This window comes from Microcaecilia unicolor, chromosome 14 (genome assembly GCF_901765095.1).
Source record: "Microcaecilia unicolor chromosome 14, aMicUni1.1, whole genome shotgun sequence".
Lineage (NCBI taxonomy): Eukaryota > Metazoa > Chordata > Amphibia > Gymnophiona > Siphonopidae > Microcaecilia > Microcaecilia unicolor.
The window spans coordinates 8,111,656-8,183,744 of NC_044044.1; the positions used below are offsets into that span (position 1 = coordinate 8,111,656).

Below are 72,089 nucleotides of genomic sequence, written 5' to 3' on the forward strand. Positions count from 1 at the left end.
TCCAACAGCCTGATCATCCAGACTAAGTGTTGCAAAATCCTGAGGGGAAAAGGATATAATGGCTGGTATTGTGAAGAGTCTATGTGGGTGCGAAGTTTGCATTTTCTACAGGATTGGTCAGAATCGGAATATAAATCTTGAAGCTCCAATTCTGTATCACAAACTCCATATTCCACTACAATTAAGCTACCACCTTACAACCGACAACACAAAAAATATTATTATTATTATTATTTGTTACATTTGTATCCCACATTTTCCCACCTATTTGCAGGCTCAATGTAGCTTACATAGTACCGTAGAGAGATTTTCATACAATGCCTCCTTGGTATACAAACCTATCCCATACATCTTCATTGTAGGTATCCCAAAATCTCAACTGGCTGGGTGTGCCCTAAGGACTGGGTTGAGAAGCCCTGTGGTAGAATCACCTCACAAACAAAATCCCATACACTTTAAACAAAATGTCTGGCAGTGGAAGGAGAGTGTGCTTTTCCTCAGTTGATTATTCAAATTATGATACCAAGGAGGTATTGTATGAAAATCTCTCTCATGCATATTCATTGTGGATATCCCGAAAACCCAACTGGCTGGGTATGCCCAGCACTGCTCTACCAGAAGTGGAGATCCCACATTTTTATTTTTCAAACAGGCCAGACACTTTGAAAAATAACACAACACCCTGAAAAAAGCACTTATCTTTCATATTCAGCTTTCTTCAATTGTTTTATCTCCTTCTTGAATCTATCTAGCTTTCATTCTACTTTCCCTTCATGTGCAGTCTGACTCTTTTCTTCCTTTTCCTATATGTGCAGCCTGTCTCCTCTTTTCCCTATTTGTGCAGCCTGCCACCTCTCTTCCCTTCATGCACAGCATGTCTCTCCTCTTCTCTTCCCTTTATGTGAAGAATGCCTCCTCTCCCTTTTAAATGTAGCCTTTCATCCTCTCCCTTCTTTTTCCTTCCATTCCATCCATGTGCATTTCCTGCTCTCCCTGCCTTTCTATCCAAGTGAAGCTTTTCTCCCTCACCATTCCCTTTTGTTTATGTGCAGCATTTCCCTCTCTCCCTTCCTTTCCATTCATGTGCAGCATTTCTCCCTCTCCCTTCCCTGCCCCCTTTCCAAGTGCAACATTTCCCCTCCCTCCCCTTTCATCCATGTGCATTTCCCCCATCCCTTACATTCTATTCATGTGCATCCTTTCTCTCTCTCTCCTTTCTGTTCCATTCACGTGCATTTCCTCTCTCCCTGCCCTCCTATCCAAGTGCAGCCATTCCCCTATCCCCCTCCGCTTCCCTTCCATTCTATCCATGTGTATTTTTCCCTCCCCTTCATATGCAGTTTTCCCCTTATCCCTTCATTGCCCTCCTATCTAAGTGCAATTCCCCATCCCTTCCCTTCCATTTATATTCAGCCTTACCCTCTCTCCCTTCCCTACCCTCTTATCCAAGTGCAGCCTTTCCCCCTCTTCCTTCCCTGGCAACAGGAAGTTATGACAGAGGGAAGGACCCTGGGGCTGGCTAGAAAGCAATGCTGATGGCCTATCAAAGACACAAGTCTATACAGTACATGAAGGGGGGTCAGAGGGAAGGGAAAGGAAGATGCCAAACATTCAGAAGGGAATGGGGGAGGAGAGAGAGAGAGATAAAGAGGAAATGCAGAGTGGATCATCATCAGGATGGACAGGTACAAAATGAGCATGCAATGAGGTCGAATAAGGCAGCCAGCTGAGCAGTGGCTTTCACTGGGGAGGCAAAGAGTTTCAAAAGTTGAATTTTCTGCCACAGCATTAACAGATACACTCTAGAAGGCACAGAAGGAAAGGACCTAGTTCAGTATTAGAAAAAAATACAAATAAAAAGAGAGAAGCAAGCATTATTAACTAGTTTCCATAGTGTACAACCCTTTCTCCCATAGTTTTAAACTGAAACTTTCTCTAGAGGTAGAAATGTAATAGCCAAGAGTATTAAAAAGGATAGTATCAAGGCTCAAACTGTCCTAAAAAAAAAAAAAAGTTATTGTCTGTTCATTGCCTGCTGGAGAGGTAGCACTGCTACTGACTTAAATTAGATGTTAATCAAGGTATGAGGAAGTAGAATATTTGCAAAGGTTACTAAGGGTAATCTGATTACTGAGTAAGCTTCAAAGGGTTTGTTTGAAACAGTCTCCTTAGAATCCAAACTATATAGAGCGGAATGGTCCCACTTAACTTTCTTTCTGAGAAGTTCTGAGAGAAAAGGATATTTCTCTGGGTAAGTGACATTATTTTGCTCTGTGCTTGGTAAAGAATAGGTTTAAAAGAGGAATTGTAGGATATTGATAACCACTGATAAAATAACTTAAAAAAAAGAAGCAAACTTTATTAGCTAGTCTCCATATCCTTTTCCCCATAGTTTTAAAGCTTAGGGAGGTCTACAGGGACATTGTAGAAAAGTTCCATCTCTAGTCTGGCAGCCCCTGTGCTGCCTTGGAGAAGGGAGGTCTTCTAAAAGGAAAGCATCACCCTAGTGCAGCTGGAAGTAATACAGTAGCCAGGACCAGCCTACCAGGGGATGCAATATCCTTTCACACTGAGGATGTGTCTCCATGAGCTTCTGCCCAGGAGGGAAGGGTTAGGATGGCTGTTGTAGTTAGTGATTTGATTATTAGGCGTTTAGATAGCTGGGTGTCTGGTGGACACGAGGATCGCCTGGTCACTCCCCAGCCTGTTGTGCAGGTGGCGGACCTCATGCATCACCTAGATAGGATTTTAGAAAGTGCTGGGGAGGAGCCAGCTGTCTTCATACATGTGGGTACCAATGACATAGGAAAATGTGGGAGAAAGGCTCTGGAAGCCAAATTTAGGCTCTTAAGTAGAAAGCTCAAATTCAGAACCTCTAGGGTAGCATTTTCTGAGGGGTTCTATGTTCCATGTGCAGGGCCCAAGAGACAGGCAGAGCTCCGGAGTCTAAATGCGTGGATGAGGTGAAGTTTGCAGGGAGGAGGTTTTTAGATTTGTAAGGAACAGGGCAACATTCTGGGGAAAGGGGAGCCTATTCCAGAATGATTGGATCCACTTTAACCAGGGTGGGACCAGGCTGCTGGCATTGGTATTTAAAAAGGAGATAGAGCAGCTTTTCAACTAGAATCTGGGGGAAGGCCAATAGTCATTCAAAAGCACATGATTCAGAACAAGGTATCACCAAAACAGGGAAGATAGGGTATCCCGATAGAGAGGTTGCAATAGAGACCATAGTAGACCTGGTGTCTTTAAAGAAAAAGCAGACAAAAGATTGCAAATTAACACTGCCAACTGCTGAACAAGATGTAAATAGGAACAACAAACATAGTTTGAAATGTCTATATGCAAATGCCAGAAGCCTAAGAAATAAGATGGGAGAGTTAGAATGTATTGCAGTAAATAAAAATTAGATATAATAGGCATCTCTGAGACCTGATGGAAGGAGGATAATCAGTGAGACACTGTCATACCAGGGTAGAAATTATATCATAGTGATAGGATGGTTGAATTGGTGGAAGGGTAGCATTATATGTTAAGAAGGGACTTGAATCAAATAGTTTGAAAATTCTGCAGGAAACAACACACATCTTGGAATCCTTTGGATTTAAATTTGAGGTCTAAATGGGAAAAGGATAGTGATACGAGTGTACTACCGTCCACCTGGCCAGGATGAACAGATAGATGTAGAAATGTTATCGGAAATTAGTAACACAGTAGTAGCATAGTAAATGACGGCAGATAAAGACCTGAAGGGTCCATCCAGTCTGCCCAACAAGAAAAACTCATTTTAATTGGTATGTGATACATTATATGTATACCTGAGTTTGATTTGTCCCTGCCTTTCTCAGGGCACAGACTGTAAAAGTCTGCCCAGCACTGTTCTTGTACTAAACGTTCTGAAGCTAACGTCGAAGCCCCATAAAATTTACACTCCAGCCCATCCACATGTATTCAGCCACGATCAGGGTGCAGACTGTAGAAGTCCACCCATCATTGGTTTTACTCTTCAATTACCATCATCGCCACCCAATCTCTGCTAAGATTCTGTAGATCCATTCCTTCTAAACAGGATTCCTTTGTGTTTAATCCACGCATGTTTGAATTCCATTACCGTTTTCATCTCCACCACCTCCCACAGGAGGGCATTCTACGTATTTACCACCCTTCTCGTGAAAAAATACTTCCTGACATTATTCCTGAGTCTGCCCCCCTTCTACCTCAATTCATGTCCTCTAGATCTACCACCTTCCCATCTCCGGTAAAGGTTTGTTTGTGCATTAATACCTTTCAAATATTTGAATGTCTATATCATGTCACCCCTGTTTATCCTTTGCTCTAAGATATACATGTTCAGGTTGGAAGTCTCTCCTCGTATGGTTTGCAACTCAAATCCCATACCATTTTTGTAGCTTTTCTTTGCACCGCTTCCAGTCTTTTTACATCTTTAGCAAGATATGGCCTCCAAAACTGAACACAATACTCCAAGTGGGGCCTCACCAACGACTTGTAGAGGGGCATCACCCCCTTTCTTCTGCTGGTTATACCCTTCTCTATGCAGCCCAGCATCCTTCTGGCCATGGCCGTAGCTTTGTCACATTGTTTCTTCACCTTCAGATCCTCGGACACAAACACCCCAAGATCTCTCAACTGAGTCGAGCTTACTAATCTCTCCCCTCCTATTTGGTATCTCTCTTTTGAGTTTCTGTACCCCAAACGCATCACTCTGCACTTCTTGGCATTAAATGTTTTGCCAAATGTTCCCTTGGGAATGTAGTGGTAGGAATGATTTGAACTGAGCACATTTATTTCTCTATTAATATTATTTATATTGTTTTGATGTGGCTGTGAGTGTGAGTGATGATAAAAAGTACACTGAGGAATATTTGTAACAATTTTGAAATAGCTCAGTAGTGACATATTATTTTTCCTGATTTATTTTGTCATAAAATTTTAACTGCCAGGCGCTCGATCATTCTTCTAACTTTTGGAGATCCCTTCTCATCATTTCTAATCCTTCCAGGGTATCCACTCTATTGGCTATCTTCCTGTCATCCGCCAAAAGGTACACCTTTCCTTCCAACCCTTCAGCAATATCTCTCACAAATATATTAAACAGAATAGTCCCCTGAGGAAATCCACTGCTCACTTTCCTTTCCTTCGAGGGAATTCCATTTACCACCACCTTCTGCCACCTGTCGGTCAACCAGTTTCTTATCCAGTTCACCACTTTGGGTCCTAAGTTCAGCCCTTTCAGCTTATTCATGTGTCTTCTGTGGAGGACCGTATCAAAGGCTTTTCTGAAATCCAAGTAGATTACATCTAGCGCACATCCTTCATCCAGTTCTTTGGTCACCCAGTCAAAGAAGTGAATGAGATTCGTTTGGCAGAATTTTCCTTTGGTAAAGCCTTGTTGCCTCAGGTCCTGTAACCCGTCGGTTTCTAGAAAGTTAACTATCCTTTCTTTCAGCAGTAACTCCATTATTTTTCCCACCACCGACGTGAGACTTCCTGGACTGTAGTTTCCCACTTCTTCCCTGTCTCCACTTTTGTGAAGAGGGACCACATTGGCTCATCTCCAATCTTGCGGAACCTCTCCCATCTCTAAATATCTATTAAATAAATCTTTAAGAGATCTCGCCAGGACCTCACTGAGCTCCGTCAGCCTGGGATGTATCCCATCTGGCCCCATAGCTTTGTTCACCTTCAGATTCTCCAGCTGTTTATAAACTCTTTTTTCTGTAAACGGTGCAATATCCACTCCATTCCCAAATATTCTCTCAGCAGCCAACCACAGTCCTTCTCCAGGATTTTCCTCCGTGAATACCAAAGAGAAGTAATTGTTTAGCACATTTGCTTTATCCTCCTAACTCTCTATATAACCACTCATTATTTTTCAGTCTCGCAATTCCATTTCTATCTTTTCTCCTTTGTCCAACACATCTGAAAAAGGTCTTGTCACCTCTCTTTACATCTTTAGCCATTTTTTCTTATGCTCGCGCTTTTGCTAGCCATATTTCCCTCTTCACTTCTTTGAGTTTAATCTGATAATCTTTTCCATGATCCTCTTGTTGCGTTCTTTTGTATCTTTTGAAGGTTATCAATAGAAATCAAACAAAATAAAACATGGAAAAGAAAATAAGATGATACCTTTTTTATTGGACATAACTTAATACATTTCTTGATTAGCTTTCGAAGGTTGCCCTTCTTCGTCAGATTGGAAAAAGAAGAAGGGCAACCTTCGAAAGCTAATCAAGAAATGTATTAAGTTATGTCCAATAAAAAAGGTATCACCTTATTTTCTTTTCCATGTTTTATTTTGTTTGATTTCTATTGATAACCTTTAAGAGTGGACTAACACGGCTACCACACCTCTCTACTTAAGATGGAAGGTATCTCTTGAACAAAGCCTCTTTCACTCTTATTTTTTCAGCTACTTGTTTAGAGAACCATATAGATTCCCTGTTTCTCTTGGTTTTGTTTACTTTCCTCACGTAAAGATCAGTTGACATATTTATGGCAACCTTTAGCTTTGACCACTGATTTTCCACTTCTCCTACGCCTTCCCACACCAACAGCTTCTTCTTCAGGTATTCCCCCATTTTATCAAAATCAGTACATCTGAAATCCAGTACTTTGAATTTTGTGCGTCCATATTCCACCTTTGCTCTTATATCAAACCATATTGTGTGATGATCACTATTAGATAGGTGGGCACCCACCCAGGATATTGGAAACATTTCCTCCATTCATGAGCACTAGATCCAGCATCAACCCTTCCGTCATGAGTTCCGTCACCATTTGTCTGAGCAGGTACAGCTCCTGGCCATTTAAATGGCACTTAACTGACTATCCAGCAATATTCAGTGGGAGATAGCCAGTTATCTCCTGCTGAATATTGCTGGTTAACAGGAGCAAAGCAAACACTATGAGCCCTTTGCCCAGCCCTGCAAATACCTATATGACAAAATACATACATACACGGCACTATCCAATACTACCAACATGATTACATTATGCAAACTATGATATTTCATCCAAGTTATAGCTTGTTGCTTCATGAAGCTGCAATCTGCTTATGGACAGAAACTGCTAATAAGGTTCACAATGTTCCACGACAATCAGGTTGTTATCAGCATTGAGGTCATGGCTGGGACACCCAAGGACTCTTGGAGACACTGTGGCTGGCCAAACAGTACATTGTTTATGCAACCCTGGCTTTTAGTCAAGGTGCCCCTGAATGCAGTGCCAGTGAGACAACCACAATGCAGGTCGTTATCTGCCATCATTTACTGTGTTACTGTACTACTGTGTTACTGTGTTAATGAGACCGGCGGGATTCCAGGAAGATGAGGTGAGAGACCTCCTATGGAGACCAATGGGAGAACAGCAGCGAGATTACAGGGAGATGAGGTGACAGCTTTTTGAGGCAGGAGGGATTTGTGCAGTATGTTATAGAACTTCTGATATTCTGTAATAAAGTGTTCTTAACATGCATTAAGCATACATTAACACAGTTTCACAGCTAAATAGATAACCATATCTCATATTATTCATGGCTATCCTCTTATTATGGGGTGTCACAACAAAAGTGAACTCATCATATAAGGATCCTATTGCTTGGTTTCATAGGTTTGCATTTTCTAACTGAAACATAAATGAGTTTTCCTGGATTTTTGCGCTCTTGGGGGAGACGCTACAGAAGTTATGTATATATCAGCTTTAAGATCTAAAAGACAATTAACAAGATCTAAGTGTCTAGGGATAACATCCCAAAAGGACCTATCAATCTCTTTAAAAACTTGTAACTTACCTGTCAATTCATGCCAGAAATGCAGAAACCATTGGCCAGGAAGGTAAGTGATGGCAGCAGACCTTTCTTTACCATATTCTAATGGGTTTTTTTTAATGTTTATTTATTTCCATTTATGTAATGATTCTTGCCAGAGATCCCTGAAGCTATTTACCACTAAAATGCCACATACAATGCAGTACAATAAAATGTAAAAATAGAACTTCTATTCCATTACTTGACTTTGGGCTTATTATGGATTCTAACATATTTTAAAAGTCTGTTGTAACTCCAATTTTGCAACCAATAGTAGTAACTTCATCTACTCCATAATTTAATCTTAAATCCGAGTTGTTCTCTTCCTATGTTTAACTTTAAGTAGTGATATAAATTTTCCTTGGAATTGTGCCTTGTTTTCTCCCCTTCATTGTGGACTAGAGATTGGATAAGATAATATATTGCTTATTATTTTTTATGTAATATGAAGTTTCAATATTACCTATCTTTTCTGTATCAAGAATATTTTTGGAATTAATTTGTAAATTGTTAAAAATAAAATATAAAAAAAAGGGAAAGAAAAACATCCCCCAATTACAAACATTAACAAAAGCACAATTACCCACTTAAGCCAAACTCTTAATGTATTTTCTATTTATATACACAATCAATTTATTTAATAAAATAAAATGCAGCATGAATACATCACATTATAAAAAGACAGAGATATTTAGGATATTACCAAGTTGCAGACTCCCTTCCAGGTAGGCAAAGGCTGGGCACTGAACTGAATTTGAAGTTCTGCATTGGGTTCCACATTTTCCACCTACAGAAATTCAGTTTTATTTGGATTCAGTTTTGACATACACTCTTTACAACACTGAGTAATTTTCAGAAAACTGTGCCTGACCTCATCACACGCTTCAATATCTTCATTTACAGTAGCTTAATATCTCTAGTTTATTTTATTTAGGGTCCAATGTTCAAAAACATTTACCTACATAAGTACATAAGCATAAGTACATAAGCACCGCAACGCTGGGAAAAGACCAAAGGTCCATCAAGCCCAGCACTCTGTCTCCGACAGCGGCCAATCCAGGCCCCAAGAACCTGGCAAAACCCCCAAATTTAATAACGATCAATGGACTTTTCCTTCAGGAATCTGTCCAGACCCCCCTTAAACTCGGCAAGGCCAGCCGCCGTCACTACCTTCCCTGGCAATGAATTCCAGAGTCTAACTACGTGCTGAGTAAAGAGTGTAGCAAAAAGACTGAAATTCATATTATGGGGATCTCCTTGTAGTATTGGATTTTTATTTGTTCCATTTTTAAGTAGGCAGATGAGAGTTTCTAGCTTTGGCAAGGATATTTGATGTGTTCATGTGAGAAGATGCTAGAGGATGCTAATTTGGCATAATTTTAAATTTATTGTATCATAACAGCATAAGAATAGCCATACTGGGTCAGACCAATGGGCCATCTAGTCCAGTATTTATTTATTTTAGATCATTTATACCCCGCTTTTTGCCACGTAGCGCAGCCCCAGAGCGGCTTACAATGAACTAAAGAAAAGAATTACAATGACAGTTGAAGGCAGAAGGGAAGGGAATATAAATGCAAAAAGTTAAGCAAATGAGCAGCAGGAAGGGAAAAGAACACAAAAAGAAAGGAAAGGAAGGAAAAATAGGACAGAATCAGATCTTGACTCGCTGAGTCAAAGAAGATCAGATCTTGCGGGGGCCAAACGATGAAGATTGTCCTGTCATGGCTAGGAACCGTTCTCTGGACGAAGCAGTGAAGGCGGTAGGAAGGAGCTCATCAGCTGTTAGTCCGTTGTAGAGGAGGCGGTGGTGGACGAAGGACGAAATGAAGAGGGCTCAACCAATTCGGGACACCAGTCACCAGAGGCGATCGAAAGCCAGGCGGCCCCCTTCAGCTGGGCGTCGTCAGTACCAGAAGGCAATGCCGATAGACGGCGGTTGGGCTGCAGGAACGTGGATGAGATGCAGGGCAGACCAGGCCAGTCAGTGGCTCTGGGATCACTCAGTATCCTGTTCCCAACAGTGGCCAATCCAGGAAAGCAGCACCTGTTCCCTGGAAAAGTGACACTGAGAGAAATATCTAGTAGCACGATCCAGATAGAACCCCCCTATATATCTTTCCAGATTGCCTTGGCTCTATCTGGATAGAGCTAGGGTGGACTAAGGAACAGAGACTCAAGTTATACAGACAGTGTGATTTTTAGCTCCGGTACTCGGATAACCTAAAACAGCAAAAAGACTGTCCTAAGTGTATCCAGATAAGCTATCTAGAGACTGCCTGAATATTGTGACTACCAGGATAATGACAGACTCGTTACATTATCCAAATATTAAGCAGCAGCCAGTATCTAGGCCCAGCCTCTGAATGTTCACATTTTGTTTTTGCCTGTGGCAGATAGCATTACTCTATATACTTTAGAGAGAAATTACCTAAACATTGTCACTGAACCATTGGTAATGGGAATCTCACATCTTTTAGAATCTTACACAGTGGTTCAATGAATATGTTGAAAAGAAATGGGAACAGAACTGACCCATGAGGCATTCTGTAGAAAAACACCAAGGCATGGAAGTCTTCCCTGAAAACTCTCTGGATTAGGCTCACAAAGGCTTACAGAAATCATGACTAAAATACACCCAAACTAAGCCCTTGAACTTACCTATTTGCATGTTGTTTAAAAGAATGTGACTTCTAGTCATCATGTATACTTCTATGCATGTATACAGGCATGCATTTTTATAAAGGACCTTTTCTGCATATAAAACAGGTTTTACTCACAGAAAAAAAAAATCTTCATAAAATTACCCACATACAGGAGGATGTAATTCTAAAAAGCAGCAACATACATTTAGGTAGCAACTTGGCACTTTAAGGTCAGTGTGATTTTCTATATATAATCTGGCTACACGTTATCCCATTAGTATACATATATTTTGACAGGATCACCCACCGTATCTCTTTTAAAATCCTTTTCATTGTTCACAAGGTTCATTACTGTGGTTCCCCCTCACCCTCCCCTCCATCTCTCCTGCCTTTTAATTCCATGCTCTCCCTCAGATCTTTCCAATCCAACTGTCTGGCAATTCCCTAATTCTGACATATTTGCTATTATTTTGTTAGGACAAAAGGCTTCAGTGTTGTGAGCTCATCACTATGTAAATCCTAATAAATAAATAAAATAACACCCTCACTACTCATTTGTTATTGGAACATTACTTTGAAAGATTCAAATATATAGCCTGAAAACATTTGTGATCCGCAGAGCAAAAATATTCCAAAAGTGGAGTACGTCTTATTTATACCAAAAGATAGACGGATATCAACTGCATAATCCTGTAAAATTTCAGCCTCAGGTATGGACTAATTACTTCTTTTAAAATGAGAAGCATTTATCATTAATAGAAGTGATCACATACCCCACTTTAGGTACCTGCAGATTTTAAGCTGTAGAACATGAAAAACATCACAGTGCATAGTCCCATTCTATTGACCCATCAAAGTAGCCTGGAATTTTTCACAGAGGGTGTGTCTTCCCCACCCCACCCATACCATCAAATCACCTTCTCCAGCCTTTGCCCAGGCAGTGACAGCGTTACTCATACACTGCCTGCTCCTTCACTGAGACTTTCACTAATCCTGAACCGTCTCGCCCTTCACAAAACAGGAAATGATGTCGGAAGAGGTGGGATGGTTCCGAGTGAAAGTCCCAGAGCAGGTGCAGGTGCCTGGGCGAAAACTGGAGCAGAGGAAATTGAAGGTGCATGAGAGGGGAGCATGTGCTGGGGGGTCAGCTTTGAGGACAGGGAAGGAAAGTGAGAGATGTCAGTTTATCTGCATTCTCCCTCCTGCCCTTGCAGATAAACTGTCTGACACACGTACTTTGAATTGATAAGCCACTATACTGAGCCTATAGAACACAAAACTTTAAAAAATGAAAGTTGCTCCTCCAAACCTTTATAGCCTTTATCTCTTTTCATTCAGCGGGTCACGTGCGTGATGCATTTGCTTGGTAATCTGCATCCCTAATGCCAGGGAGCTTCTTGAAAAGGCAAATCAAGAGGGTTTGTTTTTGGGAAGGATTTGCTGTGGTGGGAAGGGCTTTTGCAGGGAGCTCATATTGAGAGGTTGCCTTAGGGATAGGACTACACTGTGGGGTTGGGGGGGGGGGGCAGGTTGTATCATACATCAGTTCTTTTTTTTTTTTCCATTTCAGCCTAGCATCATATTTACATGTTTGGCTCCTGAGCTGTCAATGCATGTAACACAGCACCTATGCAGAAGGGGGTTATTCTATGCTATGCATGTGTAAACGGAGCAAAAAATGCCACATAGAAGTGACAGTACTCTAAGTGCTATTCCAAAAGGGCACATGTATGTGGAATAGCATGTAGCTGCAAGGGGGTGTACAAGTGGGCGAAAGATGGATCAGACATGGACATGCCTCCCAGTGATGCAAGCACTTATAGAATGCTATAAGTTAAAAGCATTCCACATTACACTTAGGTGCACCCATTTACACCAACCTTAGACCTGGTGAAAGTGGTCATGCCTTAATGCACGAGCGCTGATGCCGGGTTATGCGAGTGTTCCATAACAGAAAATGAGTGGCCAGACACTGTTCAAGAATAAGCACTCCGTGCCCTGCACTGGGTCACCCATTGCACCACTTAAATGTACTGTAATGACTTTGCACTTACTGCACCTTAACTTTTGCAGTTAATGTATGGTAAGTGCAAAACCTTACCGCACTTTAGCAGAAGGACCCCATATTTCCTCCCTCTGACCTTAATACACCACTCTGGTTGCTGCTTCTTTCAATACAAAGAACACATGCTTTAGTACCATCTGTGGACTTTTAGCTGCATTGAGACATGTCAATTTTCAAATAGACAATTACCAAAAGTAAAGTGCAGTTTACCCACACAAATTGATTTTGAACTTGCAACCATTATTGTGAAATCACGAGCATATTTTATCATTCAACTATCCTATAGTGAAATTGCTTAATTCTGGGACTGTCTCGTGTGAGATTGTGTAACTGTGTGGCAATGTGAGTGTGTATTTACGTAAATCTGAAACTGTGGGACTCCCTCATACAAGAAACTGAGATTGAAAGCTTATGTTCAGAGCATGAATATATATGTTTTAGTATTATCTTGCTCTGTCATTATGTAACAAGGATTCATTTAATAGCCTTTTTTTTCTGATTGTTGAGTAATATATTTCTGAGTTTCCTTCCTTTCTGTTTGTTCTATAACAGATTATGAATCCATGAAAATGGCGAATCACTCCAGTGTGAAAGAATTCCTGATTCTTGGGTTCTCAGAATCCCCAGACCTGCAGCTCCCCCTCTTTACGCTCTTCTCATTCCTCTACGTGATGGCTGTACTGGGGAACCTCCTCATTATCTGCATAATATGTGCTGATCAACACTTGCATAACCCCATGTATTTCTTCCTGGCCAACTTGTCTGCCTCAGATATTTCTTCCATAACAGTTACCATCCCAAAGTTGCTGCTGATTCTTTTGACACAGAATAATACATCTTTCAGTGCATGCATTACACAAATGTATTGGTTTTCAGTCACTACTGAGGTAGAATTTATGATTCTAACAGCCATGGCTTATGATCGTTATGTCGCCATATGCAATCCCCTACGTTATATCACCATCATGAATAAGAGGGTCTGTGCTCTCCTGGCAGCTGGTTCATGGCTAAAATCTTTTCTGGAGCCATTGCCCCACATTATTATTACATCCCAGTTTTCTTTCTGTCATTCCAATATAATTCATCATTTCTTCTGTGAATTATCATCACTACTAAAACTTTCCTGTACAGACACCTCTGTTATTCAACGTATAACTTTTGTATTGTCAACATCTGCAGTTTTTATTCCATTTCTCCTGACTCTGACATCCTATGTGTTTATCATCTCTACCATCCTGAAAATCCGTACTAGAAAGGGAAAAACAAAGGCCTTCTCCACTTGCTCCTCTCACCTCACAGTCATCGTTCTATTATATGGGACTATAATAGGAGTGTACCTGTTGCCCAAGTCAAGGGATTCTGAATATTTAAACAACCTGGCTATTGCATTGTATATCGTCATTCTTCCACTATTAAACCCGCTTATATACAGCTTGAGAAGCAGAGAGTTAAACGTGGCCCTGAAAAACATCACAGGGAAGAAACTAATTCTATTGTGATTTTCTCATATCATGTGTTTTCATCACAGCTGTGATCAACAGGGCATGAGATGGGCTCAAGTCTGCACCCCTCATGTCCACTGTATGTAATTCTCCAGCACACAGCTGTATCTTTCCTTTTAATTGCTGGCTAATCGTACTGTTGTGGACTTGATGCAACTGTTACTGTCTGGTTCTGCAGTGTGATTCTATGTCTTACTTTTATTATAACTCTTTCTCTAGGCTGCTTTGAATTATATATCATCAGCGGCGTACCAAGGGCGGGCGGGGGGGGGGGGGGTTTGAAGCACCGGGGGGGGCGGGGGTGTCATTGCGCCGGGAGGGGGGTCATGCTACACCAGGGGGAGGGGGTGCGCATCGGCGATCCGCCCCGGGTGGCAGCTGACCTAGGATCATCACTGTATATCATATTATGTGGTCTTCTTCTAACTAGGACACTATTTGTAGTGGTTAATTTTTTTTTATTGTGAGCCCTCCAGAAACAGAAAAATTCTTATTGTTCCTAAATATATAAGCAACCTGCAAGCCTGAAGACTATTTTTTTTTTTGTTAGATTTGTACCCTGCACTTTCCCACTCATGGCAGGCTCAATGCAGCTTACATGAGGCTGCCTGTGCCTGAAGTGGGAATCGAACTCAGTTCCTCAGGACCAAAGTCCACCACCCTAACCACTAGGCCACTCCTCCACTGTTGTTACTATTTGAGATTCTACATGGAATGTTGCTATTCCACTAGAAGTCGGCCCTTGCAGATCACCAATGTGGCCGCGCAGGCTTCTACATGGAATGTAGCTAGTGGAATAGCAAGATTCCATGTAGAATCTCCAATAGTAGCAACATTCCATGTAGAATCTCCAATAGTATCTATTTTATTTTTGTTACATTTGTACCCTGTGCTTTCCCACTCATGGCAGGCTCAATGCAGCTTACATGGGGCAATGGAGGGTTAAGTGACTTGCCCAGATTCACAAGGAGCTGCCTGTGCCTGAAGTGGGAATCAAACTCAGTTCCTCAGTTCCCCAGGACCAAAGTCCACCACCCTAACCACTAGGCCACTTCTCCACACCACTATTGAAGTGGTGTGCATTCAAGTACAGTAGGTATTTTTCTGATTCTGGAGGGATTACAATTATAAAATAAAAGGATTAAAATGGGACTTGAATCTGGATCCCTTGGTTCAAAGTCCACTGCGCTAACACTAGGCTGCCCCTCTAGTCAGTAGGGAGGTCTGTGCGGCCCTTCTTCTACGAATGCAGAGAGATGCCATTGTCCCTGCTTTTTTTGCTGTTCATATGTTGGATGTTCCAGTTTGAAAAATGACTAATCCTGCAAGATGTCCTCGGCACATGGGCATCCATCTCACATATTTTCAAATAGGAAGTCTTGAAACATTTCCTGTTGGAAAGTACATGTGAGAGGGAAGTCCATTTTGGATATTTTGAGCTGGGCATCTCTATTCTGACTTGGGCATCCTTTCGAAAATGCTCCTGCATGTGTTCATCCTTTCTACCATCCTGAAAATCCATTCTAAAAAGGGGAAAAGTAAAGCCCTCTCTCCTTCCCCCCCATATTACAGCTATCATTCCTTATAAGTAGTAGTAGTAGTATATGTAACTATAACAGTGTATATGCAGCCTATATCCCATGACTCTACGAATTCAAATAAGCTAGGTACCACAGTTTTCATATTTACTCTCCCAGTTTTAAATCCCCTGATTTATAATTTAAGATGCAAAGAGTTAAAAGTGGCCTTGAAAAAAAAGTCATACCCAGGAAGCCAACATGTTCAGCCATGATACATTTTAAGCTATGTATCAAAATTTGAAAAGAAATGAGTGACTGTCGTCATGTTCAACCTTCACACAATTCTTCTAGGAAACATATAGGTTTGTAGCTTAATATGTTTCTTCTGCTCCTTGGATTTCCAGGTCATATCATGACTGGGTTCTTCTGAGTCCTTCTGCCTACGTTTATAGACCTAACATGAAATTTTTGTATGTGGAAAAACTCAGCAGAAGAAAATGTGCATTTGATTCTAGATGAGGTAGCCATGGACTCCACCTCTCTAGTATTAATGAAATATATATATTTCAAGATTTACCTAAAACATGCCCCCTTTATAACTATGCATACCACAGCAGGCACATATAAGACTGTTCTATAATAGTTCCATATATATAACTAGTGGAACTCAGCCCGTTTCCTCAACAATGAAAAGGGCACGGGGAACGCTCTCTTGTAAGCGATTTTTTTGTCTTTCCCCTGCCCTGCCCTCCCCTCCCCTCCATGTCCAGCGATTCTTCCCTTCCATCACCTCCCATCCCTCCATGTCCAGCGATTCTCCTCTTCCCTGCCCTCCCATCCGTGTCCCGCGATTCTCTTCTCTCCTGTCCTCTCCTCCCATCCCATCCCATCCACGTCCATCGATTCTGCTCTGCTCTGCCCTGCCCTCCCCTCGATGTGCCGCGATTCTTTTTTCCTTTGTACTTCATCGTTTTCTGGCTGGCCTGACTGGCTTCCCTTCCGTTGGTAACATCCTGACGTCAGCTCGCCTCCAGCGTTCCCTTCCCTTTCACTGTTCCGCCCTCTGACGTCATTACATTTTGACGCGAGGGCGGGGCAGTGAGGGGGAATGGAACGCTGGAGTCTGGCTGATGTCATGAGATGTTACGAACCCAGACAGCGATGGAATGTGGGAGGTGCAATTTATTATATAGGATGTCACTTTACTCTAAAAGAGTTTTATATATATAATGTCACTTTGCTCATAGAAGTCAGCTTTTTACATATGCAAATGACATATAATTCTCTGCCTAAATCATAACCCATGTTGCTGCATGCTCACAAACTCACGCTAGTTTTGGTTTTATCCTGTTCTCCTTAAGAAAATGATAATTAACTTCTCTGTTCGTGCAATTGGGCAAAATGCAGTTATGATTATCTTCTCCATAAGGTATAGGGTCAAGACGATGAGTTTGATATTATAGTTTTATATGGTATGATTACTATTTGTTGTGTTTATGGTAAAAAAACCCACTTAGAATTTCAGGTAGGTGCTGTAAAAGATTTGGGGGCTGGCTGTCTTCACCTCCCTCCTCAACGCATGCAAACAAACATATTAACTCAAACTCACCAGTATACTGTTTGTACCCTTCAGAATTCAATGACCTTTCAGCTTAGTCCTTGGAGGTACTTCAGGTACTGAAATCATCCAATAAATTGTATACAATTTCATGAACACAGAAAACAGAGAAAACTGAAAAACTAAAGAGTACAAAATCACCAGGACTGAATACTATTCACCCCAGAGCTCAATCATAATATTGCTAACGTGTTACTAGTAATCTGTAACCTATCAATTGAGGCAGAGTATAAGTTTGGAATGAAATAAAAGTCCAAAGACTCTTCTGTGAGTATTTCTTCCATAGTGCAGAGAGATTCCTAGAGGATTTTATTAGGTTAAAGCGAGTCACTGACAGCCGTTGCATTTCAAAAACTCAGGGGGGCAATTTTATAAATTGGCACCGTAAGTAAGACACCACAACAAGCTGTGCTTATATTGTATTCTACCAGTATAATAGGTATCTGGCATGCCGAAGCATTACAAAATACTAGTGTAAAGTTGTTTTGATAAAATGTGGTAAAAGCAGTTAGCTTAGCAGGGTTTAAAATAGATTTAGATCCTTTCCTAAAAGAAAAGTCCATGAGCCATTTTTAAGATGGACTTGGAAAAATCCACTGCTTTTCTCTAGGATAAGCAGCATAAATTCTGTTTTACTTTTTTGGTATATTACCAGATACTTGCTACGTGGATTGGCAACTGTTGAAAACAGGATACTGGGCTTGATGGACCTTTGGTCTGTCCCAGTATGGCAAGGCTTATGTTCTTATGTCAAAACTTAGGCATGACTACTTACATCATGTGAATGGCAGATATAAGTGAGCATGCATAGATGTCATGCAACCCACGTAACTTATAGTATGCATGAATTAGGTTGCGGGGGGGGGGGGGGGACTCAGAAATAATGTTAGGAAGTACTTTTTGTGGAGAGGATGGTAGACACCTAGAATGCACTCCAGTGGGAGGTGGAGGAGATGAAACAGTAACAGAATTTTAAAATGTGTGGGACAAACACAAAGGAATCCTGTATGGAAAGTGAATGGAACCAAACAAACCTAGCAGTGCTTAGATGTTAACTCCTGTAATTGGGAAGCAAATCCAGCACTGGGCAAACTTCTACAGTCTGTGCCCTGAAAATGACAAGGACAAATTAAAGTCAAATATGCATATGAAGTATCGCATCATAACTTATGCTTTTCTTGCTGGGTAGACTGGATGGACTGAACAAGTCTTTATCTGCCTTCATCTAATATGTTACTATCACGCTTATTTTCGAAAGAGAAAGACGCCCATCTTTCGACACAAATCGGAAGAGGGTCGCCCAAATCGGCATAATCGAAAGTCGATTTTGGGCGTCCCCAACTGTTTTCCGTCACGGGGACGACCTAAGTTCACGGGGGCGTGTCGGAGGCGTACTGAAGGCGGGACTTGAGTGTGCCTAAAACATGGACGTCCTCGACCCATAATGGAACAAAAAGGGCGTCCCTGACGAGCACTTGGATGACTTTACCTGGTCCTGTTTTTCTTATGACCAAGGCACAAAAAGGTGCCCAAACTGACCAGATGACCACCGGAGACATCGGGGATGACCTCCCCTTACTCCCCCAGTGGACACTAACCCCCTCCCACCCTCAAAAAACATCTTTAAAAATCTTTTGTGCCAGCCTCAAATGTCATACTCAGGTCCATCACAGCAGTATGCATGTCTCTGGAGCAGTTTTAGTGGGTGCAGTACACTTCAGGCAGGCGGACCCAGGCCCATACCCCCCCCCCTACCTGTTACACTTGTGGTGGTAAATGTGAGCCCTCCAAAACCCACCACAAACCCACTGTACCCACATCTAGGTGCCCCCTTCACCCGTAAGGGCTATGGTAGTGGTGTACAGTTGTGGGTAGTGGGTTTGGGGGAGGGGGGCTCAGCACACAAGGTAAGGGAGCTATCTCCATGGAAGCAATTTCTGCAAGGTCCACTGCAGTACTCCCTAGGGTGACCGGAAGGTGTCCTGGCATGTCAAGGGGACCAGTGCACTCACAAATGCTGGCTCCTCCACGACCAAAGGGCTTGCATTTGGTCGTTTCTGAGATGGGCGTCCTTAGTTCCATTATCGCCAAAAATCAGAAACGACCAAGTATAGGGACGACCATCTCTAAGGATGACCTCAATGTCAAGATTTGGGCATCCCTGACCATATATCGTAAATGAAAGATGGGTGTCCATTTTGTTTCGATAATACGGGTTTTCCTACCCCTTTGCAGGGACGTTTTGCAAGGACATCCTCAGCAAAACTTGGGCGTCCCTTTCGATTACGCCCCTCTTGGTCAGCATAAGATAACTGTTAGTAACTCGCCTAATGGCTGCCAAGACCTTTAGTATTAGTCACATAGTAATACCACTAGGAGTCAACCTTCCTTAGAAGGAGGAAACCTCCCTTACACAGCAGTCTAATCCTAGCAGTAACATAGTAACATAGTAAGTGATGGCAGAAAAGACATGTGCGGTCCATCCAGTCTGCCCAACAAGAAACTCATATGTGCTACTTTATGTGTATACCTGACCTTCATTTGTATCTGCCATTTTCATGTCATAGACCGTAGAAGTCTGCCCAGCACTAGCCCCACCTCCAAACCACTAGCCCCTCCTCCTAACACTGGTGCTGCCACCCAATCTCTGCTAAGCTTCTGAGGATCCATTTCTTCTGAACAGGATTCCTTTATGTTGTATCCCCCGCTCTGTTTGAATTCCATCACCGTTTTCATCTCCACCACCTTCTTCAGGATGGGCATTCCAAGTATCCACCACTCTCTCCGTGAAAAAAATACTTCCTGACATTTTTCTTGAGTTGCCCCCTTCAACCCTCATTTCATGTCCTCAGTAGTACCCTGAGTTATTTCTCTTTTTGCAAATTAACTTCTTCATAGTAACATAGTAAGTGACGGCAGATAAAGACCTGAATGGTCCATCCGTCTGCCCAACAGTCACATTCATTATCTAATGAACATGGTATTATATACTTGATCATGGTCTTCTTTGGTGCTTCTGGGACATAGACTGCAGAACTCTGCCGGATCTGTTCTTATATTCCAAGTACTGGAGTTTCCATCAAAGCTCTCGCCAGCCCATCCTACAGCCAGATTGCTACATGCGGGATTTAGACCATACAAGCCAGCCCAGCACTGGCCTTAGTCAATACAGCCAGAGTTACCATCTAAGCACCACTTGACATGCAATCACATATGCAACCCTTTTAAGTTTTGCTTTTTATACCAGATCACCTGTGTTCATTCCACACCTTTTTGAATTCCGCCACAGTTTTATTTTCAACCACCAGGGCCGCTGAGAGGGAGGGCAGGGGGGGGCAAAATTCCCCAGGCCTGGGCCTCCAAGGGGGGCCCGGCGCCAGGGTCAGGCGCCAGCGCTGCAGTCCCCGGTCTCACCTGCCTGCCTCCTCGGCTCCGGGCCCCCTGCATTCAAAGCGGCAGTCACAGATCACCTCCCTTCGTGCCTTCCCTCCCTGTGTCCCACTCTCGCGGAAACCGGAAGTTACATCAGATGAGGGCGGGGCACAGGGAGGGAAGGCCAGAAGAGAGGCGATCTGCGACTGCTGCTTTAATGCAGGGGGCCCGGAGCCGTGGAGGCAGGCAGGTGAGAACGCGGAGTGCCAGCGGTGGGCGAGCGACGGGGGGTGGCAGCGGCAGGGGCGGAGGCAGGGTGGCCTTGCCCTGGGCCCGGCTTGTCTCTCGGCGGCCCTGTCAACCACCTCCCTCGGGAGGGCATTCCTCTCCGTGAAAAACAGTTCCACACCAATAAACTGTGTAGAATGTGAGAAGTGACTACATGAGTGTATATGAGAGGGGAAGGGTGAACAAATATTTATCTTAATTAAGCTAACCTCTGAAAGTAACTCCATGATCCAGTCCTGTATGATCTCCTGTTCTAAACATTGGTTTAGACCAGGGTTGTCCACCCCATCCTTGAGGGCCACCATACAGTCATGTTTTCAGGATTTCCGCAATGAATATGCATGAGATCTATTTGCATAACTGCCTCCATTGAGTGCAAATAGATCTCATGCATATCATTGGGGAAATCCTGAAAAACCTAACCTGATGAGGGCAGAGGTTGGACACCCCTGGTTTAGACTATTTCTTCCAATTTCAAGGTTAACAGTGTCTTCGTCACTAAGGGCTCCTTTTACAAAACCGCACTAGCGATTTTGGCACAGCAAACGCGACAAAGTCCATTCATTTCCTAAGAGCATCATCGTATTTGCTGTGCCAAAATCACTAGTGCAGATTTGTAAAAGGAAGTCCTAAGCTAGGTAAAACATATTTTAAAACAGTACTACTACTACTTAACATTTCTAAAGCGCTACTAGGGTTACGCAGTGCTGTACAATTTAACATAGAAGGACAGTCCCTGCTCAACGAGCTACAATCTAAAGGACAAGTGTACAGACAAAGTGGGGCAGTCTAGATTTCCAAAAGGTTAGGGCAGAAGGCAGCATTGAGGAGGTGAGCTTTGAGCAAAGATTGAAGATGGGTAGGGAGGGGGCTTGGCGTAGGGGTTCAGGAAGTTTGTTCAGGCATTACAGACATTACAGCAAAATATTTTCAGAGTTGCTTTTCTCTCTCGTGAATTTTCTAAAACACATATTATTATAATTAAAGGGTTTTTTTTCAGCTTACAAAAGATGTGATGAAATTACTCATGTGGACTTTCTGTCCTGCAATTAGAGCTCAGCAGGGACAAGGGATGGGGCTACTTATAGCAGTTTTCTGAAGTGCTCATTCATTTGGACTACTAGAAGAATCCCAGGTTGGTCACTGACAATTTTTCAAAGACAGTCTCTGTATTTTTCAATTCAAAACTATTATACGATAACATTGTGATGTTAGTCTTATTAAAAAAGGAATGATTCTACATCTCATGTTGCTAGTAATGAGAGGGGCCTTCTTGTTGCTTTTTGCAGCAAATCCAAATACCCAGACTCAGAAAACTGAGGTCTATTTGTTCTCCGAAAATTCATAAACTACCATCAGGAATGGGGATCTGCTCTTAGGAGGGATAATTCAGATGTCTGATACACCATGTTACCTAGACTACCTAATCTTAAGTGGATTGCTGAAAACCATATATGCATTGCGTAAGTATTTCTATGACTTTACTTGTGTCTCACTGAGTAGCATTTTATAATAATTTTATTTCATTGAGAAAGTTTAGGCAGCTTATTCTTCAGTGTGACCTGAGATGGTGAGTGGCATTGTCTAGGAGTTATAGGATAGATGGTCTGTCTTTGTTTACTGTCAATCTATACAGAACTGAGGACTATTGTCTGGGGGATAGGTGCGTCCTGCCACTGGAAATTGGTGGTACTAGCCTAGCAAACTATTGGCTCAGATGCTTAAAGGAGTGGCGGAGTGGCTAGTGGTTAGGGTGGTGGACTTTGGGTCCTGTGGAAGTGAGTTCAATTCCCAGCACAGGCAGCTCCTTGTGACTCTGGGCAAGTCACTTAACCCTCCATTGCCCCCTGTAAGCTGCATTGAGCCTGCCATGAGTGGGGAACGCACAGGGTACAAATGTAACAAAATAAAATAGATACTATTGAAGATCCTACATGGAATGGTGCTACTATTGGAGATTCAGCCGGTAATGAATTCTACTATTTAGTAGCTTGACACAATACGTGCAGGACGTCAGACTCACAGAAGCAGAAGCCTGCGGGGCCACATTGGTGATCTGCAAGGGCCGACTTCTAGTGGAATAGCAACATTCCATGTAGAATCTCAAATAGTAGCAACAGTGGAGGAGTGGCCTAGTGGTTAGGGTGGTGGACTCTGGTCCTGAGGAACTGAGTTTGATTCCCACTTCAGGCACAGGCAGCTCCTTGTGACTCTGGGCAAGTCACTTAACCCTGGGGGTACAAATGTAACAAAAAAAAAAAAGCAACATTGTACTCTCATTGCAACTCATAGAGATTCAGCTGATATTGGTGACAGATAATATGGTGAGCGCGCTTGTCCCGGCAGCCAATGCAGCTGTAATATAATTAGCATAACTCATTTGTTATTTTCGACATTCCATCAATCAGTCAAGCTGCTGTATTTTGAGCTGATTGCAGTTTATTCAATACTTCTGCTTTACAGCCTCCTTAGAAGGGGCAGTCTTTGAATGCACCCCTTAAGATTTAGGAAATACAAACCCTTATCCCTTCTCTTCAGAATCAGAAATCTCCCAGACTGGTTTGGGTACATTTCTGACTTTTACAAACAATTTTCTAAAATATTCTACAGGCATGTGTGAAATGATATGTTTATTATCTTGCTGGAGGGGCAATGGAGGTATATTCACAGAGGCAATGATAACTTTCTTGGAGAAGCTCAGGAAAGAGTCTTTGTGTGTCAGTAGCTATAGGCCCGTTTCACTCTTTATTCAGGATGCTGAATATATGCAAATCTCGGCTACACAGTTGGAGCCAGTGATAACTTCTCTCATTGATCCTGATCAGACGTGGAGGGGCATAATTGAACAAAAACGTCTATCTCCATGGGCGTTTATCTCCGAGAACGGGTCCGTGAAGGGGCGGACCGAACCGTATTTTTTAAAAAAATAGACGTCCATGTTTTATTCGACAATTTGTGAGCTGGGCGTTTTTGTTTTCAGTGATAATGGAAAATGACAAGCGCCCAGCTCAAAAAACAAATAAATCCAAGGCATTTGTTCATGGGAGGGGCCAGGAGTCATAGTGCACTGGTCCCCCTCACATGCAGGACACCAACCGGGGCACCCTAGGGGCACTTTACAAAACAAAAAAAAAGTAAAGAGCTCCCAGGTGCATAGCACCCTTCCCTTGGGTGTTGAGCCCCCCAAATCCCCTCAAAACCCACCGCCCACAAGTCTACACCCTTTACTATAGCCCTAGGGGTGAAAGGGGGCACCTACATGTGGGTACAGGGGTTTGGGGGCAGGTTTGGGGGGCTCCCATTTACCAGCACAAGTGTAACAGGTGGGGGGATGCGCGTCTGGGTCCCACCTGCCTGAAGTCCACTGCACCCCCCTAATAACTGCTCCAGTAACCTGCATACTGCTGCCAGGGAGGTGGGTATGACATTTGAGGGTGAACATAAAAAGTTGTGAAACGGCATATTTTTGTGGTGGGAGGGGGTTTGTGACCACTGGGGGAGTCAGGGGAGGTCATCCCCGACTCCCTCCAGTGGTCATTGGTCATTTAGGGCACTTTTTGGGGCCCTATTCGTGGAAAAACAGGGTCCAGGAAAAGTGCCCTAAATTCTCGCTAAAAACGCATAATTTTTTTCCATTATCGGCGAAAGGCGCCTATCCTCTGATCGGCCGATAACCACGCCCCAGTTCCGCCTTCACCACGCCTTCAACATGCCTTCGACACGCCCCCATCAACTTTGTCCGCATCTGCGACGGAGTGCAGTTGAAAACGTCCAAATTCGGCTTTCGATTATACTGCTTTATTCGTTTTTGTGAGATAAACGTTATCTCCCGATTTGGGTACAATATAGGCGTCTTACTATTTTGATTATAAGCTGGATAGTAACATAGTAGATGACGGCAGAAAAAGACCTGCACGGTCATCCAGTCTGCCCAACAAGATAAACTCATATGTGCTAACTTTTTGTGTATACCTTACCTTGATTTGTACCTGTCCTTTCAGGGCACAGACCGTATAAGTCTGCCCAGCACTATCCCCGCCTCCTAACCACCAGCCCCGCCTCCCACCACCGGTTCTGGCACAGACCGTATAAGTCTGCCCAGCACTATCCCCGCCTCCAACCACCAGTCCCGCCTCCCACCACCGGCTCTGGCACAGACCGTATAAGTCTGCCCAGCACCATCTCCGTCTCCCGCCACCGGCTTTGCCACCCAATCTCATCTAAGCTCTTTAGGATTCATTCCTTCTGAGCAGGATTCCTTTATGTTTATCCCACGCATGTTTGAATTCCGTTACCGTTTCGTTTCCACCACCTCCCGCGGAGGGCATTCCAAGCATCCACTACTCTCTCCGTGAAAAAATACTTCCTGACATTTTTCTTGAGTCTGCCCCCCTTCATCTCATTTCAGACAGGGAGATATATAGAAGACAAGTGGATTTTTTTCTCAGGTGATCCAAGCAGCACAGATTATGTAAACTTGAGACGTGTACTTCGGCCCACATGTTTTTCTATGTCCTGGCCAACAAATTCAACAGTGTTAAAAATTTTATTTATGAAGAGGAATTTCAAGGTTAAGGAAGTTAAGGAAGGACTGGATTCTCATTCCTTTATGGGTATCTTTAATAAACCATGCTAGCGATTCCCATGTGGCAAATGAATGGGCTGCATCACATTTGACATGCCGAGAATCGCTAGTGTGGTTTAGTAAGAGAGGCACTACATGCATACTAAGATTATTTACAGATATGTACAGGCAATGTATTGATTATAGCATTCAGCTTTAGGTTGTCATGCAAGGGAAATGTACATCAAGATAAATACTGAGTGCGGCCCCTGGATTATTATTATACTGGATCAATACGAACTCACTCTGATTGGGGTCCAGATGTATTATTTCTACTCTCTGTTGCGGGTCAGGTGGTGAGGGAGACTCTTTTGCTGGTAGAGGGAAACTTCCTGTTGATCCTTTTACAGGCAAAGAAAGTTTTCAACTTCCAAAGTGGATTTATTTATTTATTTATTTATTTATTGCATTTGTATCCCACATTTTCCCACCTTTTTGCGGGTTCAGTGTGGCTTACAATATGAGTTGAATGTTGAAATACAATTTGCTCACAGATAGTTATGGATTAACATTGTGCAGAGTTTATGCGAAACAATTGAGGTGTCGTTAAGGAATGTAATAATGGAACACAGACATTGCAACTTTGGAAGGAAACAATGGAGCTTAGAGGCGATAAAAAGGCATGAAGGCGTATGGTATATATCTTTCTGTGAGTAAAGGTATGAGTGATGTGATAATATGGGAATGAGGATGGGGGTGAAACTTGAAGAGGGCCTGACTTCGTTGCAGATAAAAAAAAGTCCTGATGCATAGTAATCCAATCACAATGCAGGAAAAGCTAGAACTAGATTTGGCTTTCTTGTTTTTTTTTTTAGATGAAGGCATGGAGATTTAGAGATGAGTGAGTTTGAACTGATTTAGCTGATCTCATGTACTGATAGCTACTTCTCAGATACACATTCAGGAATGATCAGGATGGTACTTGTAAAATTCCGCCCAGTACTTGAGAAGCCCATTATGTAGGAGTTTTAGATAGTCTGTCTTTGGAAAAACACAAGCTGTTGTGTTTACTGTCAATCTGTACAAAACTGAGAACTATTGCCCAGGATAGGCATGTCCTGCCACTGGAGATTGGTGGTACTAGCCCTGACTTCTTTTGCTAGGCAGTGGTTGACCACTTAGCAGTTCATTTATCCAAATGGCAATGATCAGAATGGGGAAGAGGGAGCCATATCTAGTACATTCATCATAAGAACATGAGTAGCCATACTGGAGGATGTGGCCTAGTGGTTAGGGTGGTGGACTTTGGTCCTGAGGAACTGAGTTCGATTCCCAGCACAGGCAGCTCCTTGTGACTCTGGGCAAGTCACTTAACCCTCCATTGCCCGCCGCATTGAGCCTGCCATGAGTGGGAAAGCGCAGGGTACAAATGTAACAAAAATAAATAATACTGGGTCAGATCAGTGGTCCATCTAGGCCAGTATCCTGTTTCCAACAGCGGCCAAGCCAGGTCACAAGTACCTGGCAGAAACTCAATTAGTAGCAACATTCCTTACTACCAATCCTGGGGCAAGCAGTTGCTTCCCCATGTCTGTCTCAATAGCAAACTATGGACATTTCTTCCAGGAACTTGTCCAAACCTTAAACTCAGATACACTAACCACTGTTACCACATCCTCTGGCAAAGAGTTCCAGAGCTTAACTGTTCGTTGAGTGAAAAAATATTTCCTCCTATTTGTTTTAAAAGTATTTCCATGTAACTTTCTTGAGTGTCCCCTACTCTTTGTACTTTTGGAACGAGTCAAAAAATCAATTTACTCGTTCTACACCACTCGGGATTCTGTAGACCTCAATCATATATCCCCTCATCTAACCTCTTTAGCCTTTCCGCATATGATAGGAGTTCCCTTTATCATTTTGGTCGCTCTTCTTTGAACATTTTCTAATTCCGCCATATCGGTTTTTATTTATTTATTTATTTATTTTGCAGCATTTGTATCCCCCATTTTCCCACACACTAGCAGGCTCAATGTGGCTTACAGGGTAGCAGATGCAGTCAAAGCAAAACAAGGGCCATAGCAAGTATACAGTATATAAGTGAAACATCAAAGTATTTCAGTGACAGTCTAACAGGATGGGGGTGGGTAGGTGAGAGACAGAAAGAGTCGGGTACTGCTTTGTCACCCTCCTATCGCCATGCATATCTCCCTGTCCCTCATCCACCCGACTCTTCCTGTCTCTCACCTATCCACCCCCATCCTGTTAGACTGTCACTGAAATACTTTGATGTTTCACTTATATATACTGTCATCTCTACCAACATTTGCTTATTTCCAATCTGACGAAGAAGGGCAACCTTCGAAAGCTAATCAAGAAATTTATGAAGTTATGTCCAATAAAAAGGGTATCGTCTTATTTTCTTTCCATGTTTTATTTGTTTGATTTCTATTGATGATTACCTATAAATAAATCACAAAATTATCAAACACTTGAATATACATTAAACATATAAACTATGCTTACAGATTTCAACTCCATTACTATCGCATCTCTTGTCTTTTACTTTGCCATTGAGGAGATCAACCAAAATCCTAAGCTATTGCCCAACATTACCCTGGGCTTCCAAATACTGACTCGTGCCACTGAGGCAATTATTTTCATTGTGTGGAGCTTTGATTATCTTATCAGGGGAAGAGGATCCTATTCCAGGATACAGTTGTCACCAGCATGGCCAGTTGGTTGGTGTCATTGGAAGCCTCTCTTCAGTGACATCAGATGCAATATCCAAACTTACAGGAATCTATAGATACCCACAGGTACAGGAAGAACCTGTCTCAGCTTTTAACCTCTGTGGTTTGCTGCATTTCTGTCTACTTTGTCCTGTGCTTGTCTTACAAAAAATGGATCCATGGAATCTTAGATGGATGGCAACACCTGTAACTGGGAAGCAAAACCAGTACTGGGCAGACTTCTATGATCTGTGCCCCGATCATGACTGAATAGATATGAATGGGCTAGAGTGTAAATTTTAATGGGCTTTGACGTTAGCTTCAGAACGTTTAGTACAAGAACAGTGTTGGGCAGACTTCTACAGTCTGTGCCCTGAGAATGGCAAGGACAAATCATACTCGGCTATACATATAAAGTATCGCATACCATGTAAAATGAGTTATCTTGTTGGGCAGACTGGATGGACGTACAGGTCTTTATCTGCTATCATTTACTATGTTACTAGTTACAAACCTTCATTAATGCTGGTATTTTGGGGGTTTGATAGTTTGTTGACTTGGAGGCATATTTTCAAAGCACTTAGCCTCCCAAAGTTCCATAGAAACCTATGGAACTTAGCCTCCCAAAGTGCTTTGAAAATATGCCTCATAGTAACATAGTAACATAGTAGATGACGGCAGAAAAAGACCTGCACGGTCCACCCAGTCTGCCCAACAAGATAAACGCACATGTGCCATTTTTTGTGTATACCTTACCTTGATTTGTATCTGTCTTTTTAGGGCACAGACCGTATAAGTCTGCCCAGCACTATCCCCGCCTCCCAACCACCATAGTTTGTTATAGTTGATAGTTTGTTGAGATTGTGATAGCTGCGCTGATTTAACACCTTAGTTTAGAACCATTTAAAATCCTGTCAGAGCTCTTATAAGACCACCAAGGAGGAATTTGCCTAAGATGAGACATTGATCATGACAGGAGAAACAGACCATCTGATTTATCCAGTCTGCCCATCCAAGAAGTTTCAGAAGAAGGAATGCTTTTGCTAATATGACTCTTTTTATTTCAGAGAGGGCAGGACAAGTCCTTATTTTATCCTTCCGTATATATGGACAAACAGCTGCAGCATTCTCTAGGAAATTAACAGTCCCCCTGATATTCAAATCCTTTTAACCAGCCAGGATCAGCACCTGGCCGGTTAAATGGCACTTAACCAGCTCTCCAGCGATATTCAGTGGGGGATAGCTAGTTATGCAATATAGCCGACTATCCCCGAATATTCAATTGATATCCAGCTATTGTAAGTGTCCACATTGGTCTGCTTAAATAGTTGATATATCTTTAACAGGTTTAAATTTAACTGGCTATCTTTAAATATCAACTAAACATATAAACACAGGGGTACTGGTTCCAAATCTTCGCAATAAATCTTATAAATATAGAACTCAGCTCTCCGAAAAGTCAAAGTTTATCTAGTATGAGGAGGAAATCGCCTCAAGAAAAAGCCCCTCCCAACAATTTTTTATATATGGGACAAAGGCTATACTTCATCATCATGGGCGTTTCAATCAAGCCAACTCCTCTTATTATTATTATTATTATGAAAAGTTTCTTGAAAATAATTTTTCTAAATGTTCAAAAAAAGCCACTGTGCCAAATATGCTGTATATAACAGTTCAACTTAACTTTGGCGAGTTACAGGCTTTCTCCTTTCTGACCGTGGTGTAACTGTGGTCAACGGTCCCGTTTCACATTTCGCTGCTTCAGGACCACAGCCGTATAAAATTCACCCGGTTCTTTAATGGCATTTCCTATGCAAAAGGAGAGAACATTGTTAATCCTTAAATCCTTTCTAGTAAAATAATCTTTTTACTTCTACCTTGGCTTACTCTCCGTTCATTCTTGCCGACGGTGTTTAAAAAGAGTACAGATAGAAACACACTGTTGAAATATACGAGTTGTCATCCAAAGTCCTTAAGAGACAATCTACCTTTTGCACAATTTCTAAGGTTTCGGAGGATTTGTTCCAAAGAAAGTGAATTTCGTAGTCAAGCTCGATTATTACAAAATAATCTCCTTGAACGAGGGTATCCTAAAAAAGTTGTTAGACAAGCATATAAAAGAGCAAAATATATTGACAGACAGCTGCTATTACAGACAGCAGAAAGAGAAAAGGATCAAGAAGGGACTATATATACATATGTCTTAAAATATACTTCACAGGCATATATGGTCTCTAATATCATTAGAAGACATTGGAACATTGTACAAACTCTGCCTCAGTTTGCGGAATCAGCATTGAGAATGGCATATAGTAGAGGGAATAACTTAAAGGAGCTTCTGTATATGCCAAGACCTGAGCCACAGAGAGACATTAGCTTTAATGGACACAGCAAATGTGGAGATTGTCTGATGTGTTCAATCATGATGGAGGAAAAAGAATTTGTAAACCCGATGTCAGGAAGAAAATATACTTTATATGTGAATACTAATTGTAAATCTAAAGGCGTTGTCTACTGTATTCAGTGCCCATGTAAGAAGATTTATGTGGGTCAAACTAGTAGAAAATTGTATGTCCGCCTTATAGAACATAAAAGTGTTATCTCCACTAAGAAGACTACATCGCCGCTGGCAGTACATTGTAATGAAATGTCTCATGATTTTACCACACTTAGATGTGTAGTTTTACAACAAGCAGATTGGCACATGCAGGGGGAAGAAGCCAGTTTATGGCTTTTATGAAAAGAACAACAGTGGATCTTTCGATTAAATTCAATGAGTCCAGGAGGTTTAAATGGAAAGATAGAATGGATGCATTTTCTATGATAAAGTAATGAATGTCAAGAGGTGTTCTCCCTTAAGAAAGTGGGCAGGTTCTTTGTAACCGAAATGCCTAGGATTGGATAGTGATGGGAGCGTGTGACGTCAGAGTGAATACTCATAAGACCGCCATGTTTTGAAAATCTCTGCCCTTCATGCTACCGTCGGCAAGAATGAACGGAGAGTAAGCCAAGGTAGAAGTAAAAAGATTATTTTACTAGAAAGGATTTAAGGATTAACAATGTTCTCTCCTTTTGCATAGGAAATGCCATTAAAGAACCGGGTGAATTTTATACGGCTGTGGTCCTGAAGCAGCGAAATGTGAAACGGGACCGTTGACCACAGTTACACCACGGTCAGAAAGGAGAAAGCCTGTAACTCGCCAAAGTTAAGTTGAACTGTTATATACAGCATATTTGGCACAGTGGCTTTTTTGAACATTTAGAAAAATTATTTTCAAGAAATTTTTCATAATAATAATAATAATAAGAGGAGTTGGCTTGATTGAAACGCCCATGATGATGAAGTATAGCCTTTGTCCATATATAAAAAATTGTTGGGAGGGGCTTTTTCTTGAGGCGATTTCCTCCTCATACTAGATAAACTTTGACTTTTCGGAGAGCTGAGTTCTATATTTATAAGATTTATCTTTAAATATCGACATAACCGGTTCACTTAAAACTGATTAAAAATAAATCATCATTGAATATTGGGGCCGACCGTGGGAGTTAGTCAGGCTCCCTCCCCTGGTCTGAATATCGGCCCCAGTGTGCTTGCTTTGATAGTTGACTTTTTTAGTAGACTACCTTACTACATTTTTGAGTCACCTTTGAGATTATTGCTTCAGAAAAATTGTGCATTGTAATTTCTTGTTTTTTTACACTTGTTAGCGATCTTTCGCAAACTGAAGCAAAACAAAACTTCTACTTTTGAGGGCTTCTTCTTAGCTGAGTGATCACTTCAATAACATGGCTGCCTGCTTCAGTTGAAAATTATGTGTAGCACCAAACAGTAGCAACAAGAGCTAAAACAAATAAAAGATCAACAGCTCCTTTGTTTCTGCTTTATTTTAATCACAGATCAGTTATGGAGCAATGGATCTGCTCTTCAATAACCGTATGGAGTTCCCGTTCCTTTATCGCACTGTACCGAATGATCAGTCTCAGTATCAGGGTTTGATTCAGCTCCTGATCCTCTTCAAATGGAACTGGGTAGGCATTCTCACCTCAGACAATGATCAAGAGGCTGTGAAGAACTGAAGAGGGAGATTATCAGGAGTGGAAACTGTATAGCTTTTGTGGAAGTGATACCCGATGTTTATGCCCTTCCAAAACAAGAGGGTATAAGACTTGAACGGATTATTAACATGGTCAACAACTCTTTGGCCAATGTGGTTGTTCTCTACAGCACTAATAGATTCTTCTCAGCAAAATTCTGCACATACCCACTTTTACGTAAAATTGTCAATAAAGTGTGGATCATCTCTGCTGCCACTGCTTCCCTTACAAACATAAATATCCCAGACACGATTTCAGCTTGCATCCCATTCAATGGTTCTCTAGCATTACCATTGCTAAAGGAGAGATCCCAGGTTTCAAAGATTCCTGTACAATATCCACCCATCCACATTCCCAGAACCCTCTTTCCTGCAGCCTCTCTGGGAGCATGCATTTAAATGTGATCCATTGTCCAATTTATCCAAATGCACAGGCCAGGAGATGCTGGTCTAACATCTCACGTATTCAGTTTGATGTGGATAATTTTCATTTCACTTATAGTCTCTACACCTCAGTCTACGCCATGGCTTATGCTTTGCACAACATGTACACAGCCAAGAGTCAAACTGGGGGAGATATTAAACTGGAATTCCAGCCATGGCAGGTAAATGCTCCCAACTGTGTTTGAATAAATATTTTTCTGTACTGTAATATTCCTTGTGTCTGCTTTAGTAAGACTTATTCCCTGTTTCATCACTTTGAAGATAAAGTTTAGCAAATAAGGCACATTTTTTGTAATATAGTAGATGTTCAAGATTCAGATTGAAGAACAAAACTAGCTTGAGTAAAATAAAACCACATAAAACCCAATTATATTCCTCCTCTTAAATCAGATGAAGTTGGGGTGAATAAGAAGAAAAGTAAGAAAGGAATTATTTCTAGAAAGGCTAGCAAATTATTCAGATTACACCAAAAGGGCATTGCATTTTATGTCTAATAGATATCAATATAGATTTATGGACAGTGTGACACCTTTGGGGAGTGAGTGGTGCCACCAGGTGATGAGGGCTTGTACAATAACCCTGGACACACCTGGATAGTTGGAATTCCCTGGGAATTATGGCAGGCCCATGATAGTTAAAGGACAAATATGTCATTTGGGAGGTTACTGAATAAAGCTAAAAGTCTTAATTTGCACCTAAAAATAGACTGGGTCCAAAAGTAGGCTGGGATTAGGGAAGGGAATTCTTCTTAGCCGTGATTGCTTGTTCAGAGGGGATTTCCAAAGGTTAAGTTTAAAAATCCTCACCTAGTAAAGCGACATGAGAATGCTCATGGGAAAACCTGGAAGGTATGTTTCTGACAGCTGGGAAGAGGGGAAGCTAAGCTACCAACCATTGTGCTAAATTGAAGCCCTGGGGAGGAGTTACTAGGTCCTCTGGGATATGTAGTTGCCAGGAACCCCAATAAGAGAGGGCAATCCCTCTGAACTAGCTTTGGAGCAGCCACAGCAGAGAAAATGCCTCAGCTGAAGTGTACCAAGTACATAAGTACATAAGTATTGCCACACTGGGACAGACAAACAGGCTTATTTTTGAAAGAGAAGGACGCCCATCTTTCGACACAAATTGCAAGATGGGCGTCCTTCTCACAAGGTCGCCTAAATCAGCATAATCGAAAGACGATTTTGGGCGTCCTCAACTGCTTTCCATCAAAGGGACGACCAAATTTCACGGGGGGCGTGTCTGAGGCGTAGCGAAGGCTGGACTGGGGCATGCCTAACACCTGGGCATCCTCGACCGATAATGGAAAAAAGAAGGGCGTCCCTGACAAACACTTGGACGACTTTACCTGGTCCTTTTTTTCTTATGACCAAGCCACAAAATGGTGCCCTAAATGACCAGATGACCACCGAAGGGAATCAGGGATGATCTCCCCTTACTCCCCCAGTGGTCACTAACCCCCTCCCACCCTCAAAAAAAATTGTTTAAATATTTTTTCCAGCCTCTATGCCAGCCTCAAATATCATACTCAGGTCCATCGCAGCAGTATGCAGGTGTTACGTCCCTCACTTGTACGACGCTCCTCCCAGCTAGGACGAGGATCGGTCTTGGGAAGGTCTGTTTCGGTTTCCTAAGTCTGGCAGCCGTCATCTGACTTGGAGCAATGGTACAGCCATCTTGGATAGATCATATCCCAGGAAGCCATCTTGGACTAACGAGGACAGGAAAGAAGCCCATATTTGGTCCTTAGAGCTCTGCTGATGGGGGCAGCCATCTTGGTTCAGCTGCACATGTTTAGCCTAATTCCTCCTCTACTTAAGGCACTGCCTCCAGCCCTTCGGTGCTGCGGCTTCTGCTGCATAGAGGTCGTGGTCCACATCCGTGTTCCTTGTTGGTTATCCTGTTTCCAGTGTTTTCGGTGTTCCAGACCTTGGCTTGTCTCCTGACCTCGCGTTGTGTTGCTGCCTGCCTCTGACCCTGGACTGTGTTTCGACTATTCTCAGCTCTACTGCTTTCCTGGCTCTTGGACTGTGTCTGTTGGATACCTGTCTGGTCGGTGGTCCTGCAACCCCACCGGTTCTGGAAGTCCTGCCAGCCGCTTGAACCCAGGGGCTCAACTCCTGGGGAATAGTGGCTAAGTGCAGGTGAAGCTAGGGGTTGTCTGGCTGCCTGACCGAGTGCGGTGCACTCCATCTTCGCCGTGCTCAGTCGGGTCACAAGGGCTCACATCTCCAGTCATAACAGCAGGTCCCTGGAGCAGTTTTAGTGGATGCAGTGCACTTCAGGTAGGCGGACCCAGGCCCATCCCCCCAACGTGTTACACTTGTGGTGGTAAATGTGAGCCCTTCAAAACACACCAGAAACCCTCTATACCCACATGTAGGTGCCCCTCTTCACCCCTAAGGGCTATGGTAGTGGTGTACAGTTGTGGGTAGTGGGGTTTGGGGGCTCAGCACATAAGGTAAGGGAGCTATGCACCTGGGAGCAATTTCTAAAGTCCACTGCAGTGCCCCCTAGGGTGCCTAGTTGGTGTCTTGGCATGTTAGGGGGACCAGTGCACTACGAATGCTGGCTCCTTCCATGACCAAAGGGCTTGGATTTGGTCATTTCTGAGATGGGTGTCCTTGGTTTCCATTATCGCCGAAAATCGGGGACGACCATCTCTAAGGTCGACCTAAATTTCGTGATTTGGGCATCTCCGACCGTATTATCAAATTGAAAGATGGACGCCCATCTTGTTTCGATAATGTGGGTTTTTCCGCCCCTTCGCCGGAACATCCTGTGAGGACATCCTCAGGAAAACTTGGGCGCCCCTTTCGATTATGCCCCTCCAAAGGTCCATCAAGTCCAGCATCCTGTTTCCAACAGTGGCCAATCCAGGTCACAAATACCTGGCAAGATCCCGAAAAAGTTCAATACATTTTATACTGCTTATCCCAGAAATAGCAGTGGATTTTCCCCAAGTTAAGTTAATAATGATCTAGGGACTTTTCCTTTAGGAAGCCGTCCAGACCATTTTTAAACCCCACTAAGCTAACCACCTTTACCACATTTATGGCAACGAATTCCAGAGTTTAATTATACGTTGAGTAAAGAAATATTTTCTCCAATTCATATTCAATTTACTACTTTGTAGCTTCATCGCATGCCCCCTAGTACTAGCATTTTTGGAAAGAGTAAACAAATGATTTACGTCTACCCATTCCACTCCACTCATTATTTTATAGACCTCTATCAAATCTCCCCTCCGCCGTCTTTTCTCCAAGCTGAAGAACCCTAGACACATCAGCCTTTCATCATAGGGAAGTCGTCCTATACACTTAATCACTTTAGTCGCCCTTCTCTGTACCTTTTCTAATTCCACTATATCTTTTTTGAGATGCGGCAACCAGAATTGAACACAATATTCGAGGTGCTGTCGTACCATGGACCGATACAAAGGTATTATAACATCCTCACTTTTGTTTTCCATTCCTTTCCTAATAATACCTAACATTCTATTTGCTTTCTTAGCTGCCACAGCATACTGAGCAGAGGGTTTCAACGTATCATCAACAACGACATCAACCTTATATTACGTAGCCTCTTTTCCACATTCACCACTTTGCACTTTCTCACATTAAACGTCATCTGCCATTTAGACGCCCAGTCTCCCAGTCTCGTTAGGTCCTCTTTTTTCACAATCCTCACGCGATTTAACAACTTTGAATAACTTTGTGTTGTCAGCAAATTTAATTACCTCACTAGTTACTCCCATCTCTAGATCATTTATAAATATGTTAAAAAGCAGCGGTCCCAGCACAGATCCCTGGGGAACCCCACTAACTACCCTTCTCTATTGAAAATATTGACCATTTAACCATATTCTCTGTTTTATATCCTTTAACCAGTTTTTAATCCACAATAGGACACTACCTCCTATTCCATTACTCTCCAATTTCTTCTGGAGTCTTTCATGAGGTACTTTGTCAAACATCTTTTGAAAATCCAGATACACAATATCAACCAGCTCGCCTTTATCCACATGTTTGTTCACCCCTTCAAAGAAATGTAATAGATTGATGAGGCAAGATTTCCCTTCACTAATTCCATATTGACTTTGTCTCATTAATACATGCTTTTGAATATGCTCTGTAATTTTGTTCTTTATAATAGTCTCTACCATTTTGCTCTGCACCGATGTCAGGCTCACCGGTCTATAATTTCCCAGACCCCCTCTAGAACCTTTTTTTAAATATCGGCATTACATGGGCTACCCTCCAATCAACCGGTACCACACTCGATTTTAAAGATAAATTACATATTATTAACAATAGTGCCAACAGTTTATTTTTCAATTCTACCTGTACTCTAGGATGAATACCATCCAGTCCAGATTTGTTACTCTTCAATTTGTCAACTTGCCCTATTATATCCTCTAGTTTTTAAGAGATTTCATTCAGTTTCTCCGACTCGTCAGCTTTGAATACCATTTCTGGCACTAGTATCTCTCCCAAATCTTCCTCGGTAAAGACCAAAGCAAAGAATTCATGTAATCTTTGTCTTCCCTGATCGCACCTTTTACCCCTAGGTCATCTAGTGGTCCGAATGATTCTTTCTCCGGCTTCTTGCTTTTAATATACCTAAAAAAAATGTTATTATCAGGTTCATTTTCGAAAGAGAAGGACGCCCATCTTTCGACACAAATCGGGAGATGGGCGTCCTTCTCGCAAGGTCGTCCAAATCGGCATAATCGAAAGCCGATTTTTTTTTTTTTACATCCTCGACTGCTTTCCATCACCGGGATGACCAAAGTTCACGGTGTCAGCAGGGTAGCGAAGGCGGAACTAGGGTGTGATTAGGAGATGGTCGTCCTCAGCTGATAATAGAAAAAAGAAGGACGTCCCTGACGAGCACATGGACGACTTTACTTGGTCCATTTTTTTCACGACCAAGCCTCAAAAAGGTGCCCAAACTGACCAGATGACCACCGGAGAGAATCAGGGATGACCTCCCCTTACTCCCCCAGTGGTCACTAACCCCCTCCCACCATAAAAATCAAGTTTAAAAATACTTTTTGCCAGCCTCAAATGCCATACTCAGGTCCATCACAGCAGTATACAGGTCCCTGGAGCAATTGTAGTGGGTGCAGTGTACTTCATGCAGGCGGACCTGGGGAGGTTGGGTGGCTCAGCACCCAAGGTAAGGGAGCTATGCACCTGGGAGCAATTTCTGAAGTCCACTGCAGTGCCCACTAGGGTGCCCAGTTGGTGTCCTAGTATGTGAGGGGGACCAGTGCACCACGAATGCTGGTTCCTCCCACAACCAAATGGCTTGGATTTGGACGTTTTTGAGATAGATGTCTTTGGTTTCCATTATAGCTGAAAACCGAGGACGACCATCTCAAAAACGACCTAAGGATGACCATCTCTAAGGTTGACCTAAATGTCAAGATTTGGGCGTCCCTGACCGTATTATCGAAACGAAAGATGGACGTCTATCTTGTTTCGATAATATGCATTGCCCCGCCCCTTTACGGGGCCGTCCTGTGAGGGCGCCCTGTTTGATTATGCCCCTCTATGTGTTTTTGCCTTCAGTGCAATCTTGTTTTTCAAAGTCCCTCTTTGCCTTCCTTATCAGCACTTTGCATTTGACTTGACATTCCTTATGCTGCTTCTTATTATTTTCAGTCGGATCCTTCTTCCATTTTCTGAAGGATTGTCTTTTAGCTCTAATAGCTTCCTTCACCTCACTTTTTAACCATGCCGGCTTTCGTTTGGTCTTCCTCCCTCCTTTTTTAATACATGGAATATATTTGGTCTGGGCTTCTAGGATGGTAATTTTAAAGAGCATCCATGCCTGATGTAGATTTTTAACCCTCGCAGCTGCTCCTCTAAGTTTTATTTTCACTGTTCTTCTCATTTTATCATAGTCTCTGTTTTGAAAGTTAAACACTAACATATTGGATTTCCTGTTTATACTTACTCCAAAGCTAATATCAAATCTGATCATATTATGATCACTGTTATCAAGTGGCCACATCACTATTACATTCTGCACCAGATCATGCACTCCACTAAGGACTAGGTCTAGAATTTTTTCTTGTTGGCTCCCATACCAGCTGCTCCATAAAACAATCCTTGATTTTGTCAAGGAATTTTACCTCCCTAGCATGCCCTGATGTTACATTTACCCAGTCAATATCAGGGTAATTAAAATCACCCATTAATATCGTGTTGCCTAGTTTGTTAGCCTCCCTAATTTCTGATAACATTTCTACATCTGTCTGCTCATCCTGGCCAGGCAGACGGTAGTACACTCCTATCACTATCCTTTTCCCCTTTACACATGGAATTTCAATCCACGTGTGCGCCCACGGGAGAAAGACGCCCATCTCCTGATTTGGGTCGCCATATAGGCGTTTTTCTCTTTCGATTATAAGCAGGAATATAAACCATTACAGTAGTCCAATGTAGACAGGATCATTGCTTGAGTCAGAATTGAAAAATGTTTGACCTCAAAAAAGGAACAAATTTTCCTAAGACAATACAGTTTATAATAAGTGAATTTAACAACTGTGTCAAAGATAGAGATATAGCCAAATAAATGCCAAGTATCTTTAAAATATTATCAACCTTCAATATAAGCCCATCAGGAAAAGAAAAGAGAAATCTTTTGACCTATATGATCTAGCCAGAGTAACTTAGGGCCTCTTTTACCAAACCAACTAGCGATTCCCATGTGGCAATGCCAGCGAAGCCCATTCAAAGTGAATGGACTTTGTCAGCATTGCTGCACCAGGATTGTCACAAGACTGGTCTACGCTGCTAATGAACGGCCCTCTGTAAAAAGAACGCAGAGCAAATCCACAATAAGAAGGGAATTGTGGATTTGCACTATGTACTCTTTACAGATAAGTGCTTTTTGATTTAGGTCTGGATTTATGGACTATTTTGAAATTTTGAAACCTTTGGGCATTTCTTCCTGTCTATGAGGGTCTTTTTAGTGTGTTAGAATCTCAGGGGCCCTTTTACAAAGTGCTGGTAAGCCCAACGCGGGCTTATCGCTCGTTCTTCCGGGACTACCGCCGACCTAACATGGCCACTGGCAGTAGTCGCCCCGAGCACATGCCTTTTTCAGGGGAAAAAAAGAAACCCCGGAAATGGCTTGCATGGTGGCAGAAGTCGGGCTTGGCTTGGCTTGAACAGGATTCAGGATTCTCAAACAGGCTTGGCTGGAACAGGATTCAGGATTCTGGGACAGGATTCAGGATTCTCAGACAGGCTTGGCTAGACTGAAGCTGAAGAGAAACAGGGCAAGCGTAAGCAGGAATGGAACTGAAGCTGAAGACAACCAGGGCAGACACAAGCAGGAAGGAAACTGAAGCTGAAGACAACCAGGGCAGACACAAGCAGGAAGGAAACTGAAGCTGAAGACAACCAGGGCAGACACAAGCAGGAAGGGAACTGAAACTGAAGACAACCAGGGCAGACACAAGCAGGAAGGAAACTGAAGCTGAAGACAACCAGGGCAGACACAAGCAGGAAGGGAACTGAAGCTGAAGACAACCAGGGCAGACACAAGCAGGAAGGGAACTGAAGCTGAAGTCAACCAGGGCAGACACAAGCAGGAAGGGAACTGAAACTGAAGACAACCAGGGCAGACACAAACAGGATAGAACAGATGCTGAAGGCTTAAAAGACAAGAACTGGCAGGGCAGGAACAGCAACAAACACACGCAGACGAAACCACCTCGGAAGACCTCTGTTGCAAAGGCAAGCCTGAAAGTTCCCAAGTGCTTAATAAAGGCAATTACAGATGAGGTCACAGGTGAGACTTGGCAGCAGGAACACCAGAGCAAGATTGGAGTGCTGGAACACCAGGACTGGAATGAACTCTGAAACATCTCTAGGAAACAGGAAGAAGACAGTCCACAGCAGCCATAGGGCCCAGCCACCAGGAGGCGAGGTGAGTTCAGGCATGACATACAGTCACAACCGTGACATCACCGCATGGGCATTTTTTTTTGGCTTTTACTGGCTGCGGGAAAATGCCCTGGCACTTAGGAAAAATGACCCCCACCTCTAGCGCAGGGCCCTTTTTTCCACAGCTTCATAAAAGTATCCCTCAGTGTTTTTATTTATTAATTTGCGTACATTTCTGATGATGGTGTGGTGTGATCACAATGGTTCACCTGCAGTATGTTAACGGTTGCTATAGGGCTGTTCATTTGCAGGTTAGACCAGTATTGTGACATTTACCCTATCCCTTATTTGTTTAGAGGGTGGAGGAAGGGACACTGAGGGGTTTCCCAAATCAAAAAATATTTAATGTTAGACATTATGTTTTGATATTTATTAAAACTGGGATTCTTACACCGTATAAGGTTACTTTTTGTTCTGATAATATTTTAATTACTACATGACCATTTAATGCCTCCTGCAAAAGAACCCATTTTTACCCATGGTAGTAAAAGGTGACCTCAACGCACAGCAATCCCACGCACCAATGTCACCGAAGGCCACCTTTTATCGCTACTTGGTTAAAGGGCCCCAAAATGAACATTCCCATAAATGACACTAGAAATGACACAAAATGAAAATTTTATGTCTTTCCTTCCCTACTTTTTAGTGGTAACTCAGTAAGAGGTATATACAGGTACAATAGACATTTCCTTGAATTGGCAAAAGTTTGGGTCTAGTAAGTATTAATGTCAATTCTCAAGTTTCAACTCTTTACTTATATAACAATTTTCTACCATTTCTTTCCATTTGTAGCTCAACCAATACATTAAGGAAGTTCACTTCAAAATTCATGACGGACCTGAGGTTTTCTTTGATGGCAAAGGAAATGTGCCAGCTTACTTTGACATTGTGAACTTGATCCTGCTCCCTGATGGATCCTTAGGCAACATCAAAGTTGGAAGCTTCAATCAATCAGCTCCAGAGGGCCAGAAGCTCTCTGTCAACCAAAGTGCCATCTTGTGGAATCCACACTTTAATCAGGCATGGCAATATCTTTTTTTTTTTTTTTTTTAGACTATCCAGCTTATAATCGAAAGAGAAAAAAAACCTATATTGCGACCCAAATCGGGAGATGGGCATCTTTCTCCCGTGGGCGCCCAAATCGGTATAATCGAAAGCCGATTTTGGGCGTTTCCAACTGCAATCCGTCGCGGAAACGGGTAAAGTTGATGGGGGCGTGTTGGAGGCGTGGTGAAGGTGGAACTGGGGTGTGGTTATCAGCCGAGGAGAGATGGGTGTCTTTAGCTGATAATCGGAAAAAAAAGGCGTTTTTACCGCGATTTTGGGTCACTTTTTTTGGACCCTTTTTTTTCATCAACAGGTCCCAAAAAAGTGCCCCAACTGACCAGATGACCACTGAAGGGAATCAGGGATGACCTCCCCGGACTCCCCCAGTGGTCACTAACCCCCTCCCACCAAAAAAAACCCACTTTACAAACTTTTTTCCAGCCTCTATGCCAGCCTCAAATGCCGTACCCACCTCCATGACAGCAGAATGTGTTCGATCCTCTCACAGCCTTTCCCTGGGTCAGATGTGGCTCTCGGGTGCTCTACAGGGTCACATCAGCATTGCATTGTGGTGGGTGTAGGGTATTGGGCTCCGTGATTTCATTAGCTTGTGTTACAGTCTCACGATGTTGGTAGTTGGTAGGCTCTTCTCCCATGGTGCTTTTCCCCCTGCCTACTGGGTCAGAGTGTGCCCTGTTGTGTTTCCTGTTGTAGTCCATGCGATAGTGGCCATTTTTGTAAGCCAGTTTTAGTTCCCTTTCCTGTGTTAGCCATGTTACAGAACTTAGTTCTTACCTTGAATGTGGCTGAAAGAGGGCATTGTACAGCATTTTGCCAGCTCTGACCTACTGCTAATCTCAGTACCAGGGAGACTCGTTGCCAGTGGGGCACAACCTCTGATCTGCAGTTAACTGTGAGTAAAGGCGGTTATTCCAATAAAGGACGTTTTCGGAGAGATTAGTCTTCAGGTGTCAACTGGTGTGCCAATGTTATACAGAGCAAAAAGTCCTAGAGGCCTGCGTGTATGCAGGTCCCTGGAGCACTTTTAGTGGGTACCGCAGTGCACTTCAGCCAGGTGGACCCAGGCCCATCCCCCCCTACCTGTAACAATTGTGCTGGTAAATGGGAGGCCTGCAAAACCCACTGTACCCACATGTAGGTGCCCCCTTCACCCCTAAGAGCTATGGTAATCTTGTAAATTTGTGGGTAGTGGGTTTTGGGGGAGGGGGGTTGGGGGCTCAGCACCCGTGGTAAGGGAGCTATGCATGTGGGAGCATTGTCTGAAGTCCACCGCACTGACCTCTAGGGTGCCCAGTTGGTGTCCTGGCATGTCATGGGGGCGAGTGTACTACGAATCCTGGCCCCTCCCACGACCAAATGGCTCGGATTAGGACGTTTTTGAGCTGGGCGTTTTTAGTTTCCATTATCGCTAAACAAAACAAACGCCCAGCTCAAAAACGTCCATTTTTTCGAAAATACGGTTCGGCCCGCCCCTTCACGGACCCGTTCTCGGAGATAAACGCCCATGGAGATAGGCGTTTCCATTCGATTATGCCCCTCCACGGGGCTCATTTTCAAAAGAGAAAAATGTCCAAAAAGTGGCATAAATCTGCATTTGGATGCTTTTCTCACAAAAACATCCATAATGGTATTTTCAAAACCAATTTTTAAACATTTTTCTATGAGGTCCATCAGAAGTGCATTCAAATCACAAGGGGGTGAGTCAGGGGCGTGTTAAGGGTGGGATCTGAGTGTCCCTAACACTTAGACAGTTTTCTGCGATAATGGAACAAAACAAAAATGTCCAGGGCTAAAGGTTGAACGTTTTGGTCTAGACCTGTTAATAAGCCACAAAAAAAGTGCCCTAAATAACAAGACGACCACTGCAGGAATAAAGAAATGATACCCCCTTACTCCTTCAGTGGTCACTGACCTCCCACCCCACAATGATGTAAATGAAACAGTACATACCAGCCTCTATGACAGCTTCAGATGTTATGGCCAGTTCTATTAGAGCAGCAAACAGGTCCCTGGAATAGCCTAGTGATCAGTGCAGAGCACTGTAGAGAAGGTGACCCAGCCCATAATCCACTCTATTACACTTGTGATGGAAAGTGTCATCCCCCCCCCCCCCCCCCCCCACACACACACACACAAAAAACCTGCAGCCATTAGGGCTATAGTAGTGGTGTATAATTGGGTACAGCACTACTATAGGTTTTTCAGGGGTTACTGTAGGTTTTTCATGGGTTTTGAAAGGCTTACCATATAATACTAGGACTAGGGGGCATGCGATGAAGCTACAATGTAGTAAATTTAAAACGAATCGGAGAAAATGTTTCTTCACTCAGTGTGTAATTAAACTCTGGAATTCGTTGCCAGAGAATGTGGTAAAGGCGGTTAGCTTAGCGGAGTTTAAAAAAGGTTTATACGGCTTCCTAAAGGAAAAGTCCATAGACGGTTATTAAATGGACTTGGGGAAATTCCACTATTTCTGGGATAAGCAGTATAAAATGTTTTGTACATTTTTGGGATCTTGCCGGGTATTTGTGACCTGGATTGGCCACTGTTGGAAACAGGATGTTGAGCTCGATGGACCTTTGGTCTTTCCCAGTATGGCAATACTTATATGTACTAACTATGAGTTGTGTACCTGGGACCTTTTATGTGAAGTCTACTGCAGTGCCCCCTAGGGTGACCCAGTGCTCTGGGTCACAGACTGGGATGCCTGTGTGGCCAGTCTACTAGGAAAGCTGGCTCCTCCTACATCTCAATGGCTTGATTTTATGCATTTTTCACTTGGATATTGTTGTTTTGAAAATGGTCCAAAAAGATGGATGCACTAAGCACAACACCATCTAGGAAATGGTCACATTCAAAGAGAAAAGATAGACGTTTTTCTGGTTTGAAAATGGTTATTTTCACTACTTGATTTTTGGACGTTCTCAGCAAAACGTCAAAAGTTGAATTTACAAGATGGCGCTGTGAATAGACGCACCTGTGTTTGCTCCTGGAGGCTGCTGTGTTTGTGAGTTTCTCTCGGTGCCTCTGTAGCCTCGTTAACTATGGGGAAGCGGAGGGGGAAGGTAAAGGAATTTCCCTCGGTTCCTGTGACCTCCTCGACGTTGAAACAAACAACCCTGCAATTCCCCAGGCAGCAACCAGGTCCTCAGGGAACTTCGACCCCCACTGCAGCTCTCGGCCCTTCAGAGTCGATTGAGAGTGGAAACGGGGCTTCCTTGAGCCCTGTGGAGCGAATTGCACCTCCCCAGCCTGGAAGAGAGTTGCTGGCTGTTCAAACAGAGACAGACGCCGAAGTGGCTCAGCTGGCCCTGTCTGAGGGTGTGACTGCAGCAACCGAGTTAGATTCTCAACTTCGGGAAACATTACTACAACAGGCTTCAAAGGTATTGCCTCAAGCTATTGTTTCCAAGTTAGCTCGGGCTGATAGTCTATCTCAATCTCCTCCTGTGGCTAGTGGAGTGATTAGACCAGCAATTGTGACGCTAGAGTCACTATGGGACATGGTTTACAATATCCAAACCTCTATGCAAACTACTTTAAAGCAGAATTCTTCTGATATTGAAGTTCTTTCTGAGGCTGCCCTGCTTCAAGCACAAGTGACTGCACAGCAAACCCAGAAATTGGAACGTGTGGATATCAAAATTCAAGAAATGGGATCTATAGAAACAGCTTTGGTTAAAGACAATAATTTCCTACATAAACGACTTGAATACCTTGAAAATCAGACTAAAAGACTTAACCATAGGTTTCTTAATTTTCCCAAATCACCGTTAATTTCTCCTTTGGAGATGGTCAAAAAATATTTGGTGGACATCCTGGGAATGGACAAGGATTCACTCCCTCCCATTACACGGGCTTATTACATCGGGAGTACTGGAGTGGTGGTGGGAAACCCCCCCGTAATAGGGGAGGGAATGAATCTTACCTCATTCCTAGAAAGCTCATTAGAAATAGTTACTCAGAGGTTAACTCTGCTTGCCACTTTTGCGTTGGAGCCTGATAGGAACGCCATACTACGGCTTTCGTTGAGACACTTAGAAAATCTGTTTTTGGGCTCAAAGGTCCGTATCTTTCCAGATCTCTCACGGCCTACACAGATGAGACGAAGGGCCTTTTTGGAACTTCGCCCCAGGGTGGTGGCATTGGGAGCAAATTTTGTTTTGCGATTTCCTTGTTTTTGTAATGTGATGCTTGAGGGTAAACATTTTCAGTTTGTAGATCCAAAACAGTTGAAAGAGTTTATTGATGCAAGAGTTGATGTGAATATAGTAAACCTTCCCTAATTTAGCAGGCTGGGGTCTGAACCAGAGGAAGCATCTACTGATTATTAATTTTTGTATTTCTTTTTCTTTTTTTAATTTCCTTAATCTTGGAATTAAATTTCTTTAACTTGTGGACAAATGGGCTGTAAAGATATATACTTATCATTTTTGTTTCCTAATGTTAAATAATGCCGATTGCATATTCACTTTAAGTGGTGATATATTGGAAAATTTAAATAATTAAATAAAATAAAATAAAATAAAAAAGTTGAATTTAGACGTCATATCAAAAATGCTCCTTCATGTATTGCATCCTATGAAAACAAGCAGGAAGTGGAGGAGAATGACAAACATGATGCAAATCAGAACTAGTTAGACAAAGCTGGCAATACAATTGTCCTTGAAGGGGGGGTCATTTTAATAAAGGACTTTTCATCTGTAAGCACAGTTGAACATGCATAAAAGAACTTTTCATAAAATTACCCTGAAGTTGAGGTGTGTATGGTGATTCCATTCCAGCAATTTAGTGCTCCCTCCTTGAAAGGACACAGCAGAGTGCCTTCTTTTTATTTATTTATTTATTTTATTGCATTTGTATCCCACATTTTCCCACCTATTTGCAGTCTCAATGTGGCTTACAATATTACAACATGACAGGCATCAATCATCATAAGTAAACAAATGAATTACATAAAGAAATAGATGTAACATAGAAGGGTAAAATCTATACAGACATCAGAAAACAGACAAACTGTCAAGAAGTAGTAATGTTATACAGTTCTTATAATTGATTAATTATGATAAGCCTGATTAAAGAGATAAGTTTTTAGTTTTTTTCGAAAGTTGGTTAAGTCATAAATAGTTTTCAGATCAAGTGGTAATGCATTCCACAACTGAGTGCCAATGTAGGAAAAGCAGGATGCATGTACTAGTTTATATTTTAGACCTTTACAACTAGAGAAATGAAGTCTCAGGAATGTGCGAGCTGATCTTTTGGCGTTCCTGGGTGGCAAATCAATGAGGTCTGACATATAAGCCGGGGCATTTCCATGGATGACTTTATGAATCAGAGTGCAAATTTTGAACTTAGTGCGTTCCTTAACGGGAAGCCAATGAAGCTTTTCTCTAAGGGGTTTTGCACTTTCATATTTGGTCTTACCAAATATGAGTCTAGCTGCAGTGTTCTGGGCTGTCTGAAGTTTCTTGATGATATACTCTTTACAACCAGCATACAACGCATTACAGTAGTCCAGATGACTCAGTACCCTGGATTGTACCATGATGCAAAAAGTATCTCTTGGGAAGAAAGGTTTTAGTCTTCTTAGTTTCCACATTGACTGAAACATTTTGGCTTCTACTCTTTGCAATAATCTCCTGCTTCTCCTGTGGATGAAGTTCTCATACCTTATGAATTGGTCCGCCCTAAAAACCCACTTGATTTTACAGGATTTCCCCTTATCAGTGGGATCCTGGGGCTTGCGTTGTGGCTAAATGATAGAGACACCCATATATTCCTATGGACACCTCTAGCGTTAGCACGCGCTAAAAATGCTAGCAGGCCTGTAGCACGGCTCAGTAAACAGGGCCCTTAATTTTATCACTTCTTTATTAGCATAATGTGATCTACCAGTCTTCAAATTAATATCTGAGTGGTTTACAAAACCTTGTGTAAGAATCAAAAGATTGCTAGATAGGATGTTTATTACTCAAACAAGAAGAAAAAAATGGGCCACAGAAGGAAGGGAAAGTATATTTTACAACAGTTTAATTTGAGGTCTAATATATAACTTAAAGCCACAAGAGACAATGATCATCTTGAAATTCATTAATATGCAAGAACCTTTTTGCCAAAGTTTTAAAACAGATCACAGGTCATTTTAAAAAGCTGTGTTTTTATACCTGCTTTGAATTTCTTGTATGAATTTTCCTGTTGGACCTCTATGGAAAGTGCATTCTAAAATGAGGGGGCTAAATAACAAAAAGTGGTATTCCTAGATGTATCCAATCTTAGGAGCCCTTTTACAAAGCTGTAGTAAAAAGTGTATTCTGTAACAAAGTACGCTGATCATCTAACACGTGCAGGCAAAAAACTACTACTACTACTTATCATTTCTTTAGTGCTACTAGATGTACGCAGTGTGGTTATGGGTAGGGAAATGGGCATTTCGTGGGTGTTCTGAAATGTACATGTGTAGTTACAGAATATGGCCCAGTGTGCCTAAATCTATGCACTGGGATTTACACCACATTTTCATTGGTATAAATGGAGTCGTGTAGTTTTAAGTGCTGAGATATCAACTAAGCATATTCTATAGACCGCGTCTAAATCTAGATGCTACTTATAGAATATGCTTAGTCAGCATTGATTTCAGCACAGATATTTTAGGTGCTATATATAGAATCTCCCCCATAACCTTTATAGAATAAGGCCCTAAACGCAAAGAGGGGCATAATCAAACAGGGCACCCCAGTTTTCATGAGGGCGTCCTTGCAGGACAGCCCCGCGAAGGGGCAGGGAAACTCGTATAATCAAAACAAGATGGACGTCCAGCTTTCATTTCTATAATATGGTTGGGGACGCCAAAATCTCAACATTTAGGTCGACCTTAGAGATGGTCGTCCCTGGTTTTCAGCCATAATGGAAACCGAGGACGTCCATCTCAAAAATGAGCAAATCCAAGCCCTTTGGTCATGGGAGGAGCCAGAATTCATAGTGCACTGGTCCCCCTGACATGCCAGGACACCAACCGGGCACCCTAGGGGGCACTGCAGTGGACTTCACAAATTGCTCCCAGGTGCATAGCTCCCTTACCTTGTGTGCTGAGCCCACCAAACCCCCCCAAACCCACTTCCCACAACTGTACACCACTACCATAGCCCTAAGGGGTGAAGGGGGCACCTACATGTGGGTACAGTGGGTTTCGGGTGGGTTTTGGAGGGCTCACATTTACCACCACAAGTGTAACAGGGTAGGGGGGGATGGGCCTGGGTCCGCCTGCCTGAAGTGCATTGCACCCACTAAAACTGCTCCAGAGACCTGCATACTGCTGTCATAGAGCTGGGTATGACATTTGAGGCTGGCATAGAGGCTGGCAAAAAAAAAAAAATTAAGGTGTTTTTTAGAGTGTGAGGGGGTTGGTGACCACTGGGGAGTAAGAGGAGGTCATCCCCAATTTCCTCCAGTGGTCATCTGGTCAGCACTCTTTTGAGGCTTGGTCGCAAGAAAAAAATGGACCAAGTAAAGTCGGCCAAGTGCTCGTCAGGGACACCCTTCTTTTTTCCATTATCAGTCGAGGACACCCATCTCTTAATCATGCCCCAGTCCCGCCTTCGCTACGGTGCCGACATGCCCCCATGAACTTTGGTCGTCCGCGCGACGGAAAGCAGTCGAGGGCACCCAAAAATCAGCTTTCGGAAGATGGACGCCATTCTCTTTCGAAAATAAGCCTGATAGACACCCATAGGAGCATAATGGGCATCTTAGCGTTTAGTGAACGATAATTTTTAACGCATGCTAAAAATCTTTGCGTGACTTTGTAAAAGGGGCCCTAAGTGCATAAGTTATAGAATAATGTAAGCTATATACAACATCTGCTCTACTTACACATCATCAGTTATACCAGGTGAATGGCTGGGATTAATGTTAGGTGCACAATGGTGGTTTAGGGTAGTATTCTATACCAGCATCTTGGCGCCCAAATGCCATTATAGAATTGGTGCTCAGCATGCACCATTGGGGCACCGAATATGTGGCACCCAGTTATAGATTTGTCACTAGAGTGTATAATGTGTCTTTTGCATATCAACTGTAGTGGTTGTGTGGTAACTTGGGTATGCCTTGTTTTATTGTTATTAATGGGGAAATTGTAATGATTGGCCATTGTTAGAAGCAGGATACTGGGCTAGATGGACCATTGGTCTGACCCATTATGACTATTCTTTTATTCTTATGTAATATAACACTATTTCTCTCATTCTTCCTCTCTTCAGACTCCCCGCTCTGTGTGCTCTGACAGCTGTGTTCCTGGGTACAGAAAAAGTCTTCCTCCTGGGAACATGGGTTGCTGCTTTGACTGTGTCCCTTGCTCTGAAGGAGAATTCTCCAACACATTGGGTAGACAAAATACACCATATCATTTCAAAAATATGGAATACCTACAGTGATCAAGTCAATGTACATAAACACAGGCACACATTCTCACACGCAACAACTATCCAGAATTGAGCTATCAATTGAGGCCTGTCATCAGCAAAAATGTTTTTTACGAGTATACGCCTTTTCATTCTTTCAGAAGCACACCCCAGGTATAGGACATGTTAAGAGTCTTCAGGGGCTACAGTGATCGTGGTGCCTCTGCAGCATCAAAAAGGAATTTTTGAAGAAGGTCCCAGGAAGCGCTGAGAGACCTTTGACCCAGGGATCACTTTCTGGGTTCAATTTTCATACATAGAACTGACACCTCAGTCCAGATGTTTGCTCTAAATCAAATAAAGGTGACTTTACTCTTTAAATATCAAGGCAGGCAAAATGGTTGGTATAATATAGACTGGAATACCAGGAGTCTTGGAGAGAGGTGGCTTTGAAAAACAACCTTGGAGCAGGTGAGGGCACCCCAAACCTGAGGCTCATGGCAGTCACATGGTCTTTTTGGCTGTACAGAAGTGGGCTGTTCTCATTCAACAAGGAAGTAACCCAGCATGAGGTTTTTCCCTTGAGATGCTAGCAAATGAAGCCCACCTTGGGCTATTCTGTAAAACTCTCCCTCCTGTGGTTATGCCAGGAATCACTTGAAACACTTCATAAGGAATGTTTCTAAAGCAAAGCTCTCAAGTTATCCATTTGCAGGATCAATATTTTTTTTTAGCCCATCCTAGTTTTAAAATTGCACCGCAAAGATGTATAAGATTTATAATCCCTGATTCTTCCCATTGAAATGCATGCTGCAGTTTCCATAATACAACATGATAGGGTTGTCAATCAGCCAGGACTGTTCTAAAATATCCTTCTTTCAAATGGACAATTTGGCAGCTCTGCTGATGCTTTTGGGTGCTATCAGTCTTTTCAGAGAAAAGCTCAGAAAGTTCTTGAAAGGTTACAAGAAGTTTCCGGGCAAAAGAGTTAAGAGCAGTCTTTATTTTCTTTAATATAGTTTCCTAGAAGTTCTGAAATGGGCAACCAGGATATGGAATAAGCTTGGTAAAAGTCTCCGATAGTATAATAGTAATGGTAAATTTCACACAATTCAGGATTATAGTTCCAAGAATTCAGTAGGGAAAATTTTTTAACAAGGGTTTCAGAATACTTTTCCCAGAACTTACTGCTAGGAACATGGCAAAATGAAAGTCTTTGGAGAGTCTGGAGAAGTTCAAGGAGGGAGACTGTAGACCAATCCTAGATGTATGACAACCACAGTGTAGTGCATTATGGGTACTGCAATACTGTTCTAAATGGGTAGAATCAGGACCTACAAATCCCCAATGTATGTTGAAAATCAGATCTTTCCAAAAATTCTCCTTCCTGGAATTCGATAACTTGGCATCTCTGTTTAATCTGCTATGAATACTCAAATTTAACTGAGTCCTTCTATCAGCTTTTTTTATTTAGGTGATTGGGCAATCTATCAATACCTTTACTTTAGCTGGTTCATCTAGAAAGTCCCTAGTCAGGGTGTAGACAGCTAATAGACAAAGGATTATCAGGCTTATATACTAGATAGCACCAAGACAAGAACTAGGGTTGCTCAACTTAAGTTTTATTATCATCGTGCATCCAACACAAAAGGGCAAACAAGGATTACTAAAAGGAAAAAAGCTTAACAAGAAGCTGGAATCCTGAGGCATCAGGAAGCAAGGCAAAACTGAAACCAAATACATAGCTGGACAAGAAAACCAGACTGAAGTAGCAGCAAACAAGCCAAGAGGTGGGCAAAAAATATCCAAGCCTGTCATCTGGGGCGATTAGGAAAGTGGAAATAAGATTACCATAAATGCAAGACAGCCAAAAAGGCAGAAAAACGTCTTCTGGAAGACAGCGCTTTCCAACACAATGGTCACTAGTTTGAGGCTGGCTCATGCCTAGCATCTATTAACATTACTGGAAAACAATTGAACTATATATATTTGGGGGGGGGGGGGGGAGTCCTAGTTTGTTCAAGTTAGAAATGACATGGGTGAAGATTTATTTCCCATGTAACATCAAATAAATGCACATCTCTAATCATTTCCCCTGTGGGAGGCAAGGATACAAAAGTACAAGCAGAGTTTGCATATGCAAAGCCAGGTATTACATTTGGAAAGTGAAAAAGAAACTCTGTTGGGTCAATATTCAAACCTGACAGTATGTTTTTGAACATTGCTAAATTACTAAATATTTATATAGTCAACTGGACCCTTCATGTAGCACCATAGGGTGAGTCATTAGAATAGATCTTCTGCCAGACCTGTTCCTATGGTCTATTCCAGATGATATTTAACATGTGGAGTATTTAATCCTTTACTGATCAGGCCTGGGACCATAGATGGAATGCAGGCAAAAACTTAGGAACATTTCTACAGCAGAGAGGACCAGACAGAAGGAAGGAAGCCTGAGTCTTCCAGCATCCTGTAAGATAAATTCACCAGCAAATGAATTAGAAATAAAGAAAAAACTCTACAGAAGCCCTAAAAGCATGATTAAACAGAAAAGCTGATGCACAGAGAATAACATACCTTTGAATTTGTATTGAATTTTCATATAGCAATAATATTGTATGTCTAAACTAGTCTTGCCCTTTTCTTAAAATACCTAGATAGATCGTATGCAAATGTTTAAACAGTAAGATTTAATACGTACTATCTTCCATAGATGCAGAGAACTGTATGAAGTGCCCTGAAGATCAATGGCCGAGTGAGAAGAAGGATCAGTGTCTCCTCAGAGTTGTAGAATTCCTGTCCTATGATGATCCTTTGGGAACAGCTTTGGCTTCCATTGCTATTCTCTTCTCCATCATCACAGCTATAATACTTGGATTCTTTATTAAATATCGAGACACTCCTATTGTGAGGGCCAATAACCGGGATCTCAGTTACATCCTCCTCATCTCCCTTTTTCTGTCTTTCCTCTGCTCCATGTTATTTATTGGCCCTGCTGGAAGAGTGACCTGTCTGCTTCGACAAGTGTCTTTTGGGATTATTTTTACAATTGCAGTTTCTTCAGTGCTGGCAAAAACTATCACGGTTCTCTTTGCCTTCAAAGCCACTAAGCCAAGCAGCAGGTTAAACAAGTGGGTTGGGACCAGAGTCTCCACCTACCTAGTCTTTCTCTGTTCCTTGGGTGAAATTGTTTTATGCACTACATGGCTGCTTATTTCTCCTCCATTCCCAGGCTATGACACACAGTCTGAAAAAGGGAAAATAATTTTACAGTGTAATGAAGGATCCACCACTGCATTTTATAGTGTGATTGGATACATTGGTTTTTTGGCTCTTCTGAGTTTTATTGTGGCTTTCCTGGTTAGGAAGTTACCTGACAGTTTCAATGAGGCTCAGCATATCACTTTCAGTATGCTGTTATTCTGCAGTGTCTGGGTGTCCTTTATCCCAGCATATCAGAGTACCAAAGGCAAATACATGGTGGCTGTAGAGATTTTTGCCATTCTGGCTTCCAGTGCTGGACTACTGGGCTGTATATTTTTCCCTAAGTGCTACATTATTCTGCTGAGGCCTGAGCTGAACACAAGGGATCATTTAATTGGGAAAAAGACTTCAAAACAAAGCTAAATTGTAAAGACACTGAGCCTGATATTCAGAGCGATTTAAGTAGGCCAGATAGGCTCCAGCCTGCTTAAATCGCACTGAGCCACCCAACTGCTGATATTCAGCGGCACTAAACTGGGTAGTGCCACTGAATATAGTCTCTGATTGCTCACAAAAAAGTGGGTAGGTCAGGGGCTGTTCAAGGGGTGGCAGTAGGGTGGAGCCCAAGGTAATCAGGGTGCCGGCTTTATTCAGTGCTGGCACCTGTATCACTCAGTGGCCTAATTTAGGACAGCTGAAACGCTGTCCTAAATTAAGTCAGAGATGCAGATGCTGGCAGTGAATATCATGCTGGCAAAGCCCCCTCTTTCCCTGCCCTCTCCCCAAGTCTATGGCAAGAAACTAGGCCCCACAAGGCTTACCTATATCCCTGGTGGTCCAGCAGTGGTCACTAGGGGCAGAAGCACAGTCCCCTCACTCCTGTCCTTTGCTGTGCCCTTCCAAAATGGCTGCTGTGACCTCTTGTGGCAGCTCACTGTACTTTCTGTAGTTTGGGAAATTATTGCTCGGCATGGAGAAGGGGGGGTAAATCATTCCATAACTGCGGGGCCAGAAAGAAAAACAAAGAATGCCTGGTAGACTCCAAATAAGCACAATGAGGCAGAGGTAATACCAGGCGGTGAGAATCAAAAAAACCATAGAGAAGTACAGTAATATATTGTTCCTGATTGAAACCTAACAAGAAACGGGAGTTATTGTAGGCTGAAAAACAGAGGGGAACAGATTAGATGTAGTATTTTGCAGCATCTGCATGCCCTTAATATGACACTAGGCTACTCCAGCATGTATATTGTTGCAATAATCAATACATTTTATTTTTGTTACATTTGTACCCCGCGCTTTCCCACTCATGGCAGGCAATGGAGAGTTAAGTGACTTGCCCAGAATCACAAGGAGCTACTTGTGGCGGGAATCAAACTCAGTTCCTCAGGACCAAAGTCCACCACCCTAACCACTAGGCCACTCCTCCACATGGTAAGACAAAAGCATGGACAAGGTATGGAGAGCCAAACAGGGGCATTTTCGAAAGAGAAGGGTGCCCATCTTCCAACACAAATTGGGAGATGGGCGTGTCGACAGCGTACCGAAGGCAGAATGAGGGCGTGCTTAAGAGATGGGCATCCTCGGCCGATAATGGAAAAAAGAAGGGTGTCCCTGATGAGCATTTGGCCGACTTTACTTGGTCCATTTTTTTTCACGACCAAGCCTCGAAAAGGTGCCTGAACTGACCAGATGACCACCGGAGGGAATCAGGGATCACCTCCCCTTACTCCCCCAGTGGTCACCAACCCCTTCCCACCCCCCACAAATTTTAAAAACATTTTTTCCAGCCTCTATGCCAGCCTCAAATGTCATACCCAGCTCCATCACAGCAGTATGCAGGTCCCTGGAGCAGTTTTAGTGGGCGCAGTGCACTTCAGCCAGGCAGACCCAGGCCCTACCTGTTACACTTGTGGTGGTAAATGTAAGCCCTCCAAAACTCACCAGAAACCCACTGTACCCACATGTAGGTGCCCCCTTCATCCTTACGGGCTATGGTAGTGGTATACAGTTGTGAGGAGTGGGTTTTGGGGGGGCTCAGCACCCAAGGTAAGGGAGCTATGCACCTGGGAGCAATTTGTGAAGACCACTGCAGTGCCCCCTAGGGTGCCCGGTTGGTGTCCTGGCATGTGAGGGGGACCAATGCACTACGAATGCTGGCTCCTCCCACGACCAAATGGCTTGGATTTGGTCGTTTTTGAGATGGGCGTCCTCGGTTTTCATTATCGGCGAAAACCAAGGTCGACCATCTCAACATTTAGGTTGACCATCTCTTAGGTCGACCTAATTGTTGAAATTTGGGTGGCCCTGACCGTATTAGCAAAACGAAAGATGGACGCCCATCTTACCCACCCCTTCACAGGGACGTCCTCAGAGATGGGCCCCTTTAGAGATGGTCGTCCCCGTTCGATTATCTCCCTCAAAGTGTTCAAAATGCAGTGAAGGGAATCAATATGACACAGGACTAGAAAACCAGTTCTTATAACACTTCATATCTGATTTTGAAATTAAAGTTCAGAATCTACAATATTACCTAAATAATGACATGATCTCATGGGAATAATTGAGATGTTAAAGAAACAGGGGTAACTGAAGTTTGGAGAGCCTACCCATTATCCAACAAGCCATAGTTTCCTGAGGGTTCAATATCAACTTGTACCTGAATAGCCAATTTGACACTTGCATTAGGCACTCTTGAAGGGAACTCAACTCGGGGTGTAAAGGGCAGGTGGGATAGTTCAGAAGGATTTCATCAACATATATGAACCTGATACCCAGGTTCTGGATTAACATGGCTAGGGGACTTATAAAAAATATTAAAGAGTAAGGGAGACAGAATTGAACCTCGAGGAAGTTAGAAGAATGATGTTACCGATCGTATAACTTCCATCTTAAAGCTGCTAAACAATGAAAACCTTTGCATGACAGTCTTGCTTCATAGTATGCTGAGGGTGATCAAGGTGGAAGAGAGAGACTGTGAATATAATTGAGAGTTTGTTTCAACCGAAGAAAAAGATTACAAAGCAAATAGTTTTTTTCTTGAAAGAAAGTTGCCAAAGTAACAAAGTTCTAGTAAAAGATAAAAGATGCAAAAGCCAAATAAAAGTTTTAACCATACCAAAGGGTTGATCATATAAGAGAAATAATCTCATTTATTGGCTCTAAGAAGATAGTTAAATGATCGATAACACGATTTAACCAAAGCCTGGGATGCAGGTGACTTATGCTTTTGCCAGAAGCATTCCACTCTTCTAACTTTGCTGTTCAGGCAGACTCCCTTATGATATTGTAACCAGGCGCCTCTCTTGTGCAGCCAGGGATAGAACAATCTCCTCTAGCCACAGGCTCCCGGTACAATGAAGAAATAGATATCCACCAGTAACTTCAAACTCAAGGACTTTATTCCATGCAGGTTTCTAGTACACAGTTCCAACAGCAGCATTCACCTTCAGCACCTATAACCCACCTGAAAGTGTGTGGCCAGTAGTCCCCTTTAAGCAGAAGGCTCTTAGCATGTCAGGATTCAATATAGGCTACAGTCGGCTTCAGTCTAGGCTCTTTATCCAGTGCACCATAAACATTAGTTCAATTCCAAACAGCAGCCATCCATTAAATTCATCATCATAGTTAAATCACCAAGCAGCAGTTATACTTCTATTCTCTTCACCCTCATAATGAGCTCCATATTTTAGGGTGTTTAAATGCCCCTCTTTTAGACCCCTTCTGGACTCATCCACATGGGGGAGTAAACATCTTAAGTTCATCCAAAAGGTTCTTTACAGTTTCCCTCCAATCCCAGGGGGGTTTGTTCTGGGGAGGCATCAGCAGCCGCAATTCGAAAGTAATTCCCATAACCACTGCTTTCTGCCTTTCTGGATCTAGGTGTATCCTGGGCCATTTATGTTCCCACATATATATATGTTTTTAATCTACTCTTTGTGGTTCAGTGAGTGTGGCTTATTTGTGTATAGCAGATAATAAGGAAAGAGTACATATAATACAGTATGTAGGAATAAAGACAAAGATAGTTTTCAGGAATAAGATCTTGTTTATTCTTACCAAGATAAAGTCTTCAGTTTAATACATACATCTAGGTTCAAATGCACAGAGCTCCGCTGTCGGTCAAGTGTTGAAGAAGCTTCTAACTTTTCTGTCTGAATGTTAACTCTTTTATAGGCACAGATCTCAATAGAGGCTTATGGCAGTACCTATTTTTTCATCTTATTGGCCAATATCTCTGTACCAATTTTTTCCTCTTTTCCGGCAGATGTTGATTTGTACTCTTTGTACCATCTTGTACCAACTCTTTCCTGTTCTAGTTATTTTGAAACATTTCTTTTCCGGCCAGGTGTCCATCTGTACCCAACTGTCTTTTCCGGTAAACATCTCTTGCTTTTGCTATTTCAAAACCTCGCATCTTTTCCGTCACCCTGAACATCTTGTTTTTATCTTTTATAGAAACATCCAGTTTCACAATCTATTTTTATATAATCTTATGACCTGTGTGCCATGTTATAGAAATACAAGCTAGATTTTACAAACCATTTTTATCTATTATTCTATGCTATATTCAATTTGTAATTAGTTTCAGGTTTTATTAAGACATCATCATATAGTCCTGCGTTTGCAGGTTCTCAACTGTTATGCCATTAGTGGGTTATCAGGCCTAGTCAAGGCTTCTCTGCTGACCAAAGTCCTGTAACCTGGCTTACCACCATTCCAGTGGATACTCAAGTTCCAATCCATATTAACAAGGGACTTCTCACATCCAAGGGATTCCCCCTGCAACAGCTTCACTAGTAAGGTCAATACTTTAGGGACTTCTTCTTACCCCAAGGATTTTCAGCCTGCAAATACTTCCCAGACTTCAGTACTTTAGGGACCTCCCTGCCCAAGGGTTTTCAGCCTGCAACTGCCTCTTACACTTCAGTACTTTAGGAACCTCCCTGCCCAAGGGTTTTCAGCCTGCAACTGCTTCTCGCCTTCCTTGCTGCTCTTCCTGAACTGAACTGCTGAGACTCCTTCCCACCTGCCTAATTAATCCCTGGCTTCTGCCGTCACAACCAATCCTTCTCCACTCATTAGCTTCTCTACCCACCCATACCAGCTGAGTTGAGCATGAGCCTAATGAGGAGCTCCTGCACACAGGGTTTCCTAGCTCTTTTTCCCCCTAGGGGCAGCCAATCTACACATCCTGTCAGCTTATTCCCTTGTCTTCCCCTATTGCAGCTAGAAGTCCAGTCCGGGTTCCTCATCTCACCCCATGGCTCCTTGCCTGCAATGCCTTCTGGGACTTGTAGTTCAGACTGAAACTGCTTAACCCAACTATCCTGGAGGTGACTTTATCACAATATCAAGGGTGCTTCTATGACCTAGTACAAACTGAATATGAGAGGAGGGGAAAAAGAATCAAATGTATATGCAATATTGAATTCCAACAGCCTGATCATCCAGGCTAAGTGTTATAAAATCCTGAGGGGAAAAAAGGACATAATGGTTGGTACTGTGAAGGGTCTAGAGTATGTAACTACCTGGTGTGCTAGTGATAATTAATATGAGAAGTTGAGAAAGCAGCAAGTTTTATCCTAAAGCTTTGGAGAAAATGATGTGACTACAAAACCTGATATGAAGAAAATGCAAAGGAGAGAAGATAGTTATTTTATAGAGGATTTATAACCCGCCAACTCCCTCATATGAGATTCAAGGTGAGATACAAACTAAATACAATCATCAGGAATAACAGAAAAAAAATATATAAACACCAAAAAACAGAGTCTAAAAGAAATTTTAAAAATATATCATCTACAACCTCAAGAAAACAGATAAGTCTTCAAAGCCTTATAAAAGATATAATAATTCTTCAAAAGGTGAATCTCAATGGGTAGGCTGGTCCAGAGGCAAACAGGTAAAAAACAGAAACAGTGTGAAAAGACCACCTTAAATCTAACATGTTTTGCAGATGGAAAAGCCAAGGCAAGATGATTACGAGTCCAAGAAATTGATTGGTGTTTAAAACATTAATTATTTGTGATAACTCATCAGAGCAGACTCCGTACAATAGTTTAAATGCAAAACACAATACTTTAAAAGAGATCCTTGCCTGAACCAGCAACCAGTGCAACTCAGTTAACAAAGGAGAAGCATGATCAAACTTGGACCTACAGAAAATCAATTTAGCGGCAGAGTTCTGAATCAGCTGGAGCTTAGAAATACCGGTATTTGCTGCCATCCCTAAGTACAGAGAGTTACCATAGACAATTGTACAACAACTCTGAAATGGTCTTGCGAATAATAGGAGCATAGTAACTGAAGTTGTTTAAGTTTGAAGTGGGCCTTCTAAATTACATTATTTGGTTAACTTTGTGGTTAACTGTGTCAAAGGCAGCAGAGATGTCAAATTGCAAGAACACCATTTTGCCACCTCGACACAGAACCTGCCTGACCACAGAGGTCAGAGACAACAGTAAAGTTTCCGTACTGTGGAAAGGATGGAACCCATGCTGACAACCATGAAGCAAGTCATATAGTAACATAGTAACATAGTAGGTGACGGCAGAAAAAGACCTGCACGGTCCATCCAGTCTGCCCAACAAGATAAACTCATATGTGCTACTTTTTGTGTATAACCTACTTTGATTTGTACCTGTCCTCTTCAGGGCACAGACCATATAAGTCTGCCCAGCACTATCCCCACCTCCCAACCACCAGCCCCGCCTCCCACCAACAGCTCTGGCACAGACCGTATAAGTCTGCCCAACACTATTCCCGCCTCCCAACCACCAGCCCCGCCTCCCACCACCGGCTCTGGCACAGACCATATAAGTCTGCCCAGCACTATCCCCACCTCCCAACCACCAGCCCCGCCTTCCACCACCGGCTCTGGCACAGACCGTATAAGTCTGCCCAGCACTATTCCTGGCTCCCAACCACCAGCCCCGCCTCCCACCACCGGCTCTGGCACAGACCGTATAAGTCTGCCCAGCACTATCCCCGCCTCCCAACCACCAGCCCCACCTCCCACCACCGGCTCTGCCACCCAATCTCGGCTAAGCTCCTATTAATATAATCTATATAATCCTATTAATAATCTATTAATATAATCAGTTGGGAGCCAACTAAAAAATCAACCAATTTAGTAAGAAATGGGATATTATCAATAGGTCTAAAGTTAGAGATTGTCAGTATTTTGCCTTCATATTTTTTGATTTCTAGTTCCTTGTGTCATGTCTGTTGTGTCATGTATTTTTCATGTGTGATCAAGGTACAGTATTCTGCTAGTGTGTAGTATTTGCAGCCCTTTTTGTTTTGCTTTTTTTCACAAGGTAGTGTATTGGTGTTTTAGAGTCTCGTTTAATTACAGTTCTGCCTTTTCACGCATAAGGTTGTAGCTCGTCCTGTCCTTAGAATTAGTGCTGTTATGGTTTAGAAAGGTTATGAGTGTGTTTTTGCACAAGTTTGTGTATAGCGTTTTGCAGTGGAGAGATTGTGTGTTGGCCTTACTGAAGTGGCACCAAAACATCAGAAAGGGTGTAGAGCCTAAATCATGACACACTACCTCTTGAAGGATCTACATATAGAGCCTATGGATTTCTAAGGTCAACACTGGCATGGTATGGGAAAGGGGGTGGGGAAATACTACTGGAGAGGAAGAGGGAGTGCTGGGTAAGGAGGAAAGAAGGAAGGAAAGGAGAAAGAGCTGGCTTGATACATATTTATTATGGTTATTATGGTTATTCTCAAAAAAGCCAGCTCTTTTTCCTTCCTTCCTCCATATTAGCATATTCATTTGTGTGTATATATATATGCAAATGAATATGCTAATATGCTCCGCCCCATCCTTTGCCCCCTCAAATGAAACAGTCAAACTACGCCCATGGCCAGGAGTCATTCCTGGCCAGTTAAATAGCACTGAATATCGGCCGGACTAGTTGATTCCAGTTGAGCTCTCACCATTGACGGAAAAATCAGATGATGGTCATTAACAGAATGGAGGAATCATGTAGGAACATAGGGATTTGTGGTGGAAGCAATATAAGATAGGCAGCAATTATGCAAGGATCTAAATGGTGGGCTATTTCCGGCAACTGGAATTGAATAACTGGTTTCATTATTGACTGTGGCAACTTAACCTCCATTATTCAGTACTAGCCATTTCAGTGCTTAGCGGTTAAAGATAGGCCTGCTATTGTCAGATTTGGAATAGAAAATATTGACTATTGATCGGAATCAAGCTATGGCTGTTTCCCAGATTAACAGCAACAGCAAAGAGGTGGTGATCCGGTGGAAGTCTTCACAGTGAGTGGATTGAAAAGTAGTGGTGTTCCATGGTCGGCTGCCACTTGGGGTGGATTGCCGCTGCACTCCCCCCCCCAGGACCAGCGGCATCCCCCCCCCCCCCCCCCCCCGATGCATTCGTCGGCTGTTGGCTCCGCCAGTTCTCTGCTCCCTCTACCCCAGAACAGAAAGTAACAGCAAAGGGAACAGGGAACTGGCGGAGCTGACAGCCATGCGGCTGCTGCTCCCTGTAGCTCTCCTGCAGCGCGCACCCGGGGTGGACCGCCCCACCGCCCCGCCCTCAGTTCGCCGCTGTTGAAAAGAATTGTGTCTATACTTGTCATTCGCGTTTTTCAACATTCAAGAGCCTGTTGACCCCTGATGTACGGATTGTGTCAAAACTTGCCCGAGTTGGGTCATCACATAATAAAACTGCATGTGGCAAATCCATGATTGTCTTTTCCTTCTTTGGACCAACTCTACTGTTTTCTGTTGCCTGTGTTGATACTGCAAAGTGTTTTTTTTTTCTTTTTGCATTGCCCCTTGGTGCATCTAAACTAACTGCACTTGACATTAATGCACAAGTGTAAACTTGAACTGCAAGGGGAATGCTGCCCCCACCAGTTAGCACATAGCCATTCCAATTACCGAGTGCTAGTTTTTGCACCTAACATGCAACAAATGCAAAATCTCACCACATTTACATAAAAGGGTCCCACAAACCTAAAATATTAATTTTGTGAAAGCACAGTCTTACACTTTCCCATTTCAGAGTTCTGCAAGATTTATTTATTATCTCGTACGTACCCCACAGTTTCCCAACAGAGTCAGGCTCAATGTGGCTTACAATGCACCACAGAGGCAGACGCCAATGCAGTAAAATGAAGCTAATACAGCAGAAAACCTACAAGAGATACTGGGGAAGAGTAGGAATGGATGGAAGGAGAAGGGAAACTGTGAGGGAAGAGGAAAGGGGGATGTGTCCAAATGTCTCTAGATCGATGCGCTTCCAGCAGTGGAGACACATGAAGAGGCCATGGGATAAGCACTTCCAAATAACACGGTCTTCAGAGATTTCCTGAAAGTTAGATGATCTGTGATGGTTTTTATGGTCCTCTGCAAAGAATTCCAAAGCTGAGTGCTAATGAAAGAGAAGGAGGTAGCATATGTGGACTTGTACTTGATGCCGTTGCAGTTGGCATAATGAAGGGTACGATATGAACGGGAGAGTCTGAATGTATTCCGAAACGGTAGGATGATGAGATCTATCATATAGTCAGGTACTTCACCATATAGGATTTTGTGAACTAGAGAGCAGAGTTTAAAGGTGATACGTTCTTGGACAGGAAGCCAATGTAGTGTCTTTCGGAGGGGCGTGGCACTCTCAAACTCAAGATAAACTCACCCTACAAAAGGATGGGTATACAGTAGATTCTGAAACCTTCAGTTATTATAATAGTTGTTCAGAGATATAGCTGTGTAAGAATGTACTACGAATAATAATGTTATATTGGCATTCATGAGTCATTCATAAATTTTATATACTGATATGTTTAAAAAGAGTCAAGAAAATTTACCAAATATTTAAAGAACACTCAAAACCAAATAAAAAAAATAGGACTCAAAAAAACAAAGCACGAGCCCATATGCAGAAGAAAAGCAATGAAGAGATAGAATCACAGCCAGTGCTATAGAGTCAAGATAATAGTTTATAGTTTATTGAAATTCACTATACTGCTCTACTGATGAGCAGAGCGGTGCACGGGCTAAACAATTTATAATAGGACAACAAAATCACTCATTCCACCCAAATTTCCACACCCAACTTTGTGTGCGCATCTGAAATGCGCATAAAAATAAATTAACAAGCTTGGAAACATCAATAATTGGGTGCTAACAACCAATGGTCTTAAAAATATGCACGCTCATCTCACTGCACTCTAATCTATAAAGGACGGTGCCTAACTTCAGTAGCGCATATCTGAAAAGGGGGCATGGCCAGGAGCATGTCAGAGACATTCCAAAAATCTGCACGCAGATTTACAAAATTCACCCAAAGAGCGCCTACGTTGGGTGCCGGCATTTACACCTGATTTTGGCAGGCATAAGTATGGCGCCCAAAAGTTAGGTGCGGGATGCACACCAAGTGCTATTCTATAAAGGGTGCTCTCCCTTTTACAGAATAGCACTTATTGCAAGATTCTATAGAGCGCGCCTCAAGATCCACACAAAGTGCGTAAATTAATTGGCTTTGATCACAGCACTTAACAAGCAATAATGAGCACTAATTGACAATAATTAGAATTTATGCACACAAATCACTAAGCGGATTCTGTAATGAACTGTGCCTAAGTTCTACTCGAACGTTAAGTGCCCTTTTTGATTAAATATACTCATGATAGCACAGATTTGAGAGTATTTAGATTATAGAGTTTAGAATAGAAAGATTAGTGCACATTTTTATTTTTGATGTGCATGAGGTTTTATTGGAGAAAGTGATAGGATTAATTTACTCAGTTCTGAGATTTGTGAGGTATATATTTGCACATTTGATAAGATCTGATTGATACACGGGTGTTTTTTCAAAAAACTTTTTAAAAAATACAGACACCTAACATAGTAACATAGTAGATGACGGCAGAAAAAGACCTGCATGGTCCATCCAGTCTGCCCAAGACAAACTCATATGTGTATACCTTACCTTGAATTTGTACCTGTCCTTTTCAGGGCACAGACCATATAAGTCTGCCCAGCAGTATTTCCCGCCTCCCAACCACCAGTCCCGCCTCCCATCACCGGCTCTGGTACAGACCGTATAAGTCTGCCCTCCCCTATCCTCGCCTCCCAACCACTACCCCCCTCTTACCCCCAACTGCTCCGCCACCCAATTTCAGCTAAGCTTCTGAGGATCCATTCCTTCTGCACAGGATTCCTCTATGCATATCCCACGCATGTTTGAACTCCGTTACCGTTTTCATCTCCACCACCTCCCGCGGGAGGGCATTCCAAGCGTCCACCACCCTCTCCGTGAAAAAATACTTCCTGATATCTTTCCTGAGTCTGCCCCCCTTCAATATCATTTCATGTCCTCTTGTTCTACCGCCTTTCCATCTCCGGAAAAGATTCGTTTGCGGATTAATACCTTTCAAATATTTGAACGTCTGTATCATATCACCCCTGTTCCTCCTTTCCTCCAGGGTGTACATGTTCAGGTCAGCAAGCCTCTCTTCATACGTCTTGGAACGTAAATCCCATACCATCCTCGTAGCTTTTCTTTGCACTGCTTCCATTTTTTTAACATCCTTCGCAAGGTACGGCCTCCAAAACTGAACACAATACTCCAGGTGGGGCCTCACCAACGTCTTATACAGGGGCATTAAAACCTCCTTTCTTCTGCTGGTCACTCCTCTCTCTATACAGCCTAGCAATCTTCTAGCTACTGCCACCGCCTTGTCGCACTGTTTCGTCGCCTTCAGGTCCTCAGAGAAGTTCTATGATTGAGAAATTTGTCCACCCTTAGAGGCGACACGTTTTATCATGGTGCCTCATTTTGGGTGAATTTACTACTCTGAGAAAGTCTCTACTTAAAAAATTATTTTTGACGTATCACCCAGAACTGTATTAGGCACTTATCAGTCTCCTTGTTAGAGTTTTCTCTGGTATTACACCATTTGTTCATTTCTTCCAGAAAATTTATTAGGAATAGTTTTGATTATTTGGTACATTCTAATGCATGCAGTTCAAAGATGCATGGCTATGGGCGAGGAAATGGGTGTTTCATGGGCGTTCTCAAATTTACACTCGCTGTTATAGAATATGGCCCAGTGCACAGATTTACGCCACCTCTTCATTGGTGTACATGGAGGTACATAGTTTTAGGCACTGGGATATCAACTAAAGGTATTCTATATACTAAGCTCTCATTACCTCTCGCCTGGACTACTGCAACTTACTCCTCACCGGCCTCCCACTTAGCCATCTATCCCCCCTTCAATCTGTTCAGAACTCTGCTGTACGTCTCATATTCCGCCAGAACCGATATACTCATATCACCCCTCTCCTCAGGTCACTTCACTGGCTTCCGATCAGATACCGCATTCAATTCAAGCTTCTCCTTCTTACCTACAAAAGCACTCAGTCTGCTGCCCCTCACTATCTTTCTACCCTCATCTCCCCTTACGTTCCCGCCCGTAACCTCCGTTCACAGGATAAATCCCTCCTCTCAGTACCCTTCTCCACCACCGCCAACTCCAGGCTCCGCTCATTCTGCCTCGCCTCACCCTATGCTTGGAACAACCTTCCTGAGCCCTTACGCCAAGCCCCCTCCCTGCCCGTCTTCAAGTCTTTGCTTAAAGCCCACCTCTTCAATGCTGCATTCGGCACCTAACCCTTACCGTTCAGTGAATCCACACTGCCCCAATTTGACTGCCCCTATCGGACCGACCCTTCCCTTGTCTATTAGATTGTAAGCTCTTTGAGCAGGGACTGTCTCTCTTTGTTAAATTGTACAGCGCTGCATAACCCTAGTAGCGCTCTAGAAATGTTAAGTAGTAGTAGTAGTAGTAAGCCTATATCTAGGCGCTGCTTATAGAATATGCTTAGGTGGAATTGTTTACCGCATGGATTTTTTACGTGCCTTATATAGAATCTAGCCCTTAGTGCTCAAGTTTTTCAGCACTGAAATTTTTATGCCATTTATTAAGCAGGTAGTTGCAGAATAGCACTTAGGTGACCTGCTACCACGTGCAAGATTAGGTGTACACTTATGTGTAAGTGCTAGTAATCTAGACATGGATGCAAAAATGTGGGTGCCTGTATAACAGAACTGCCCCATCATGCTCAAAAATATTTTTAAACTTCCATTAAACAAGTTAATTGTCAAATAGTAAAATGTTTCTTCTTCCAATCCTAAATTCTGCCTGAGCCGTGTTGCCCTGTCAGTTTCCCTAAGGCAGGGAGATGGAAAAGTTGGGGGGGGGGTGGGGTTGGAGATATCAAAAGCTCATTCTGACATGGAGCTGTATTGATATTAATGGGGCTAATGTGAGTATAATTTAAGAATGACGTCTACTTTACTTATTATTCTACCTTCTCATCAACATTCTCTTCCTTTCCTAAACAAGAATAGTGTTCCTCATGCAGCAAATCATAAAGACACACAGATTCGAAAAGTGAATTCTCATTCATTTATTGATTATGATTTATTTACCCACCTCCATCCCCCTTTGAAGAAATTCACCCAAGGCAGTATACAGCAACAATAAGCTGAACATAGACAACAACAGCAGTAAACCTATTCAGATGACGCATTTTACAGCATAGTATGCTACTTACAATGTCAACACAATACACATTAAAACATTTGTGTAGAGGTGGGGTGAAAACCAAGGCCAAACAGTCTATTTCTTTACTGTTTAGCTTTGTTAGAAATATTTTTCTCAATTAAATGACCCTTTGCATTCAAATCAGGCCTGAACAGAATAATATAGCACTTGGGGATGAATATACAGGCCAACAGTCCAGCACTAGAAGCCAGGATGGCAAATATCTCCACAGCCACCATGAATTTGCCTTTCGTGCTCAGATAGGCTGGAATGAAGGACACCCAGACACTACAGAACACCAGCATGCTGAAAGTGATATGCTGGGCCTCATTGAAACTGTCTGGCAACTTTCTAACTAGGAAAGCCACAATAAAACTTAGAAGAGCCAAAAAACCAATGTACCCAATCACACTATAAAATGCAATGATAGACCCCTCATTACACTGTGGTATCATCTTCCCTTTTTGAGACTGCGTGTCATACTCTGGGAATGGAGGAGAGATAAGCAGCCATGCAGTGCATAAAACAACTTCACCCGAGGAACAGAGAAGGACTAGATAACTGGAGACTTTTGTCCCAACCCACTTGCTTAATTTGCTGTTGGGCTTGGTGACTTTAAAGGCAAAGAGAACTGTGATAGTCTTTGCCAGCACAGAAGAAACAGCAATTGTAAAAATAATCCCAAAAGAAACATGTCGGAGCAGACAGGTCACTCTTCCAACAGGGCCAATAAATAGCAAGGAGCAAAGGAAAGAGAGAATGAGGGAGATGAGGAGGATGTAGCTGAGATCCCGGTTATTGGCCCTCACCACAGGAGTGTTTCGATATTTAATAAAGATTCCAAGTACTATAGTTGATACGATGGAGAAGAGAATAGCAATGCAAGCCAAAGCTGCTCCCAAAAGATCACCGTAGGACAGGAATTCTATGGCTCTGGGGACACACTGATCCTTCTTCTCATTTGGCCATTGATCTTCAGGGCACTTCTCACAGTTCTCTGCATCTGTGGAAGAAAGTACATATTAACTTTTATTCTTTGAGCATTCTCTGCAGAGTTTTGCTTCATTTATTTCTTTCATTTGGTCCTCAATGCTATAAGGATGTTCCCAAGTTCAGATCTGCATTCCATCTATGGTCCCAGGCCTGATCAGTAAAGATTCAACCCTTCTCCACTTGACATCATCTGCAATAGACCATAGAAACAGGTCTGTCACAAGGTCTATTATAATGACTTACCATATGGTACTGCATGGATGATAAGAATTTCATGCATCTGTTTCCTTCCTCTTCCTGGAAGCTGGCCTGCTTTCTAATTGTGATCCCAGGCCTGACCTGGTAAAACCTCTACTTCCCATTACATCATCCATGGCAGATCATAAGAGCAGTGCTGCAGGGACTTCCTGATGGGATACTCTCAAAGATGCAACCCAAAAGGGTCACCCCTTGAAAACTCAATAGGGAGTACGTAAGAGTGATTGGAGGAAGTTGTGGATTACTTTTTGTGAGGGGCAGGTTCATCAATGTGCCATGTGTTTGATGAGTTTGATTGTGTTGAGCTTGAAATGTTTGGCCTCTTTCATCTAGTCAATTTGCTAGCTATCATGGAAGGGATCAGATTGGGGATGGGATATTAGCATGAGGATTGTTTGGGATACAGCAATAAGTAGTTCTTTTATTTCTCACTATTGCCCAGTGGCTAACTTTCCCAGTGGCTAGCTGAACATATGGGGCACCGAAATTTGGGTGCCTAGATGCATTACACTGAGCACTAATTGTATAACAATATCTGATGTTCAGTTGGCATCTGCTCACCTACTTTTAGGTGTTCCCTATTATGCCATATTAATAATAATTGAAAATGTATTGTCCTACATGTGGCACTTTAGCAATAACTAACAGTATTCTTTATTCCCCTCTCTACACCCCATTTCATTTACATGCTAAGCGATTTGTACACTAGTTATGTAAGTGCTATTTTGACACAAAGCAATATTCTATAATTGTAACAGTTACATGAAGACTTGCTAGTATCCTATAGCTCAACGTATGCCCACAGGGCTGAAATTTTCTAAAAGGCACCTAAAAAAATTTGCGCTGAAAAAAAGCACATAGAGTTAGTCTATAAACCATGCCTAAAGTTAGGTGTGGTTTATAGAATAGTGCTCAAACCCCAGAACAGCGCCTAAGGCCATTTGCACCATCGGAAATGTGGTGCAAATGTCAGCACGTAAATTTAGGCACAGAGACTCCTTATTCTACAATTGCAGACGTAACTCAGATCCACTCTCATGCTCTGCACCGACCTGTCCATGACCCTCCCATTTCCACACTCCTTTTTCCGGGGCACACCTAATTTTACAAGTACGTCATAATTGATTCCAATTATCACCAATAATTGCTTGTTAAAAAGCTAATTATTCATGGTAATTAGCTTATTCAATTAAAATGTACACACAAATTGGGCACATGTCCACATTTGTGCATGCATTTTTTAGCACTTTTTGAGAATTAGGGGGACAGTGGTGCAAATATAGGTGCCAAGTTATAGAAAGATTAGTGCTCATTGGTGGAATGGTCTACCTAAATTGGTAAAACTTACTCCTGATCACCCGACCTTCAAAAAACGCCTCAAGACCTTTTTATTTGGAAAAGCTTATGCTCAAATCCCGCCTAGCGTCTCTTACTTCTGAACTGTAACTGTCAAGGCGACATATTGATCACCACTACTCTTTCTCCTTTTTCCTTCTTTGCTATTTCCTTCCTCTCTTTAACTTCTATGAAATCGATTGTTTGTTTGCTGAATTGATGTATGTTTTTACAGACTGTTGTAAGCCACATTGAGCCTGCCCGTGGATGGGAAATTGTGGGATATAAATGCTATAAATAAATAAATAAACAGTGGCAGAACAACTAAATAATTTCTTCAAGAAAGCCAATATTCTGCATTCCCCAACAATTAGGTTTCCGTAAATCACAGAGCACAGAAACGTCCCTTTTTGGTTTGTTTACATACATCCAGACTTGTATTGAGCATGTCAAATCTGTTGATTTATCCACAGCTTTTGATCTGCTGGATCATGGATTACTACTCATAAAGGGACCTTTTTACTAAGCCACGGTAGGACTAATGTATGGGTACCACACACTAAATCAACGCTACCACCGGGGTAGTGTAGGCACCCTGCAGTATTGTCGAAGTTAGCGCACGCTGATTCCTATGCTAGAAAATAATCTATTTTCTACAGCGGGCAGTTATTGGCGGTAATCAGCAGCATGGCCACATTAACGCACTCTGTCTATCATGTGAGCCCTTTCAGCTAAGTAAATAGGTGGCCTTAAGGGCTCAGGCAGTAAATAGCCACTCACTACTTTTAATATTAGTGCACGGCCATTTGCTGGCCCATTAAAAAAAAGGCATTTTTACCCGCTATGGTAAAAAATGGCCCAGCGCACGCTAATTTCACGCATCAGGCCACTTTTTCCAGCAGCTTAGTAAAAGGGCCCCTTAGTTTTTAATCATTTGGCATCACTGGCATACTTTTGACCTGGTTTATGACATAGTTGACTAATTGGATGTATGCAGTCTTATGGCATAAACATTGATCTGATATGTATCATTTTAATGGGGGGGGTACCAAAGGGGTCTCTTCTGGTGACTCTTTTATTTAACGTATTTATGGTGCCATTATGTTTTTATGTAAAGGACAAGTCCATAAACCCCTACTAAATGGACCTGGGAAAAATCCACAATTCAGGGAATAACATGTACAGAATGTTTGTACGTTTGGGAAGCTCGCCAGGTGCCCTTGGCCTGGATTGGCCGCTGTCGTGGACAAGATGCTGGGCTCGATGGACCCTTGATCTTTTCCCAGTGTGGCATTACTTATGTACTTATGTACTTATTACTCAATCACTTGAATTGACAGCTTTTGCCTATGCAAATGATTTTCAGATTTTAAGTACCCTCGATCTTCAGAATTTTGACGAAATTTGCTACTCTTAATTCCAAACTTACTATAATTGCCAACTGGTTTTCTAACCATAAGATTATCAATAGAAATCAAACAAAATAAAACATGGAAAAGAAAATAAGATGATACCTTTTTATTGGACATAACTTAATACATTTCTTGATTAGCTTTCGAAGGTTGCCCTTCTTCGTCAGATCGGAAATAAGCAAATGTGCTAGCTGACAGTGTATATAAGTGAAAACATTCAAGCATTACTATGACAGTCTGACAGGGTGGGAGGATGGGGGTGGGTAGGAGGTATGCATGGGGACATGATATGATACATATGTCACTTGTGCCCGCCTAACCACTGACATTCAGCAGCACTTAACTGGACAATGCCACTGAATATATTAGCAGTAACTGCCCCTGCACCCTCCTGTTAGTTCCGAAGCAGTTTGTTGGGGGAGCTTGGGTGGAGCCAGGGCAGAGCCTGTACTTAGTGGCCATATTCAGATCACTAACTGGTTAAGTACAAGGCTAAAGTTAGGATGCAAAAAAGGCTGTCCTAATTTTAGCCACAAACCTAATCGGGCACCAGTCTGAATACTAGCCAGTGCCTGGTTAAATTATGTGTATTGGCATAAAAGTTTATGGTGTCCCTCCTTCCCACCCAGTCCCAATCCCCTCTACTATTAGATTGTAAGCTCTTTGAGCAGGGACTGTCTTTCTTCTATGTTTGTGCAGCGCTGCGTATGCCTTGTAGCGCTATAGAAATGCTAAATAGTAGTAGTAGTACCTCCCCCCCTGTTTTATGGGCTTAGTTTGTGGGTGAGAGGAGCATTGCCCCGCCCCAAATGCTGCTGAATAGAGTACCTCCCTCTCCCTCCTTCTTACCTTCCTCCCCATTGAGCATCACCCCTTCTTGAACCCCCCCCCCCCCCACACACACACACACACACACACACACACACACAGAAGTCCATTCCCCTCCTCAGACTTCACCTTTTCCTACATCTCCTTTTCCTTGTAGCAGGTGTGATCTATAAAAGGAAGGGGTGCATAGCCGGCAAAGGGCTTTGTGCTGAACTGCTCCAACAGCAGACACAGGCTGCCGTGAAGGCAGGAATGGAAGATCCTGCTCTCAATGTGCTTCAGCAAAAGGCTTCTTCCTGGCTATGCACTCCTTTCTTTTTACAGCTCACTGTGACAGAAAATGGATATGGGATCCTGGAGAAGGACT

The 72,089-nt window shown here is 42.6% G+C and overlaps 1 protein-coding gene and 1 pseudogene across 1 annotated transcript in view; one reads left to right on the forward strand and one right to left on the reverse strand.

Moving 5' to 3' along the window:
- Positions 1-11,497: 11,497 nt before the first annotated feature.
- Positions 11,498-54,423, forward strand: LOC115458261 (annotated as a pseudogene).
- A 12,556-nt stretch (positions 54,424-66,979) lies between these two features.
- Positions 66,980-72,089, reverse strand: part of LOC115458262 (vomeronasal type-2 receptor 26-like) — a 15,635-nt gene continuing 10,525 nt past the window's right edge. Inside the window, exon 4 of the mRNA XM_030188124.1 lies at positions 66,980-67,899. Within this exon, the coding sequence (XP_030043984.1) occupies positions 66,980-67,899 (920 nt within the window). The remainder of the gene's footprint in view (positions 67,900-72,089) is intronic.